A 70,653-nucleotide genomic window follows, 5' to 3' on the forward strand; every position below is an offset into this window, starting at 1 on the left:
GCAAGATCCCCTCCGTGTAGACCCGACGCGTCCGTTTCCCCCTCCAGGTGCCGGCGGCGGCGCCGTCCGTGAGGGGGGGCACCCCCCGGAGACGCGTGCCGCCTCTTGGGACATGCCACCACACCACCCCGCATGTATGAGGGCTCGGTGCGACGCTCGGGTGGCATTGCTACCCCCCAGGGCCCCCGTCCCGCCTAACCCTGTAGCGTTTGACCACGGGATCTAGCCCTTTGACTTTGCACGGACGGGCTTTGAGCAGTGGACCTATCCACCCGGTTGTGGTAGGTCAGCCCATAGGAACACTTTGGAGCAACATCCGGGCCAGACCCACGGCAAGATCCCCTCCGTGTAGACCCGACGCGTCCGTTTCCCCCTCCAGGTGCCGGCGGCGGCGCCGTCCGTGAGGGGGGGCACACCCCGGAGACGCGTGCCGCCTCTTGGGACATGCCACCACACCACCCCTCATGTATGAGGGCCCGGTGCGACGCTCGGGTGGCATTGCTACCCCCAGGGCCCCCGTCCCGCCTAACCCTGTAGCGTTTGACCACGGGATCTAGCCCTTTGACTTTGCACGGACGGGCTTTGACCAGTGGACCTATCCACCCGGTTGTGGTAGGTCAGCCCATAGGAACACTTTGGAGCAACATCCGGGCCAGACCCACGGCAAGATCCCCTCCGTGTAGACCCGACGCGTCCGTTTCCCCCTCCAGGTGCCGGCGGCGGCGCCGTCCGTGAGGGGGGGCACACCCCGGAGACGCGTGCCGCCTCTTGGGACATGCCACCACACCACCCCGCATGTATGAGGGCCCGGTGCGACGCTCGGGTGGCATTGCTACCCCCAGGGCCCCCGTCCCGCCTAACCCTGTAGCGTTTGACCACGGGATCTAGCCCTTTGACTTTGCACGGACGGGCTTTGAGCAGTGGACCTATCCACCCGGTCGTGTTAGGTCAGCCCATAGGAACACTTTGGAGCAACATCCGGGCCAGACCCACGGCAAGATCCCCTCCGTGTAGACCCGACGCGTCCGTTTCCCCCTCCAGGTGCCGGCGGCGGCGCCGTCCGTGAGGGGGGGCACACCCCGGAGATGCGTGCCGCCTCTTTGGACATGCCACCACAACACCCCACATGTATGAGATCCCGGCGCGACGCTCCTGTGGCATTGCTACCCCCCAAGGGCCCCCGTCCCGCCTAACCCTGTAGCGTTTGACCACGAGATCTAGCCCTTTGACTTTGCACGGACGGGCTTTGACCAGTGGACCTATCCACCCGGTTGTGGTAGGTAAGCCCATAGGAACACTTTGGAGCAACATCCGGGCCAGACCCACGGCAAGATCCCCTCCGTGTAGATCCGACGCGTCCACCGGTCAGACCCTGTCCGGCGGAAGTGAAAGAGCTAGATCCGGCGGTCGTGTGTGTCAGGGTTAGACGGGACTGGGTACCGGAGGGGGGGTAGCAATGCCGCCAGGTGTTGCGGTAGGCCCTCCTACACTTGTGGAAGCATGGTGGCACGCTCAGGCACCCGACACGCGGCTCCGGGGTGTGCCACCCTCACGGGCGTCGCTGCCGCCATGTCTCGGAGGGGGGAAACGGCCACCACAGGTTACACACGACAAAGTGAAAAATAGTAATAATTGAATTTATAAAAAACAAATATGCCGTAATAAAAAATTAAAAAATGTCGTAATAAAAAAAATGCAAAGTACCTATGCCGACGGCTAGGCCGTCGGCATATCTCATACCTTATCCACTCGGCTCTATCGCTGGCAGGTGGGACCAAGCCTATGCCGACGGCTAGGCCGTCGGCTTAGGTCCAACCTTATCCAGTCGCTGCACGCCCTCCTCTCCTCCACTCGCTGCACGTCTCCTCTCCTCCACTCATTTCTCTCCCCCAACCGCCGCCGCCACCCTCTCCCCGTGCCGCGCCGCCGTCGTCCCCGCCCTGACCCGCGCCGCGCCGCCGTCCTCCCGACCCGCGCCGCCGTCCTGCCCGCCCCGCGCCTCCCCGCCGTCCTCCCCGCCCCCGTGCCGCCCCGACGTCCTCCCCGCCCCGCGCCGCCCCGACGTCCCGCAAGGGCTCCGACGTCCCGTCCGCGCCCGCCCCGCGCCGCCCCGTCCGCGCCCGCCCCGACGTCCTCCCCGCCCCGCTCCACCCCGTCCGCACCCACCTTGTGTCGCCGCCGTCCGCGCCCGCACCGGCCCATCCCGTGTTGTCCCGCAAGGGCTCGACTCCGGCCGCGGGTCCGGCGCCCCCTTCCCGGCCGGTTGGAGCAACCGGCCCTCCCTGTGCTGCAGCTCATCACCGACCCCCCAACCGCCGCCGCCCCTCTCCTCCGACCCGACCAGCCGGCCCTCTACGTGAGTTCTTTTCTTCCTTTTTAGTGTTTTGGTACTGTTTTTAGGTGGATGAATGCATAGATGATGGAATGTATGTCATATTTGTTAGATGTAGTTAGTTTGCAAAATATTGATCAATGGATGTTATTAGCAATATGAGTTTTTTTTTCAAGTTTGAAGTGTGAATGTTGTTATGTGATGGGTGATTATATACTTTTTGCACGGTGGTATTTTGATCATGATGGTGTTGCTACAAATCAATGATGAAATATTTATTGACACTTAATGGTCTTGCTAAAGAATACTTATTTGAGAAAAATGGTGATGTTCATAACTTGTTCATATGGATTTCTTTTAGATGATGATGATTGTTAGATGAGGAGAGATAATGATGATTTTTTATGCTTCGATGATTTTGAGATGATGATGATGACCGATGATAGATGATTGTTAGATGATGATGTGGATGATAGATGATGATATTTTTTATGCTTCGATGATTTTTGAGATGATGATGATGATTGTGATGTTCTAAATGTTTTGTCGCGATGGAATTTGCAGGCTTTGTGGTGTCGCATTTCATGAAAGTGATTGTCGTCCGACGTGTTGGTCCGTGAGCATCCCTCCGTTGTTCGACCCCTTCCCCTACAGCCGAGGGTGAGCTACAAGTCCATCTCCTCCATTTTTTCATGTTAGTAGATTTCATTTTCAAGTCAAGTGGCGTAACTTAGGCGTCTCCCGTCCGAAAGGGTTGCATCGATAAATATGCATTCAATTGCATATTTATCACCGTTGCTCTTTCGGATTGTCCAGCGTTTTCCACGGACAGCCCGAGGATGTGTAGATTGGGTATGTTCTCCATGTTCTACCCCGTTCCGAGACAGGATTTCGGCGGCGCCTCCCCATTGTTCTCCGGAGCACATTCTCTCGGCTATTTGCCGAGACGTGTATCTGGAGAACAGCGGGGAGGTGCTGCCGAAATTTTGTCTCGGAACGGGGTAGAATGGAGAACGTACTCAATCTACACATCCTCAGGTGGGATTAGGACCCATCTTTACCTATTAGAGATGTAGGTGGATTAAACGCGGTAGAAACTGAAAATTTGATGTGATTAATTTAAATGAATCCTTAATTATGTTGTGTGGCTTGCAAAAAAGCAGAGGATGGCAGATAATCAGTGGATGTACAGTGGTTTTATCCGTCGGAATCGAGTAACATCAGAGTGGATCGCGAAAACCGATGTCTATTTGAAGGAGATATTCCGTCGTCCAATGAGAATTATCCCACCATGCCCCTGTGCGAGATGTGCCAGACGTCACCGTAGAAATCAGACGGACATGAGTGAGCACCTTCGCACGCACGGATATATGCCAAACTTTGACATGCCGCCGATAAACATAGCCGAGCAGGACCATGGTAGAGAGGAGGTGATGCGACAACGCATCCATGGATATGAGGACGACGGGGTCAGGGACATGCTAGATGATGTCATTGTTGTAGAAACGGGAAATGCGACACCTTCAGAGAATGAACCGGAGGAGCCGGAGGCAACCGCAAAGGCCTTCTTGGAGGTCTTGGCCTCGTCGAAGAAACCTCTTTATGCGGGGGCGAAAATATCTCAGCTGGATGCCATCTCGCAACTGATTGCAGTCAAGGCTGAGTACGGCTGTAGCCAGAAATGCTTCGAAGCATTCTTGGGAGTATGGGCTAACAGCCTCCCTGAGGGTCATGAACTGCTGAAAAGCATGTACGATACAAAGAAAATCATGAAGGCACTCTCTATGGATTATGAGAAAATAGATGTTTGCCCGAAGAATTGCCTTTTGTTTAGGCACGAGTATGCGGATGACAAGTACTGTAGGCAGTGCGGTTCGTCTCGGTACATTGAGGTGGTCGGTGAGGATGGTGAGAAAAAGCAGCTAACCATCCCCGTTAAGGTTCTTCGGTATCTTGATTTTATAAAAAGATTGCAGCGCCTTTTCATCACGAAGGAGTCTGCCAAAATGATGAAGTGGCACAAGGAAGGTATAAGGTACAATCCAAAAAAAATCGTACATCCATCGGAAGGGGAAGCATGGAAGTCGTTCGATGAAGAATACCCCGAGGAAGCAGCCGAGGCTGGGAATGTCAGAATAGCCATATCAGGTGATGGGTTGAATCCATATGGTATGTCGGCCAATCCATACGGCTGCTGGCCCGTGTTTGTAATTCCGCTCAATCTTCCTCCCGGTGCCCTAATGCAACGCAAGACCATGTTCTTGTCGCTCATCATTCTGGGTCCTGATTATCTGGGGAAGCAATTGGGTGTGTTTATGCAGCCGCTGGTGGATGCTTTGCACCATTCTTGGTACTTTCCGACGTTGACATACGACCGGGATCTGCAGAGAAATTTCTTGATGAAAGTTTGGTTGCACTATTGCATGCATGACTTTCCCGGCTATGCTCTATTCTGCGGATGGTGTACAAGTGGGAAGATGCCATGCCCAGTGTGCATGCAGGCTCTGCGAATGATTTGGTTGAGTAAGGGTGGCAAGTATGTAGCCTTTGACCTGCATCGACAGTTCCTCCCTCCAGACCATCCAGACAGGGAAGACAAGAAGAACTTCACGAAAGGCCGGGTTGTTCATGAAGTAACCGAGATTCCAACATTTTCGGGGGCAGATGTTCTTGCTCAGCTAAAAGCTCTCCAGCCTAAAGTCAAAGGCAAAGGCAAAGCCAAAGCCAAAGGCTTCAAGGGATATGGTGAGACGCACAACTGGACTCACATTACCCCCTTCTCACAGCTTCCCTATTTCAAGGACCTCAAACTTCCTTACAATATCGATGTGATGCACACCGAAAAGAATGTGGCAGAGTCCCTTTTCCACACGATCCTCAATATTCCTGATAAGACGAAGGATAACGTTAAAGCTGGAGCCGATCAACAGAGAATTTATGATAGACCACGTCTGAACATGAAGCCTCCCACAGGCGGTCGAAAAAACTGGTCAAGCCAGATGCTGACTTTGTCCTTAAACCGCCAGAAAAAAGGAAGTACTTATCTGGCTGAAACACATTTTGAAGTTCACCGATGGTTATGCATCGAATATAAGTAAGGGAGTCAATCTTTCAACGGGTAAAGTGACCGGCCTGAAGTGTCATGACTACCATGTATGGATTGAGCGGATAATGCAGGTGATGGTTCGAGGCTATGTCCCCGAGCATGTCTGGCGAGTGCTTGCCGAGCTAAGCCATTTCTTCCGCACGCTCTGTGCTAAAGAAGTAAGTAAAGACGTGATTGAAAAATTGCATAAGAAGGCACCAGAGTTGATAGTCAAGCTAGAGAAGATCTTCCTGCCAGGCTTCTTTACACCGATGACACATCTCATTCTGCACCTCGCGAACGAGGTATTGTTGGGGGGGCCTGTGCAGAATCGCTGGCAGTACGGCCCTGAGAGACAGAACAAGCATCTCCGACAGAAATGTGGAAACAAAGCTAAGATTGAAGCTTCCATAGTTGAGGCAGTTATCCTAGAGGAGGTGTCAGACCCCAGGACATCATACTATCCAGACCACGTTCCCCATCTGCATAACAAGGTGCCTCAATACAATATAGAAGAGCCGAATTATCAACCCAAGCTCTATCTATTCAACGCGCAAGGTGGGAGGGCTGGGGCCTCGAAACCTTATAACATGCCACGACAAGAGTGGGAGGACCTCATGTTCTATATCTTGCACAACATCAGGGAAGTTGAGGAAGTGTGGATGAGGTAATACCACTACACCATTCCTTTATGTCTTCCACATCATCATGTTTTATGTTCACTTAGTCCCGGTTTAACACCGGTTTTCTTTTTTTTAGTGATTTCGTTCAAGAGGAATGGACGGGAATGAATCCTCCTACTGAGGCGGAGGCACTTACTCTTCTCCGTCATGGAAACCCTGGACGTAAAAATTTTGTTGCTTGGTTCATGGAGAAAGTAATTGTCCACACTCCCCTATTAAATACCTAGTTCAACATTTATTAGTTAACTAATGCACGCAACAATTTCAATTATACTTGAGGGAAAAGATCCGAACATATCTATGGATGATGAATTGAGATGGGTTTCCATGGGTTTTGACCCTGCCGTCATGACATGTAAAAAGTATGATGTGAATGGGTATCACTTCCATACAGAGGATCACCAAAACAGCCGGCCTGATCCCAAAACTATAAATACCAGAGTGTACACCCCTGGTCAAAATTCAGTAGACTACTACGGAAGGGTACAAAATATATACGAGATTAAATTCCACCAGGGGCGCGAGACCCTAAGTCTGCCTGTGTTCAAATGTCGATGGTTCGATCCGCGAGAGGGGGTAAAACATACGCCTTCCATTGGTTTGGTCGAAGTTAAACCATCAACCGTCTATGCCGGAGCCGATCTCTTCATTGCGGCTACCCAGGCTACACAAGTATATTATCTGCCTTACCCATGCCAGAAAGAGTACCTAAAGGGTTGGGAAGTTGTGTTCAAGGTGTCGCCACATGGTAAGCTACCGAACCCGAATGAAGACGATTACTACAACATTAACCCCATGACATACGAGGGAGTGTTCTATCAAGAGCAACCTGATGATGATGATGTGGTTAGAAACGATGACGCTAGACCATTGGGTGATGATGATGTGGATCCAAACGACGATGAAGCACGGAATGATGGTGAGACCATTGTCAATGAAAATGACATACTTATGCTAGAAAAGTTAAACTTAGACGCTGACGACGAGGAAGAGCCTCCACCTCCGTCAGACAACGAAGATGATATGATTGATAGTGATGATGAGACGGACCGAGAAAGAGGTTACAACAGTGATGATTCATATGGTTTCTAGTAGATGTACGTGTCAAGTCTTTTTTTTCTATAGTTTAGGAATATGCCTTTTATGCCTTTTTATTAATGTGCTTATTTTCATACCTTTTCCTTCATTTCATTAATTTACTAATTGCTTATTCTCTTTTCAATGCAGGTTCGTGGAACATGGGCAAGGGGAAGGCCGACGGCGTGGGTTTCCTATGCAAGGTCGTTGGCCTGCCTAGTCGGAGTGGTCGAGCACGTAATCCCCCCCCCGGCTACTTGACGATGACTCCTCACAGGGAGGTCGAGGGAGAGGTGCCCCTAGAGGAGGGGGCGGAGGGAGAGCCCCTAGAGGGCGAGGTGGGGGGAGAGCCACTACAGGGGGTCGCGGCCAGAAAGAGCGCACCCTCACCGACTTAGGGGTGTTGTCTTCGAGGCCATCCTCTAGTGAGGTACCCTCCTCTGGTGAGGAGGAGGAGGAGGAGGACGAGGCAGGCGAGGAGGAGGAGGTTCGGGATGGGGCCGAGGAGGAGGTGGAGGAGGAGGACGAGCAGGAGGAGGATGAGGAGGAGGTTGGGGAGGGGAAGGCAGGCGAGGAGGAGGGTGGTGGCGGGGATGATGGTGCTGGCGGGGAGGGGGTTGACAACAAGGGGTGGCTGCATGGTAACGCAAAGCTACCAAAGCAGGTTCCTGCTACTGAGGAGCAGAAGTGGCTCATTGAGCCCACGGGGAAAGAGTAAGTGCCACTTTATAATAATTTCATTATTTTGCTTGTCACATGCTCATTCCGGTTGTTATTTATTTTGCTTGTCACATGCTAATAGTTCATTCTTTTGTAGCAACTGGATATATTCTAAAGGGGTCCGTATTCCCAATGGCCTCATCACCGTCCTGCTGAAGTTACACTGGCCGGGGTTGTACTTTCCGGATCCAGTCAGGCACCCGGACCATCGGGTCTTGGCCACGAGCTGGGAGCACTGGGAAGCGGCCCTCCACGCGGAGCATGGGACCCATGCCAAGGCCGTGATCACCACTTTCTGGGTGAGTTCTCTTCAGAAGCACAAGTCCATTCTAGTTTCATGAATGATTTAACTCATGGCTTCTTCCATTCTTGTTTCGTGCATGATTGTAGAAATTCTGTCGAGTTCTCCCGGAGCACAGGGGCAGAGCGGACCAGATCGTGCTACGCCAATGCAAGAAGAAGGCCCGCCAGATGCAGTACGAGGTGCGCTATGTGGCCATCTCGACATACTACCACGACTATCTTGGTGTGAAGATGACCAAGGAAGAAGCGCGGAGGATGGGCATTACCTTGGAGAGGGACGAGTTCTTGGCGGTAAGTATAAAAGATTTTTCATTATGCTTTCATTACCTTGTGGTACATTTCACCGTTTCGTGTTGACATGCCATTATGCTTTTATTATGTAGGGTGTCCAAATTGGTGTTATGGAAAAGACGAGTCCTGGGCGGCATTGGTGGATCTTTGGTGTGATGAGGCTGGAGCCTGGGCGGCTATGAGAGTCAAAAACAAGGCTAACCGAGGGAAGGAGGGAGTACATGCTCAGGGAAACCGAAACCACTATCTCCACAAGGCAGTTAATGTATGACTAGCTAACCCCATTAAACATTCTTCTTCTTCTATTTACCATCACTTTCTTATGTATGACTAACCTCTGTTTGGTGGTGCAGGAGGAGAAACTGAAGCGGCCGCTCTCACACATGCATGCGTGGGAGATCGCCCATACGCGGAAGGACCCCAAGCCTGGCGAGCCCAAGTACTACGGCAAGAAGACCGCGGGGAGGAAGAAGGCCTACTCCGAAGGGTATCTGGCGTTACATCCTGACACACCTGACCCCATTGCGGCGGATCTGGACGAAAGGGTGGTGGTGGGCATGGGGCCGAAGGAGCATGGTCGGGAGGCGGTTCTCGATGCTGTGATCACTCCGTCTATCTCCTACACACAGCTCCGTCGGATCGACCCGACCCTGAGCCAGCGCACGAGCACGCGCATGAGCAGTGCACCGTCACTGTCCCTCTTTCAGGAGCAGCAAACTGTAAGTATTTTCCCTTTTATCTTCATTGTTCCCTTTATTTTTCGCATTTAGTAGTTTTATGAGTCTCATCATGTCATATTGTAGGCCTACATGGAGTACACACGCCAGGAGACCATGGCGTGGCACGACCGCCTTCATGCATACCATCAGCAGAGGGATCGCGAGATGCAGCACGCTTTTCAGGAAATGGCGGCCGGCAGGTGTCCTCAATGGCCATCAGCAGAGGGTCCTCCAGCACAACCAGTGCTGCTGACCTTTGAGGAGTTTGTGGCACAGAACGCTGGCCCCTCGTCGGTTAGTTCATCCCCAATCAATTCACCCAACGCATGTCATGCCTTTCAACACAGTCTTATATCCCGTTAATATATCTTTTCAACATCCAGGGAACAGGTGCATCTACCGTTGGCGGTGGTCTTCGCAACACTCCCGAGACACGGAGCCCGACCACTCCGATCCACAGAGACGGAGGCGGAGGCGGACGTGGAGGCGGTCTTGGCGGTAGCGCTGCCGCTAGCAGTGACGACCTGGGCTTCGGCGGTCTTGGCGGTGACGACCTCCGCGGTGTTCGACGTCCTGGCGCTTAAGCCTTTCTCGATGCTATGATACTTGTATGCTTGTGATGTTTCTTATCTTATTGTTGTTTGTGAGATTCTTATATGCTTTGTGGTGATGACACTTATATGTGTGATGCTTTGCGATGCTTCTTAGCGATGCCAATTTGTTGTGTGATGCTGTGTATATGCTGTTTGTTATATATTCAAATGAATTGAGCTGAAAAGAAACAGAAAAAAAAAACTGGACAGAATCTATGCCGACGGCCTGGCCGTCGGCATAGGCCTGGCGTGAGCTCCCAGTGGCCGACACGTGGCAGGTCTATGCCGACGGCCTAGCCGTCGGCTTAGTTTGGCCGTCGGCATAGGCCTGGCGTGAGCTCCCAGTGGCCGACACGTGGCACGTCTATGCCGACGGCCTAGCCATCGGCTTAGTTTGAAATTATGCCGACGGCTAGGCCGTCGGCATAGACCTGCCCCAGGAGCGCCCAGTTTCTGACACGTGGCGTGTCTATGCCGACGGTCAAACTAAGCCGACGGCTAGGCCGTCGGCATAGACACGCCCATGCTGAACGGCGTCTCGCCACGTGGCGAGAAGCCATTGGGCAGCACTTGACGGCGGCCGCCGTTAGGCGATGACGTTGCCGACGGCTAGGGCCGTCGGCATAGATGTACGGCCGACGGCTAGGGCTTTTCTATGCCGACGGTCATCCTGGCTACGCCGACGGATATTTTGCCGACGGGGGCCGTCGGCATTGGCCTGACCCGACGGCTAGTCATGGCTATGCCGACGGCCCTGGCATAGGGTGCGATTCCGGTAGTGTTACTAGTTGAGATGGATTCCTCGCCGAGATCACCGTGCTCCACCTCTCCTCTCAGTCTCTCTGCGTCGACGGCGGCGTTGACCTGAGACTGAGACTGAGAGGAAGGAGACAGCCTCGCGCGCGGAGATCAGATGGATCGATATGATTGAGGGCCGGAGAGGTGAGGCGATCCCGACGGATGCCGGCGGCGAGCGGCACGAGGAGAGGGCGAAGCCGTCGGCGGCGAGCGAGTTATTCTGGGCGCCGCCGATTCGCCGGAAGCAGGAGAGAGAGGGGGTCTCCGTCCGTAAATGCAGTGGACGAAAGAAAAAGAAAAAGAATCAACTCAACTCAAATAACCGGCCGGCCGGGCGGACGGCATGCTGACGCCACGCGGGTGCTTAAACGCGCGCGGTGGTTCTGTAATTCGCGCGCGCGCGCGCGCACACACACACAAGTTGATGACGAGAAGGGGAAGCGGGGGATGGATGTTTGCAGGGAAACGCGCCCAACCCTCCTTCTAGTATCAACGTGAATCGCAAACTATTTGAACGGGCCAGGGAATCTGTTTGGATCGCCAGGAGCCGCACGTATCTCTGCTGTCAAACTGATCGTTGGTCACACCGAAAGCAAGCACACACGCCATGCACATATAGCAACGAGGGTGTTGCGTCCTGATCAGTCGAGTTACTTGCCGATGTTCTGGTACGTGTACAGCTTGGCGCACGTAAGAAAGTAGCCGAAGTTGACGGCGACGAGCACGGTGAGCAGCCAGTAGAGGTTCTCCAGCTTGGACGCGTTCATGTTGTCCGGCAGCCACGTGGTGGCGCGCTGGACGATGTTGATGAGCGCGGTGCTCAGGTAGAACCCCAGCGCCACGATCATGGCCATCATGCCCGTGGCCGTGTTCTTGAGCGACGGCGGGAACTCCTGGTAGTACAGCGTCACCTGCGCCGGGAAGTGCAGCGCCTCCCCCGCCCCGGCCACGGCGAACGGCAGGAGCAGCCACATCGCCGACAGCGGCGACACCCACGCCGGGTTGCCCTCCTCGCCGTGCGCGCGCACCGTGGCGGTGCGGTGGCGTTCGATGACGGCGGACGCGGCCATGCTCAGCACGGTGAGCGCGTGGCCCACGCCCACGCACTGCAGCGGCGTCGGCGTGTGGCTGGTGAGCCGCCTCCAGAGCGGGAGCAGGACCCGGTCGAGGAGCCCGAGGAATATGACCACGGCTATGAGGCTGGCGACGAACATGGAGCCCGCCGGCACGGTGAAGCGGCCGACGGCGCGGTCCATGGCGAGCGCCTGCAGGATGGTGAAGTTGATCTGCACGCCGATGGAGATGCTGAGCACGATGGCCGCGCTCCAGAGCGGCATGATGCGCAGCACCGTCTTGAAGTCCTCCACCTGCTGCACCGTGCAAACGCGCCACGGCCGGAGCGCCGAGCCGCTCGCGCCGTCCACGTCGCCGTCCGTGATCACCGCGGCACGGTTCAGGAAGCTGCACGCGATCGAGCAGCGTGGGAATAAGTGGATGTCATTGTCGTCGATGACTTCTCATATACGTATATCAGGCAGTAGTGATGTTTACAAGAGTGCCATTTGTGTTCGTTACAATTTGTCGTTCCACCCATCTTAATATGATTCTCTTTTGTGTTTTTGCACAAATTAATCGCTACCATAGTACCATTTGTCGTTAGCCATGTCGAGACTAATTTGCTCAGCCAACTAAACAATATATTTGGAGTCATACTTAACTTTATGGGTGAGACTAATTTTCTCAGCTAAAATTTCAAGACACTAACATATTGCTTGTATAAAATTATGGATTTAAAAAAGTTTGCTACGCTGAGGCGGAGGACCAGATGTGACATCGAGCTATGCGCATGGCGCGCCGCCAATGGACGTAGGAGGAACAAGACTTCACACCCCTCATGATTTGAATGTAATTTTATTTTTCTGTATATGTGTGTTTGTAAGGACATGCGAAATTTAATATGTGACCTCAGGCCTTTCCTCCAAAAAAAAACCGTGTTAATATGTCCTTAACTATATACCTATATAGTATTTCGCAAAATACAGATACGTACATAGTAGCTAGTAATAGTTTTTTTCCAACATGCAAACTAATATGGTATATTTAAATAGTTGATCCTTACTACTCTCTCTGTTTCATAATGTAAGACGTTTTTTATACGAATATATAAAAACGTCATCATACTAGCTGCCGCCATGAGGCCAATCTTCTAGCGCTGTCCTCCGGCGGCTCCCCTCCGCCGGCGACCTCGGTTGTCGGTGGTGAGGGGGGTCGCCGGATCCACGCGCGTGGATCATTTTTACTCTCTCATAGTTTAGGTTTTAGGTGGTTCATCGTCTTGGCTTCGGCGGCGACGATGACGGCGCTGAATAAAGATTTTTCGGATTCATCCCTAACGAGGCCATCGGTCCTATGGTTGTGGATGAATTTGGAAACCAGTATGTTCAAGTAAGGATGGAGTGATGGCGGCGGCATCCTCGCGGTGGACCTGTGTCCTCGGGCTCCGCCGTTGCGACGGCCTTTGCTCCAGCGTCGGCACAGAGCTTGGGAGGTAGTCCAGGAGAGGATGCAGATTGTGGTATGCATTTATGACATCTGAAAGACGGAACGTGTGCTGGGTTCGTGGTTCGTGGATGGCAGGTATGGTTTCCTCCTTTGGCATCTTAGTCGTGGTGGGGTGCCAGATCTGGAGTTCGATGACGTGTCCGGAGTGTTGCCCTGGTCTGATTCGTTCAACGGCAAGGGCTTCACTTTTGGTGAGCCACCTTGGAGGTCCACAAAGCTGCATTTCAGCGATGGAGCCGCGTTGAGCTCGGGTGAGGAGGTGATCCGTCATTTTTTCTTCTTCGGTGGCTTCTATGTGGTGCCGGAGACAGGTGAAGGGCGTTGGTGTCAAGCTCAGAAATGTTCTACTATCTTTTCAGTTTTGTCATGTCGGTCCTTACGTGACTTGTACTTTGATCTTTATAATATGAATGAAACACGTATTATCATGCAAAAAGACGTCTCTTACATGGGACATGATGGGACGGAGGGAGTATATGTTAATTTTATCAAAAAGTTGGATAGCCAAAGCTGGTAGGTGGCCTAGCCACCGGTGGTTTAATTACTGAAAAAGAAATAGAATAAATATCCAAAAAAGAGTCGATTTGGACATGGACGTATTTGAAACTCAACTCAAACTGTTATAAACCAACAAAACCTATATAATGTTAATACGGAGATAAATTTATACTTACCCTTTTAATGTGTTCACCAATCTCGATATCCATGATAAGCATGCTAAAAGTTTGTCGGATTATAAAGCCAATATTTTTCTTCAGTCCACACACACACACACAAAAAACTAGGAAAGCACTATATTTTGTGTAGCAAAACCATGAGGTAATATGTCCATGTCATGGCTTTAATAATCACCAATAATTATTATTATAGTGTGGAGGTGGGAGTTAAGTTGACATGGACAGGAAGACGACCCTTGCCACATACTCCTGCATACCCAACAATGACCAATTACTCTCTTTATTAACTATATGCAACGGAATTTAATTATTCTCAATACCCAAAATGTATAGACTTAATGCATGTGCAATTCAAATAGAATGTCATATACTCCCTCGGTCCCAAAACTAAAGTTAGTATAAACTTGAGTCACTTATTTTGGAACGGAGGAAGTAGATAGTAATGTCTCGTTTTCAAAAGCCCTAATGTGAGTGTGTACAAATGGAAATAAACTACAAACATGCAAATTGCAGCGAAAGAATATCTCCATTCTCAGTGTACACAAAAGAAAGGAAGAGAAGCTAATAGCCTAATATAAAAAATGAATAATAGTGCTCACCGCTTTGCACAAGTACTTGTTTGTTGTGGCAGATCTACAGTGAGTAATTTGCCTGGGTGAGACCAAAGGAAGAGCATGGATTTTCTATCCATATGACCCAGTCTTAGCATAAAGCCCGCTGTTTTGCTACAAAGTTGGGCGCACACACACAAGTTTGTTGCGATGGAAAAATGAAAATGAAAACAGGTCAAGATCAGTATGGTCCTGTGCTAAAAGGGTTTTTGCGTTGCCCTGTATACTTCCGTATGTTGTTTATACCGAGGAACCTAATTGATTTTTAGCACAATGTTATATGACCAGACACAGAAAGGAACCCTAACTATTTCAACAAACATTAATTGTTATGTGTCGACGTGGTAGCTACCTAGTTCACGTAGTACTACAAACCAAAGCGTTTTGGAGTGAAGATAATTCGGTGTTCTGTAGTATGCGGTTTCTGTGATAATTGTGTTTCAATCAAAATATTTTAGCCATTATGGTTGTACTATACATAAATAAATGGATTTGCTGATTCTCAACTAGATGAGAATTTTTTCCGCAAAAAAAAACTAGATGAGAATTAATAAAGTCTCATCTAACTCCTACAATACTCGATTAACGAAACAAAAAACAAAAGAAAAAATCCCAATGAATCTCCGCGTAAAATCGAATGGTGTAGAAGTTAGATGAGACATAGTTATTTCTCATCTACATGTGACCTAGACACACCCATAAATAAATTATTATGATTATTTAAGTCTCAGAATAATTGGTTGGAGTCAATTAAATTTATGTGAATATTTTGGTCTTTGGTCTAGAAATAACTGAAAGTTAAATGATTTTCTTGTTGCTGAATATTAGTGAAACCAAAATTCAAAACCATGGGTATACTACAAAAGCACTTCCTAACAAAAGAAAATCAACTCAAAATAAATAAATCATTATTTACTTCCACATTCCCTGCCATTTTAAAAGGTTTAAGTTTAAGCATTTATAAAGTTAGTTTATGCATGTGGAACCAAACTAGCACTCCCTCCGTTCGGATTAATTAAAGTTTTAAGATTTTTCTAAGCGAAACCTTTGTAAATTTGAATAAGACCGTAAAAAAATCCGCAAGGACCTACAATGTCAAATATATATAATACAAAAATATATTTCATAATGAATCTGTTGAAGTAAATTTTATTTTGTAGATCTCTACTCTTATAAAAGATTCAGTTGGTGATGATGGTGTGTCTGACATCCGTTATTTCTGACCATCAGATCTACATCTAACGACTGCGAGGCAAGTTATGACATTTTTGCAACAATATCCCACTTCTCTGCTTCAATTTACAGGAAACCCTTTAGTATCTTAAAACCAACCATATTCCTCATCAAAATCAACCATATACCTCATCAAAACAGACCAAGAAATATATTTTTGAGTGAAACATGATATATTTTAGTGGTATATGTATATTAAAAATAGATTGTTTTCTTTTAAATTTATGAATATATATTATTCTACTTTGGATCCATTGAGACGCACGTGCATATTGCTAGTATTGATATATTTTTATATAGACTTGGTCGAACATAATGAAGTTTGACCTAGAACAAGTCTAGAACTTCAACTATTTTGGAAACGGAGGAGATATAAACAAATAGTCTTGCTAAGTCCCAGTCGACTCAAACTTCGTTAAGTCTCAATCGATACTATAACGGTGAGATCTTATACTAAGATCCTTACAATATTTTCTTTTCATTTTTTTTTCTTTGTTGCATGTTATGTCGCTTGACCAAGATTTGAGATTGAGACCTAACCACACCCATAAACAAATGCATACAAAATCTTTTCTTACCTAAAGCTGTCGCTGGGGGTAACGACACCGTCGCCGCCAGTCTTGACGTCGTCGTCGCCCCTGCGTGGCCCGTAGTAAAACTTCAAGTCCTCCTTCGACGCCACGACACTGACCTTCCTGTTCCTCGCCGCGGCGACGACCACCCTGGCGAGCCCCGTGAACGGGCTGCCCTGAGCGGGGGGCTGCCGGTAGTACCGCGCGCCGAGGAGCAGCGCCGTGAGGCCGACGATGCTGGCGGCGCACGAGACGCCGAAGCCGAGCGTCCACGACACCGTGTCCTGGAGGTAGACGATGACCGTAGCGCCGAGCACGGTGGACGCGTAGAAGAAGATGAAGTACCAGTTGAAGAAGACGTCGCGGTCGGCGGCGGCCTCGAACTGGTTGGCGCCCATGGTCGCCTGGTTGAACCGCGCCCCCGCCGCGCTCAGGCAGAGCAGGAACACGGCCGCGTACAGGGCCGCCATCTGCCCCGTCGACGCCTGCTCGCACGGACCGGCGCCGAGCTGGCACGCCGCCGGCCGGAGGCCGGGAAGACTCGCCGTCAGCGTGAACATGACCAAGGACTGCACGCGCGACACGGAGCGGTCAGTGGAGCGGAAGCTTTGACTTACATGTGGGCGCGCGCGCATGCAGATCATAGACTTACCAGGACGGCCATGACCATGGCGACCGCGACGATGGGGAAGCAGCCGAAGAAGGCGTCGGCGACGATGGCGCCGGCCACGGGGGCGACGCTGATGGAGCCGGAGATGATGTTGGAGATCTGCGCCGCGTCGACGCTCGGCACGTTGTACTCCTTTATCAGGTAGACCACCAGGTTGGACGTGGCGCCGCCGGTCGCCAGCCCGAGGCCCAGTATGGCCACTGCGAACATCGATCACACGGCCGGCCAGACACAGACTTAATTATGATCATGCTCCACAGACTAGATCACACACGAGTAGGGTGCACGAACCTGCGAGGAAAGGGAAGGTGATCCATCCCCCCTTCTTGTTCCTGGGTTCCTTGAGGGACTCGTGATCAACGCTGAGGTGCCCAGGCTCCTCCTGCTGCGACCCGTTGGCCTCCATGGGTATGGTCTCTCTTGCTGCAATGATTGAGCTAAGAACGCAGGCGTAAGTCAGTCGAAAATATAAAATAGCACAGCTGCACCCCGGCCCTCTTATCCGGGTCGTCCATATACATCGGGATGTGCGTCAGCCTTTACCGTAAGATGACCAGGCCACGGTTACATCGGGTGGATTAGTAGTCCCCGTCGCCCGTGATATGCCTACTTCATAGCCTAGGTACTGTTCAGCTAGAGAAAAGTTCAGACACTATCCGACACGGGGGGAGGCGGCCCGTGACAAAGGTCTTTCTGGGCCCCCACTCGTACCTCCAGGAGCATGCTAGGCGGCGGGGGAGGGGGATCCAAGGAAGGCAGAGCATGAACTGAAGCCAAATCCTTGCGGGAGGGGGGGGGGGGGGGGGGGGGTTGGCTTCTGGTGAAAGAGGAGTCGCCGGGACGAGCGGGCCGCTGGGAAAATCCAGCGTCGGGCAGCCGGGGGACGACCAGTGCCGGGCCGCGGCGGGCACCGCCGCCCAGGTCATCTCGCGCCGCCAACCATTGAACGGAGCTAGACCAGGTAAACTTGTGATTTCAGCTAATCGCATAGGTTTTGTAGATGGTCGGGATGTTTTTTGGGGATGGGGCGCATACCAGGATTGAGATTATTCATGGATTTGTTTCGCAAGATTAGGGTCAGGTTTGGGGCAGCAAATAAGCGTCAGGTGTTTGTGGACAATCAGCCATTATGCAGGTAAGATGGCATGTAATCATAATATTTGAATCTCGGACTGTTAATACTGGGATCCAGGGATGCAAAACGATATGCACATTATGTACTGATTGGATAGCGCAGGGTAGCTGATACTGATGCAGTTTTAGAAGTACCAAGGTTTTGTAGTTAGCCTTTTTTGTTAGATGGGGATGCGCCAAGGTGTTTGTTGGGTAACAGCCGTAGAAAAGAAATCAACGTTTTTGTTTATCCGTATCAAGAGTTCTACATTTGACCAATGCTCTGAATCTGCAGAACTACAGCAAGCTCAACAAGCTGCCCACAATCATTGAAGAGGACGAAATAGACAGGGCGACGGGTATAATGGCCCTACTTTCAGATGTTCAGTTCAGAAGGTGTACTCTGTTATTTCGCAGTTTGACCAACAGAAACGAGAAATCGTTAACTCTATGGGTTGGGGTGGCACTCTATCCATGCCTCTGATCAGCAAACTAAGCGTCAGACATATGGTCTGGCTTCTAGGGATGGTGGATGAGGTCAGACAAGCCATTGTACTGGGACCGAATAAGGTTTTTAAGTTCAATGAGAGTGATGTTGGGAAGGTATTCGGGATCCCAGCAGCTGGAACAGATGTCATGGACAGAACTCTTGATAGGAGTGACACTGTATATGCATACTTGCGTGGTCGTTTGGGGATAGAGAACAAGGAGGTAAGAAGTCTGAAGAGCATACAGTCCATACTGTCACGTGACTACAAGGGGAAGATGTCACAAACAGAGGTGGCTGCATTCAAAACTGCGTACATCGTATTCATGATGACACATGTATTTGCACCGACAGTCAAGAATGACTACTTCTACACTGATTATTGGCCAGCACTGGTCGACCCGGATAGCTTGGATAAGTTCAATGGGGAAGATATATTGTTGAAGTACTGTGCGCAGCCGCCGTTAAGATGAAACAAGATATTCGCAGGAAAGCCATGGTGTCGAACATAACAGGATGTCTGCTCTTCCTACAGGTCAAGACGTTTCAGATACCTCATTACTTCATCAGCACACAGCTGATGTTACAGTATACGCATCTGATAAGCGACGGGTTATTAATATTGTTTTTTGTTGTATTGTTTTTCGGCATGTTTCTCAGGTTTTCTATCTAGACAACATTCAGTTGGGGGACTTAAGCATGACACATGATGTGTTCCCCAGAATTAAAGCTTTCACCGCGGATAAAATTAGAGCCATGATCAATGCCGACAAAAGGCCAATGGATTCATCGAAAAACGGAGATTTCATTTATGGAATTCCAGCAGTAAGTCCCCACCCAGTTCAGAATTCAGATTAGCACCGCAACTTCGCTGATAGGGCATACTCATCTTTTATATGTGTTTCGTTTTGCAGCCACGTGATGCTGATAGTTCAGCATATTCTAGGGCAGATGACGAAGATAATGCGCAACAAGGGGGGGGGATGCTTGGGCATGTGCAACCAAGATTTGTGATGCTATGGGCTTGACGCATCAGGTGACATTCCTGACCGCATCGGTGTTTCACATGATATTCGTGCGTTGTCAGAGAGCCAGTCCTTTTTAATTGATGACATACATTTTCTGAAACCATATGACTGATCTGTGTGCAGGCCAAACTTAACCTATATAATGAGCTGACAGCACACCAAGAGGGCATCATTAAACAGGTTCAAGTTATGAATGCAAAATTTTATGGGAAGATATACAAAATGTTGAATGACAACAGCTTTACACGTAATAAGGGTGTGATGCATGCATCTGGGTTGACGATTGTAAGTAGAAACAACAATGCCACGAAATCGTCAACAGTGGAGGCTGATATGGCTTCTGATGGTACGTGTTACGACATGTCAGACACGTAATTTTTATTAGTCTTGTTAGCATGCATCCCATATGTATATGTGGTCATGTGTAAAACTAATAAGTTGTTGACATAAGTTTTATATGTTGGATCGCAGATGTGAGCAGCCCAGAAAAGAGGAACGATGAAGCTTTCGTTCTCCATATGCAAAATAAACGCCCTCGTGTGGATATTGATGCAACAAGCAACGCAGTAGCATCGCAACATGGTGGGGGGCTGAGATCTAATTCTGAGATGGATGTCGATCTCAATGTGGCCGACCTGCTGGCTAGTACGCCTGAGGGGAACACAATGGATGTTAGGAAACATGTGAACACAGTTCGCTGGGACAATGAGCCGAGTTTTGATTTAGGTCTGGATTTCACCCCGTCACCAAAGGTGGGCAAGAATAAGAGTGTTAGCTGTAGATATCAAGATGGTGGTTATGCTTTATTCGGAAATATATCTGATGGGGATGCTGCTGACATTAACAACGGATCTCAAGGTGTTACATCATCATGCGAATCGTGGCGAAATGATGGCATCGCGGGTGGGAGTAGTGATGGTCAAGGACCAAATCAGTCATCACACACCCCCAGCGCATGTCCTTCAGACAATTTGGGCACTCCTGCAAGTTCAGTAGCCGACTCTGTTCCTCCCTACTGGTACCTCAGTGAGCAGACAAGGTCGTCCTCACCGACATCCGTTGATAAGATTATTCAAGACTATTTTGTATATGAGAAGGACACAAGGTTTACGGACATTATTAACCTCAACGCAAAGACTTTGGATTTCGACGTCAGCAACTCTCCTGTGGTCAAAAGGAGAACTGTGTCACACACAAACCATGTGGCAGGGCCATGCATCACTGCATTGGCCAATCATGAGAAGAAGGTCATAGACGATTTTTTCTGCTTCGTAGCAAGTATGTAAGAATCACATGCAGAGAAATGGTGAGACATCAACGTTCTCTTGCAAACATTACTAGGTTTTTTAGAGAACACGGTTGCTGGGAAAGGTTCTTGCAACGTATGTCAAGTAATGGTTAGCAATTCATCGTATTTATATTATACACCATAATTGCTGACATAACCTTGTGTCTATTCATTTTATCTGTACAGCGTGTGGATAATGCATCACACACCAAGCTACATAGAGGTGACCGCAGACCAGCTGAAGAGTTCCTTCTGCGGTAAGGTTGATGTAGATCACGACATTTTTAGCCTTATGATTCGGAGACCGAAACAGATAGACCACGGAGCTGCCCAAGGCGGAGATATGACCAGAATAAAACATTACATGGAGGCTGATCTCATGGTAACATGTCGCATCAAATATTGTAGTTTTAACTAAATGAATGAGGCGTGAAACACCTTGTTTTTTCATAAAAGCGTCCGTTTACATATCGGCGAGTGTAATTTTGTCTATGGGCTTCTTACTACTTGCTACTTTGTCCTTTTTGGCAGATGCGTGTGATGGCAGGAGATATGCCATGTCAGCATAAATCCATTCGGGATCAGTTCATTGGAGATCATATCACCTACGACGTACCAAATTGTATGCTGGTATGTAAAATGTATCATGGAATATGAGCAAGCATACCATTTCTTTCATGTTCGAATGATAAGTTGAGTAATTTTTTGTCCAACGGATATGTAATTGCGATGCAGATTATGTTTCCGGCCTACGTCAGCTTCGCTTGGGTATGTTACGCAATACATACAATTAAAAAGAAGGTGTTCATCTATGACCCGACATTAGCATCGGAGAATGGTGGAGCAATCAAACAGCTACATATGAGAAACTGCAACCTGTTGAAGTCTGCTATGACTGAGTTTGCAAAAACATATTTTGAATCTTGGGACTTCGGGTTCGGTGATTTAGAACCGGCTATTATTCATCCTAAACGTCAAGTGTCTGAAAGGTAATCAATGAATTCTCATGGTTTCTCTTGCGTTAAGGACACATTCAATATTAATCCCTTCGTCAGTAAGTACCTGTCGAAAAAATGGATACAGATGGTCGTAAATAGAACCAGAATACATCCAGTTACATCCATTTTCTCGAAACAAGTGTTTCCAGTCATAGGAAGAAATTGTTATATATTACTACGATGTACCGTTGAATTTTCAGTGATTCAAGAAAATCATGATATTTACGTATCGTCATTGCAGGCACCTATCTGGGTTTTACACAATGAACTTCTGCAGGAACTTCATCGGTGACCAAGAGACAGATAATATTCATGTGGTAAGTATGCTGATTTAGTAGTCGTTGAAACCAAAAAGATAGAATAGGACATCACAGGTTCAAATGACCTGAATCATTTGTTACTACTGTTTTGATCATGTTTCCGCAATCATATCCAGGACGATGACAGTTCTCTGGCGGCATATTACCTTTACGACATTCTACATCTCAAGGGGAACAATGCAAAGAGGCCACATCAGTTCATCGAGTCTATCGATGAATGATACAAAATCGAGTCTCGAATGAATGTAAGGGGCGAATGTTGTTAGGGGCACATGTTGCATGGGACCGTATCTGTTTGGGTCCCAAACGTTTGTATGTTAATGCACTAGAATGTCTTTGCGGACCTATATATTATGCTGTCAAACCACCGAATGGGTTTGAAGGTTATGTGTGAGCTAATGTAGTCGGAGACGACTAAATATATAAATTGCTTGGTATGAATGTCAAGATATGGACTGCCAGTTTGCATGATTTTCATTGCTTTTGAATATATGTGTGATGTTAGATTGTAAACGAAATTCCGATGTCATAGGCCAACAATTACGTTTCCATAGGTCGGTCAATTCGTAGTCAAGTCGGAAACATGTACCTGGCACATATTAACATCACAATGTACCTGGCACATATTGGGCTTGCCTTGCGATCACGTGCATGTGGAGTATACTATAATCACGTGTCGTGTACCAAGCATGAGTGATCCTGATGCCATGTACGAGGTACAAGAGGAGTCGTCCGGTTGTCATGTACAAGGTACAAGAAGAGTAGGCACGGTCTGGGTTCAACTGCGAAACAGTACGTGCCAAGCACAAGATATGCGGGCACATGTGCCGGGCACATGATGCGTAATATGACAATATGGATGGAAGGGATGTGGGTTATATACCAGTGATGAACATATCATATGCACTGTGATCATGTAAGAAGAATTTCCGATGTTGCAACATAAATCACAAATTCCATTCATGTCATTGCGCGCGTTGCATCCAACATAAACATACAACCATGGGAAATTATAGTTTAGCAATGCAGAGCAGATCACCATTAGTAGAAAATATGCCAACGGATCGGAAATATAGTCAACGGACATGCATAAGTGGAAAGGTCACATAGTCACATACCGCACACAGAAGGTTACAGGTTCCAGGTTCATGAGTTCTCACAAAAGAGCAGGCATTGAGATGCTGCACGATCAGCGAGGAGGCACATAGGGACTAATAAGCTGCCTTAAACAGACACTAGCACGACATAGGTGTTTTAGGATAAGATGCACACCCGGACGATCATGGACGCAGAACCAGCGCGTTTGTGAAAAGTGATGACCACAATATCATCTTCCTTCATTTCAAGATTTTCGACATACTTCCGAAAACCTCCTTGAATGATGAGCCTGCCATCTTTTGATTTCTTGAACGATGCCGTTACATGAGCTCCTACATCATCATGCAGAAGGATGACGCCTGAATTGTCCAAGACGCCCGCATTGCTCTCAATGAGGTTAACGGCTTTCTTTGGGATCCTCTGTACCATGCAAACAACAACATCACGTTTGTGAGCGGCCGTCCATGAGCTGACAGTGAGTTATGAATCAACAAACGCGTATATCTAAATATCAGGTTTATATCCACTAACCATGTAGCCGTCCTCAATGTCAACGCCATTCATCTTGTGCACAAAAATGCAACACACGTCTTCTAAATCACCGAATGCACACCTGATCATCTTTTTCATCTCTGAATATTCGAAACGAGGTACACTCCTGGTGTACACGCAATTGTCGATGAGCTCACGCTTCATGAGTGACAGGCCATTCAAAGCTGGACAAAAGATCAAATTTTTAAGCTGACATGCATTATTCAACGAAGCTAAAATGCTCCAAAAAATGTTACATATCACATAGATGTGGTTTCAGTGCGGTAGCCTTACCAAGATAAGGAAGCGGCTTCTGCCTCACGCCATCTCTCTCGACATCCACAAAAAACCTTCCATTGCCTCGGGGGAGGCAGATATATACCATGTCGCCAGGCCGCACGACATACTCATCAAGAAACCTATGCCAGCCATCACCATGAATCCTGGTCTTCTTAGCTCCATGATCAATCAACACTTCATACTCCAGTAGTTCTCTGGTTACAAAGAATGTCTTGCACATGGGCTTATTCTCTCTGGCAGCAATGGACCGCATATGCTCAATGCATGACCCGATCACACGCCTGTTGCAGCATGGGACAAACTGCAGCAAAATGTGGCCAGAAATGTGCCAAGGTGTCAATCTTATCATCGATCATATGTAAGGACATATATAGCTAATCAACGACATGATAGTTCCATCTTACAACTTCAACCCAATAGAAGGTTGTCATTGGAACTGAAATGTGGCAGGGCGGTCCGTCGAGATCTCCACATACGGCAGGAATCATACTCCCCTAGTGTACGTCCACGGTTCAAATCGTTTGCACCTTTTAGGCATGTATATATAACATCGTGTGTGCGCAGGCTTTATACATGGAACTGGTCCGAAACACCAATGACCAAGTCGATGAGTCTAAGGATCCTCGTATGGCAGCATACAACCCGACGGTAATGAAGAACATGATTAACTCCACCAAATACCACAGGAGGGCAGGCCTACTTCACAAATACGGCGTACGCAAGGTATAATGTCGTGTGCATTTTTGGACCACCTTGCTGAGATTTTTGTCACGCAACACAATTTTATGATTCCGATACTTACTGACCGGCTGTTTCTTAACATTTCAGTTCTTACGTAATCGCATTTTAGAGCCAGAAGATGAAGCCGAAGGAGGAGATCACAGAGCGCGCCTTGGGGCATCTGACAATAGCTTGACGCCTAACCGAGAAATCATGCGAGATAGCTCAGACGATCATGAATCGTACGATTCTGATTGTGATAAGGTACTACTCTTCCCGCATCAAATTCACAGAACAAAACACAAAATTTCTTATGTTTGATTCCATGCACCGGCAAAAATATTTTCCCTTAATTTCTTTCTGGCTTTCGAATTATGATAACAACCATTCAAGCATTTTCTAACAAACAAGATCCATAACTTATAACGTGATTTTGGATACAGAAAGCAACAAAAGTAGCTGGTGCAGCCTTGAGGATGCTCATCAGGGATGGATTGCTTCCGGGATTGGGAGATGCAGTATTAGGCAAGCGTGCAGCTACATGCCCAGCAAAACGTCCGGTCCACATGATCGAGCCGACCGACTGCGAAAATACTTCTCGCCGACAGATCCCAAACCTGGAAGTTAGAATGAGAGAAAGTAAGCACAAGTTTGTGCTGGTTTTCATCTCTCAAATTTATTTTTGCCACGTGGTTTACATGATACAGACGTTATATGATCATGGGTTAACACGACATTTTAAATAGGCGCAGGCAAAAGGCCACTCAATATGGACGCCACTTACGAAAAAACGTTCTCTCAAGATAATGCGATATCGACTGGTAACTCGGAATGACTTAATATAATACTCGTGTAAAACTTTCCCATGTTTACTTTTGTAAGGAAATAGTCGGTGAACATTTAGTGCAATATCACCTCCATCCGAACTGACCTTACCAAATCATTGTATGCAAATGTACAGAGTTCAATAGGAGGGAATACAGCTCATACGACGGATGCAACACTAGCAATTATTCTAGACTGAAGGCCAAGCTGTCTTTCAAATATCGTTCAGGTATGAACTTGTGTATGCATATTGAGAACTAAATGATCGTAAAATTACAGGAAGAGCCGCACATGCAAAAGTGACACATTTGCCAAAAGTTCCTGGCACTGCTACATTCCCTATTGTGCTACCTGATGATGGCAACGAACAGAATGCAGGTCAGTTAATACGACTTAGATATCGGCATTAAGTAATGATTCAAACCCCAGACCAAAATCTTATAGATAACCAAAATTGTATGATGTTATTTCGACAGATCGTGCGAATGATCAGAATGCCAGCAATCCCACGGATGACGGCTCCCAAAACGGTGGTAAAACACAAACTTCAGATACCAAAACATTCTGATAAAGTAATATATCTTGATGCAACCGAGCAATAACACAAGGCCATCAATTTTTTGCAGCTCTCAATTATATGTTAATGCGTAGGAGTCAGCCCACAATCGAACAATTAGCAGCAAAAACTGATCAACATATAGATCGTGTGTCACATACAGCCGAAGGTAAACATAGTGACCAACTTCATTCCGGTACGGTATGTTGTTAACCTGCCATACTAAATCAAACACCGTTCATATGTGCATCTGAACGGCGCAGATGACTTACCAACGGCGCCCCGTATAGTATGCGAGAATGAAGCTGCGAATCTGGACCATACTGGCTTTGAAGAGCCAATGGTGCCTGGAATGTCAGAAGACATTCAGGGTATGCATAGCAAGCGATGTTGCGTGTAACAGTTGATTTATGCATTCAGTATCACTAACCATGTTGATCATATTGATAAGTTTATCCTGAAAATCCACATGGCCAGACGAACATATTCGAGAAGACGTTGCCCAGGATGTAGCTGCACGCGATGACACTCGTAGCGTCCAACCGGAACACGAATCAGTTCGCCAAAATGAAAATGCACATGCAGGGGATTGCACCGAAAATAATTTTGGCAACGCTGATGCGGTTCCTGTGATACCAAGTAACAATGGGGGTCTGTAAATCGTCCCCATGACAATACATCTCGTATGAATGCTGCGGGCCACATATATATGATGGATACGAATGAGCGTCCGGCTGATATCGCTGGTGGAGAAGATGTCTCTTCACGTGGTGTCCCACCAGGCGTCCCCAACCCAATGCTGGATGGTGAGTCCCCATTAAGTTTACTGTTATGAAACACAAATGCCCCCCCATGCATTAATTATAACAATATGGACCATACCGAAATATAATGGTTAAACGTATGTTGTTAGGTCCATCAAAGACGTGTATAACTAAAAATCAATTCAACTTACTCTTTATTTAATCATTACAGGCATTCATACACAAACTTATAGTTAGCATGAATTACCCTGTTTGTACACCCGTAATAATATATCATATCACAAGCGATAGTCACCATACTGTAATGATTTTCTACGAGCGTATTGATATTTAAACTCACTTAAACAATCCTTCACCACCTAGTCTCAGCAATATCCGGCCAATAGGTCCGTGTTGCACCAGTTACATGGTTGTATTTGTATACATTTTATTAATAGTCATGAATCTCTTTTACTCGACATACAGACGCGCTCAACATTCTAACCATGGTGTCCATAGCCGCCGAGAGGGGTATATATCCACCTCCGGCTTTAAACCGCGGTGCGCCACCCAGCATTACGGTAACACACAGCATCGACGATGGTAAGATCACAGAACAAAAATCAATCATGATACTAGTCCACCCGCACAACACAACAGTACCCCACCCCACCCCACCCATCCCCTCCCGATGCCAAACCAACAGCTATTGACTATCGGTGTGCTTGTGTTATCTTTTCAGGTGCATCAAATGTGGGGGGATCATTGGCTAAGTCTGTATCTGGAAACGCCAACATGGGTCCTGCCTCGGACATTGGAATTGAGGAGGTCGTGCCGGGCAACACTCAACATGTTGCAAACCGAAACATTTTCATGGTAGATAACAGAGTACCCATCATTTGGCACAATCTGAGGATTTATGCCCGTATGAACGGGCAAAGGTGTTGTTCCAATATCTGGTAAAACCAGGGCCCTTGACTGATACGTCCAGGTGCGTATACCTTAAGTGCTTGTGCAGTTGTAGACTGGATCACAAAATCATATCATTTGCTGATAATCCTACATTCAATCGATTGTGTTAAGGTCTTATATCAGAATTATGTATCCTGTATCTGAGATCATTGCTGGGGAGCATCTCATAAATGAGTTGACAGAGCAGTCGGATGTGGCTAAGAAAACTTTTGCTGCCATAGCATGCTTGTATAACGAGCTTCAGGACAAATCGGACCACCGAAAGAACAATCCTAATTGCCAGTGCACGCATTTTCTGCCACCTGAATTCGCTGCAAGTGTAATTCCATGTGGCGTCCCACATATATAGAAATATATGGTAGATGAGGATGCAAGCAACGTTCCGCTTTATTCTGTTGATCCTAATGCTTCGTCTAATAACGTACATTATTTTGTTTTGGTTGCCAGGAAATCGCCATAGAAGAGGACGGATGCAATTTCCCGCTATACTATGTTATGTCCATGTTTAATATTGGTGGTGTGGAGACTCATAACCCGCAGTTCTGTGATAAGGTACTCACGAGTCATTACATCTAGATAATACCAAAACTTTTTCTTATGATGCGGGGCAACTCTTAAACCCGGAATGATCGATGTGAATCGTGCAGTTCGTCGTACCGCACAAGGAGAATAATATATGGACGACATATCTTTATGACACAAACTCAAAGAAGGCATACATGGTGGATTGCACAACAATGTCAGGCAGGACTATGACTGAAAGGCACCAGGACAAGGCTGAAACCATCCTGAAATCGCTATTCTACTCTGTTGAGCTCATAAGGGGAAAACCGGAATGGGACGTTAAAGACTGGGAGTTCTTACCGGGATGGCATGGGAGAAAAGAGATCAAATGGTACTGTCTACAACATCATATGATGTTTTCACAGATCAAATATACATGCTCTAAATTAGTTGATATCTGAACTAAATGCACTTTTATTCCACAGTGGATACACTGGTTTGGAGGCGGCATATGCATGCTGGCATTTCGGTGACACCAGGGTCCTGAAACACGCAGACAAGGTATATTAGTGAACAATCATCCTCATTAAGCCAAACCTTTACTTCCCATGTCATTGTTTGATCCAACACTATCTATCTAACATTGTGTCATTGTGGTTTCACGCAGACTATGAAGAGGTTCGTGAGAGCACTCGCATACCTTCTGCTGACCATGGAGTACAATGAGAACAGGATCGACGGGGCAAGCTTCACGGAGTGATCTGTTAAGAATGGAGGCCTCAGCAATATCCATTATCTATATTAGCTATATTATGTGGTACCATCGGTGATCGACTTCAAGATTGCACGTTGATGTTGTTCATCATCAAGTCTTAGTTATATCGGTTATGTCGTATTATGTTCCGGATGCCTTATGATGCACCGGCTTTGCGATTTGGTTTGGTTTGGAACTTATGCCTATGTCGTTATCCGTGTATTTGGTACTTAAGTATGTCTGTCGGTACGAACATCAAGTTAATTATGTGTTTCGATCACACTGTTGGGGTATTCTTGTTTCGATCATTATGTGTTTTTTTGTTCTCTCGAGAGAGTGTTATCGACAATTAAGTTTGTTGCACGTCTCCACGCTCATGGTTTTATTTTAAGAAAAACGTGGCTACAAGTGTAAAATATTTGGCTTATTCTTATCGTTGTTACGAACATGCGGTAAAACATGGTCTATGTAAAATCCAACATGAAACAACAGCCCAGTACTGGACGAAACATATGAACACAAAACGCAAATCATGTTGATTCGGTAAATATTATTATTAGTACATGAAAAGATCGTGGTATATGGTACCACCGACGGCATACATACCTCCTGTAAGCATGGTCGTGTCTTCAACGATCTATATCATGGCAATGCGCCGGGTGCCATCTTTTTGCCATCATACATTTTCAACCTGCATCACGCAACATTTTAGCATTACGTACCAACAGATAGGTCACATGGAGGCAAGTAAATTTAAACCATGTAAATCACAAGGCGGATGTGAATTGTAGCAAAATCCACGTCCACGTATGACGACCTAAATACATGGTTCATGACGACAACATTTAACATATCGGCAAGACGTAGATACATGGTTCATGACGACAACATTTAACATATCGGCAAACCTTAATGGCATCCACGTACAATTGCGGCATAAACACATGCGTGTATTACTACAAAGTGATCCAGCAAATAAGATCGTACAGGAAGTAATTTTACGTAATATTATAAGGAAGATATGATCACCAAATTTGATGACTTCATATGCTATTATGAAATAAGCAGGCTTAGAATATGTTTGCTTCACACTACACGTGCCCGATTAAAGCTGTGCACTTTCAAGCATTTTGAATATAGGCGTAGCGTACAAAAGCATACGTGCAAAACAGACAACGCTAGAATGCGACATCTAATTTCAACAATAATACAATGACAGCATCTAAACTGGTTCCATGCATACAACTAATCTGGGTAAGAAGCAGTCACCAACGTGCATGTGAGTAGTACAAACAAATACAACTTTGTGCACAACTTGCCCAGGTTCAGGCATGATTATAATTGAAGGCACTCGAACAGGTTTTGTGCAATGCCTCTTCTGGTGCATTTCAGACGTGTGTGTCCAGGCTCGTGGCATGTGCTACATATTACCTTCCTCTTCTTGCTGGGGATATTTGGCGATACTTCATCTTCTAACTCCTTAGACGGGGTATCTGTAGTCTGGTCATTATCATACAAGGAAGATAGAGCACGCTCCCTTGGCTTCAAATCACCACATGGATTTTTCTTCGCAGTTTTATTACTCTTGTTTTTCTTCTTAGCAGATGCTGCAGCATAATCCATCTTTGACTTAGGTCTCACGGACGCTGGCTTTCCACTTTTTTTCACCCGTTCAGGAGCGAGAACCGTGTTGACGTGGATGTTGACGAAACTCTCGACGTGTGGCGGTTCCAGAAGATGGTTGGTTTCAGTTATACTAGTGTTCTTCCGTATTGCAGCTGTGAGTTTGCCCATCCCTTCTACCGCAGCTTCTAAACTCTTCTTATCATGTGAACTCGCTTTCATGAGATCCTCGACAGCAATATGCAGGAGGTTCTTTAGATAACTACAGTCATCTGTATGTGGCCCGTTATCGCTCATGTCCATGCCTGCTGGATAAGATCCAGTTGCCCATATAGTCCATCGCTTCAAAATATTTCTAGAGGGGATCTTTAGAAAATCTTCACGAATCATTACCTGCACGGGGTGAATGGTTACAACTAATTATCTTACGGACTTGCTATTAATCTGGGATAGATAACCGTACGGAAAGAACGCATTATACCAATGCGGACATCATTATACCTTCAATGCATGTCTGCACAACATACCGACATGGTCGAACATCCCACAATCGCAGTTTATGAACTACCCGTCGTCATCAATCTTGACATTTCACCACTTCCTCTTTGTTGCATCCTTTACTTTGGATGGTGCGACACTAACCATGTATTGTGCACCGTGCACCACAGGTGTCACTACATAACTCCCACACTTATGAAGCTCGTCTTGGAACTTCAGCAAAACAGAGCGTGTGTATATTGATGCAGCATCATCCTCTATTGGATATGTGGATTCGTAAGTATGTGATTTCTACACACAAACGATGGCTCGTTAGCAAACCGACTAAACAGAATTCATAATGATATTAGATAAGGGATGTAAACAGAGTCGTGGGTCTTACATTTGCATTTAGATGGAATTCCCTTGCCTCATCGCTCATCCTTGACCCAAGGAATTTGTTGTATTGGCGAACAAACACGTGCATGGGGGATGACCTCGGTATGTATACTGTTTCAGCATATGATTAGCACTCTCGCTATGCTGTGTGCTTGTCATTCCAGCACAAAAAATTCCCTTGAAATACGGCTTTGCCCACATGACCCTCTTATCATATAGTCTGACGATATACTCATTATCACTGACATTGAACCTGTTCACGAGGGACAACCATTTGGATTCGAACTCATCGACACACATCACATCATTGACTAGCTTGTTGAATTCCTTCTTGAACCCAGAAGACTTGTTGTACACATGGCCAATATTTCCTTTAACGTCCCGGAGGACATGCCATTTACACCATCTGTGTTTAGTGTTAGGGAGAGCACTCTCAATCGCACCTTTCATAGCTAAAGCTTGATCTGAAAGATGAACAAATGCAGACACATATATACATGAGATCGCAAGCTAATCATGATGTGAATGATTTTTGTGATCAAATAGGTGTGTTAATTAGATTAACCAATACCTGTTAGGATCGTCACGGGATGCTTGTCATTCATCAGAGCCACAAAAGTCTTAAACAACCAATTAAAAGCAGCTTCAGTTTCCTCTCGCATTAGTGCACCACCGAATATAACAGACTGGAAGTGGTTGTTTACCCCGACAAACAGGGCAAACGGCATGTTATACAAATTGGTCTTGTATGTTGTGTCGAAGGTAATGACGTCACCAAAGTGAAAATAGTCCTGACGATTTTTTCCTGTTACCCATAGCATTGTACGGACACGACCATCTCCGTCTACGTCTATCTCAACCTTCAAATTCATGTCCTCCATCTTCATATCTTGCAGAAGTTTCATGGTTTTTTTTAGATCATCTTTTATTGTGTCCTGAGAGAATTTGGCACATAGTGTTCGTAATACTTGCTTCCTATAGGGCACTGCTTGCGAATTCCATTCTGCTCCACACAAAATGTTATAAACCTTGCCAACACTGACATTATTGCTTCGAAGATTCTTGATGAAGTCAAATGAAACAGGGTCTATGAAATCGTGTGAATTCCACTGGAGTTTTGCATCGTATCCAACCGACAAACGATGGTTGTGCTCCTTGACAAACATACTGACGTACCATCCATGATCCTTGGTACGCAGCAATCTCACCATGGCCTTGCAATCGATCTTGCATGATGACGAGTTTTCTTTGTCATTCTTGCCCTGTATAATTTTTCCACGACATGTGAAAACGGGTCAGACACACATGGTAATATAGTAGAGAACAAAATCTTAATGGGAAAAGAATTATCACAAAGTTATTACATACCGCACATTGACAAACAAGTTCGTGCATCAACTTGTACTTGTTTGTGTTAACTCTGCTTCTGCCATGCCGAATGCCGAATCCATGCTCCCACGAATACAAATTGTAGAAATCATATGCTTCTTGACATGAGTCGAAGTCGGTTCCGACCACTGGCTCGAAGATTTCACTGCCTCTACGATCATTCATTTCGAGCAGACGTCGCTCGATGGCCGTCTTTGTGGACGGAGGTGTCCTCGTGTCAGGGCCATTAGCCCCAACATTCCTGATTATAATGTAAGCAATCTGTTATCATTACGACAAAATCATAATATCCCAGCTAAAAATACATATTTAAATTGTTTAATGTTGTGGAATGATAGTATTATCGCGACTACGACCAGGCAACATCCGAACATTATTATTTGATTTTGAAAGACTATCATTAACAATCTACCTGATATGAAAATAAGCTCGATTACCGGAAATATTGATGACAACTTATGTTTTTTCAACGTTGTGACATGCGAATTACCCAGTCCTGAATAAATGGTGTATCTGTGTAGGCGGATGTGTTTACCGTTTCTTCCATCCACGCACAACTATAACGTTCCCAGAATCATCGTCACGTACATCTGGATTAAAATCTGAGCTGTAGGCGCATGCATTCGCGCCCTTCAGTGTGGCCGGAGGCGTTACTAGCCCTATGTGCGCACTGAAAAATTGAGATCAAAAGTTTAGGAGGACATACATGAGCTCAAATACGGCGATTTTGTGGATCGGACACACTGAAGATGGATAAACTTACTTGGAGAATGGCGTTTCGTCTGGGACTCGCGCGATATCCTGGATGGCTGGACGCCACGATAGATCCGACCCCGACAACCCTCCATCGATCGGCCTGACTGCGGAGGACGGGTCGCCGGCAGCTTGGTTGGATCTGTGCTCCGGCTCAGGAACAAGAAGGAGAGGGGATTCATAAACTCGCTTGGGGAATCTTAAGAAATCGACTATAACGCATCCCAGACGAGCGTTGCGATTAGTACACCAGTATCCAGTCTAGATACGTACCTGCAGTCGGCCGCCGGGGAGATTCCCGGTGCGGCGAGCGCCGGCGCCATTGACTCGCCTCCTTGCACCCAATCCATCACAGCGAAGACTTAGGAGACCGAGCAGTGCGCTGTATAGGGGAGAAAAAATCAGCCGTGCTCACGGGCCGCGTCGGTATGCAAGGGGCCCGGTAGAGACAAAAAAATATAGAGGATGCGGTGGAGCTGTTACCCTACGACGACAGGCACCGTGACAGAAGTCTGACACTGTAATACGTGCACTAAATCGCTATCCTGCGGTGGGCATCTCGAGGGAAGGGGCGTCGCTTCGACCGCTACGATAGCGCGGCCCCGGTGCAGCTGTACGAAAAATCCGCGTCCGTAAGTCAGTGAGTATGTGCAGCGAAAAACCGCTAGGTGCCATGGCTATTACTCCTATATTATACAGTGTATATTGTCGCAGCATCTCTAGCAAAGACGGCTAGACGGTGGAGTTGGCCAGCTATCTCTTTTGACACGAGGAAAAAAAAAGGAACGAGAGCACGCTAAAGATCCATGTCTGACTTGTCTACGTACAGTCCGTTAGTGACTCAGTGTCAAGTGACCCCGCTTTTCAAATAGATTAATAATCGGATGGTGGTATATAATCTGATGAGCTTTTATAATAGATTCATTCATGTGCTTTTCGCAAAAGAAAAAAAAACGAGCAATTCAAAAATACATACTTTTAATATATATACTGTTTTACTAAAACACATTTTGATGTGCCATAAGTATTGCACATTTAAGTCCTAAGTCATTGATCTTACGCGGAGGTTCGTGTGGATATTTTCTTTTTTCCTTTTTCTTTTCCTTCTCATGCGTGATTGAGTGACTTAGATGTGCAATACTAGGGCACATTTAGATATGTCCTAGACAAACTCTTTTCTTTTTTATACCCGGTGTTTCGATGGGCTTTCCTGGGATGTGATTCCGTGTTATTTACTATTCGACACACACTTATGTGATGAAGTGTTTTATAGCCGCATGTGCTATATTAATGGTACAATGTTGCATGTTAGCGCTTCTCTTTTTTATTTTTGAACATAGTACAGACACAAGCGTTCATATATATGCGTATACGCTCACCCTGAGACTGAGTCGGCTTATCACCTTGAGATTTTACGAAGTCACCGTAGGCGCCTCGTAGTGGACTGAAACGTCTCCTCAAACTGAGCGGGCATCGCCGGAAATCCTGAAATAAATCCAGGATAAATGCAAGCACCAGAACTTGAACTCTGGTGGGCTGCGATATCACTGTCCTCCTAACCATTCAACCACAAGTTGGCACTGATGTGTTTTGCAGGTTGATATTGATTATTTTGAGAAATAGTTAATCTAGTTAAAGTCGTGAATCCAATCTAAAATCAAATATTTTAATTTAATGAGAGATCTCCTTGAAAATTCATTGACCCAGTTAAAATTGTGAACCAAATCAAAACTGAATATCTCAATTGAAATAGAGAACACCAAAATTAAGTAGCATAGTGAATTAATCCCTAGATAGATTCGGTTGTTATAGAAGTAATGATTACTGCCACATGAAGGCAGCAGTATATTCCGCCTCCTATTCTATTGGTTACTTTTTTCAGACGGCTGTTGGTTAATTACATGCACTATTTTTTTTAACAAAGTACATATATAGATACTCACATACATGTATATACACTCAACCCTATAAACTTACACACGTCCATCTTACTCCTATTAGCATCTTCAAGATACTGAGTTGACACAACATCTTGAGGATGACAAAGCTGTCACAGACGTCTTTGTAGTCGACGAGATGTCTTCTTCAACTAAACACACAACGCCGGAAGGTCTGACATAAATCTCAAAAAGTACGACCATCGGTATCAAGTCTAGCACTTGAACCCTAATGGGTTTGTTTCAATACAAGGACCTAAGAACATCTACAGCCGGGCGCCCCAAACCCATCTCATACGCCCAGGCGGGCCGCCCGGTCGCGATTTTTTGACCTAGACGGCCCCCTCAAATGGGCCACAAACATCCGGGCTGACCGGCACCCCTCATATCCAGCCCAAATATGGGGCCAATATGGGGGCGCCCGGGCACGCACGCCACGACGGACTGACGACGGGGTCCCACGCGGAAACGCCCGAAAACCCGGCGGTCTGAAGCTCGTCTCCTCCGTCAGACCGGTGTCGCCGCGTGGCGCCACTCCGGCGGGCCGCGTAGTGCCTAGCCCGGCTATTTAAACCGACCAACAACACCGAAACCCCACCATCCATATTTTCCTCCGCCTGTCCGCCGCCGCCACCACTTTCCACTCCCCCCATCAGCCTAGTAGCCATGCCCCCACGCCGCCGGGTGAGGAGCGAGCCATTTCTAACGCCGGAGCGCCGGCTCGAGCTCCTTGAGCATATCCGGGCAAGACGCGAAGCCCGGATCGTCGCGGGGCTATCTTCGGATGCAGTGGATTCGGAGGAGGAGTTGGAGGAGGACTAGGAGGAGGAGGATGTGGGGGACGCTGGCGACGCGGATCTGCAGGCGGAGCAGTAGGCCATCCTAGATTCCTTCCGCTCGGAGTCGGCTGCGGAGGCCAGATGCCGTCGCCGGCAGGAGATGGAGGCGCAAAAGGCCGCGGAGGAGGCAGAAATGCTCGCCTACATGGATGAGGTCGAGCAGGAGGAGGATGAGCTGGAGCCCTCCTACCCGGCACCGTCGTCGTGGACATCTCCGACACGAAGATTTCTTTTGCATGCTTTGTATGAATTTAGGGGTCGAAATATGAGAGACTCAGATGCACAGTGGCTAATTTATGGCGTGACCGATCACTGCCCGTGGACGCGTCCGGTCGCGTCCGCGGGTGTTTGAGAGGCCGGATTTGCAAAGTCCGGCTGTAGATGCTCTAACTATCAGAGTGACCCTCAATTCTTTAGTTACACTGCCACATCGGTGCAGTGGTAAAGAGACGATACAGGGTGGAGCATTGGGACTGACCTCAATAATCATACGTACTACTTCCTCCGTTCCAAATTACTCGTCGCATATGACAGCACACCACACATTTGACAACGGAGTTTTTTTCCACGTGGATATTGGCATGGATCAAGCCCTTCCGAAGAACGAAGTCCTTCTGGAATGGATCGTCCCCGAATAATACATGTACTCCCTCCGTTCCGAATTATTTGTCGCAGGTATGGATTTATATACATCTAGATAAATCCATACCTGCGACGAGTAATTCGGAACGGAGGGAGTACATGTATTGTTCGGGGACGATCCATTCCAGAAGGACTTCGTTCTTCGGAAGGGCTTGATCCATGCCAATATCCACGTGGAAAAAAACTCCGTTGTCAAATGTGTGGTGTGCTGTCATATGTTGCTAATTAATCAGCTCCACTAACGATGGATGGTACTGGTGGGAACGCGCGGATGACTGAATGATTGAGCAATAAGCATTGAACTAATGGCTACGTACCACCCAGATAACTTTGCCAACAATGTGGAAAGCAGGATATATGCAGCTCACCAGTCAGAGACGTGCATGCGGCCGGATGGGTATGTTAGGATATGTTCTCCACCAAGCAGATTTTTTTGGGACAAAGTTTGGATTTTATTAATTCAAAATGAGCATCAAGAGGATACAACATTATGAGCACACATACCTCTTGCATAAGTAGGATGCACACAGTCAACACCGACAACCCAAAAACACCGACAACTAGCAAAGTTATAATGACCAAAGCTATATGTAAGCGAGGAAAAAAAGGCAAAGCGATCAAATCCGCGATCGACAAACTATAGCAAAAACCGTATCCGCACCAACCATCTCATGACTTCACACAGACCACAAAATTCTTCAACAGCAACGCCTTCAGGAAAGGAGCGACGCTGACGCAACCGCTGTCACTGGATCCAGCCATCAAGGCCAGAATCTAGATTTTCACCCTGAAAAATTAGTTCGAGGATATTCGAGCAATGCCTTCAACAAAGTAACAAAGGAAAAAACGTCCTCATTGCCAGGTCAAACCTAGGTTTTCATCACGAATCTCGAGACTGAGTGCATGTAGCACTAACATCGAAGTCACCCATGTGTTGACGCCACCACTTTTGTATGATCCCAGCAGCTACATCAATATGAACACCGCTGCATAACCATCCCTTTGCGTCAAGTCTTAGACTATTGTTTGCATCTCACCGCTAAAGTCAACCATCAGATCTGGAGAGATGAACCCTCTCCGAAGACCTTTCGATAACCATCGTCGACATGGAGCCGTAGGAGGTCGCTATAGCCATCACCATCTAGATCACCACACCGCCATCCATGTCCGCTGCTGCACCAACATGGAGAGAAGTAGACCCGGCATGGAGGCCACAGCCGCCGAACCGAGGAAGCCAGATCTGACTGAGAACGACGTGATCCAGCCATCCCACAATTGTGGTGGTCAACGTAGGACAAGGAGCAGACCACATGGTGAACGCCACCTGCGTTGGCCGCATCCCGTTGCCAGTGCGTGAGGCAAGGTCGCCACGGCCCACATGGCCAATGCATCCCGTGACGGATCTGGGCTGAAGCCCAAGCGGCGGATCCCCAGCCAACCGACGGAAGGGAGACGGGCGCAGACCTCTGGCCACGACCGGCGCTCCACGACCATCTTGTGGCTTGAGGCGGAGGGAAGACGACCGGCTTTGGAGCACTGTGATCGGGAAGTGCCAGGGCATTGACCCCTTGTGAGAGCAGCAGGAGAAGATGCCAATCCCGCCGCCGCCGCACAACGCACGAGGCTTTGCTCGGTAGATCTGGCCGGCGGCGGCAGCGGAAAGGACCCGGGAGGGAAGGCCTAGTCATCGGGGAAGTGGGGGCCGCCGCCCGTGTAAAAAAATGAGATCCATGGGCACTAGCACCCCAAACATATTTTTATAGGAGAAGCCCACCCCGGTGAGATCGCGGAAATTCGTCCCTGACAGGAGTCGAACTCTAGTTTGCAAGGTGCACAACAGCGACCTTGCCACTGGGCAGCTGCCCGTGTCGCCCAGCGAATGCGACGCGGAGGCCTCTACACGGTTGGACTGTTTCTCGGCAGCACTGTTTAATTTGTCAATTTTAATTTTAAGCAGATACCTCACTCAATTTTAATTTGTCAAAGCAAGAGCTTTATGTAAGAGTGGAAGCCCCAAAAGGTGAATTACAGAGTTGTCTAGTCAGAGATGATAGCCTTTTGCCCCGGAGATGAAAAATTCACCCTGTGATTATATTGTTGCGACATGCGAGTGTGCCACCATAGCGCGTACTTCCTCCAATCCAAAATAAATGTCGTGCTTTTGGTTCAAGTGTCGGAGGGAGTACAAAAGTTGAGGGCATCCCTGTCGGAGGGAGCTGGACACGCACAACATCGTGGTCGGCAGGTGCCCGGCTGGCGATGCGATTGGTTGGCGCGGATTCTTGTGTGGTAACGATGGCGGCTTCGGGCGGAGTTGGTTTGCAGCTGAGTTTTGGTAGTCGCTCTTATCCGGCGTGTTCGAGGGGTTGCCGTGCTTCACTTTGTATTTCTGGAGTCGAAGCTGCTGAGGAGGGGTCCTTGCGGCAACGATGATGAGGGGCGGGTGGTCGGTTCCGGAGGTGGCTTGGCGCAGGCTCAGCGCTTTTCTCCTGCAATGCTCATTGATAGAGTCAGAGCTGTCTGGCAGCCAGCGTGTGCGGTTGACTGTTTGGCATCGGCCGGTGCAGGCCTCGGCGTTTGCTTGCGGTGAGGGCTATATCGGTGGTTGTCGATGGTGGAGTCGGAGTCGCCCTCGTGTAGGTGTGATGAGGACGGCACCGGGTTGCAACCTTGATGGCGTTCTCTCCTCGGCGACGTGTGTGTGTTCTTGTGTTGGTTACCAGGTCGCCATGTGTGTCCTGTGTGGACGTGTTGTAACGGTTTTCGCTCAGTTTTCCGTTAATTAACCGGGAAATTCTCTTCTTTATTAATGAGATGAGGCAAATATTTTGCCTTTGTTTCAAAAAAAAAAAACCATTGATGCATAGTCGGGGCATTTGGGCTGTTCTTTTCGTTTGAAGGAAATCAAGCAAATTCTTCCTTTAATCTATGCTATAGGGTCTCATTGTCGACGTCCACTAGTTTGATTTTCATCTTGCACACTACCATTACGAGCAATAGAGCTTCTCCATGTTCTCTTGTCATCGGATTTTTCATCGTGCTCTAAAGAAAAGGACTGGCCTATGTGGCCACACATCCTAGTCTTAGTATGGGATGTGACATCTTCTCCCTGTTATGCATGGATGTAAGAAAACACCAATGTGAGCAAAGCATATCACAAGGATTCTTTTATTATTGAATGAAATATATTATCTTTCCATCCGCTAACTGTTTTTTTAAAGCATCTTTCCATCCACTAACTAACCCGAGTGTCGACCTTCTTTCATCGATTTCCTTGCAATGAGATATTTCAAACTACTCCCTCCGTTTCAAAATAAATGTCGTGACTTTAGTTAGTACTCCCTCCGTTCCTAAATATTTGTCTTTCTAGAGGTTTCAAATGGTGACTACATACGGAACAAAATGAGTGAATCTACACTCTAAAATATGTCTATATACATCCGTATGTGGTGACCATTTGAAATCTCTAGAAAGACAAATATTTAAGAACGGAGGGAGTAGTAGCTAATTTGAGATATTTTGGCAAGTTTTTTTTTTGGTACTAGTGGCAACAACCACTTGGTTGTCAGAATATAGAAACTTGGTTACCAAGATATTAAACATGGAGCCACTGTCGGGCACACCAATGTCTTGCTTATAGCAAGACATAGGGCAGCCTCGCATCAAGCGGAGCCGTAGTTGGCCAGCCCAGCACAGCACCAACAACGCTTCATCCTAGCCCGTGAGCGCGAGCACGACATGGACTACTCCCCCCCCCCCCCCCCCAAGATGACGTCACGCTAAATTATTTTTATTATTATCTGTATTTAAAGTTTTACTTTTTTAATTTTAATTGAAAAAATCCATCAGTTTCAAAAAATGTTAACACAGTATAGAATTTTTTTAACACAATAACAAAAATGTTGATAACATTCAAAAGAAATGTTCTTGCACCAAAATATATTTATGTGAAAAATTTCAAAAACAATTATACAATGTAAAATGTTTTGTGTAATATAATTCTTTTATTTTGTAACATTAAAAAATGTGAAGTTTGAAAGAAATGTTCTCATATTTAGAAATTGTTTCTTACCATTTAAAAATATATTTATACAACGTAAAAAAATATTCGCATATAATTAGAAAAATATTTATGGCCATAAAACAATTCAACATGTATTTGGAAAAATGTTGACCATGTATTCAAAAAAGTGTTTAAAACATACATTAAATAAAAATGTATATCATGTATTTTTGAAAAATATTCAACATGTATCAATAAAAATGTTTCACGTGCAAACTAAAAATTATATTGTGTACAGAAGAAAAGTAGACGTGTGAAAATGGAGAAAAAAAGAAAGACAAAACAGTAAAACACAAGTAATAAACAAAGAAAACTGGTGAAAACAAAGGAAAAAGGAAAAGAAAAGAAAAAACCAATGAAAACCAAGAAACACATGAACAAAACCAGTGAAAAACAAAGAAAAACTGAGAAAACCAGTGAAGAAACATAAAAAGGGGGGGGGTACTTAGAGATAGAAACACAAAGAACGAAACCAGTGACCTCAATCGAAACCAGCGAACGAGATTTTTTTTTGAAAATGGGCCAACTCAGTAGCTCCACATGTGGGTAAAAACCTCCGACAAGACATATGTCAGTTTCGCTATAAGCGAGATATAATATTTGTGGCCACTGCCGCCTGGCGGGCCTCAAAACCTTAATTAACCACGAATTTCTCTGGACCAGGAAGATGGAGTGTCTGAATGACGAGCCAGCCCCCCAACCCTGGTACTCGCAGACTTTTTCAAGTGCAAGTTAGATCGTCCACACTGTCGCTTCCTCAAGTAGGTGTAGGAGCTCTACCAAATTGACTTGGTTAAATACCGGAGCCCCAACTCAACTTCAATCTTGGCCATCTTCGCCCATCTCTGTGAGGCCTGTAATACAATAAACTTGTTAATCTTTGATGGATTTCTCATGATGTGACAGTTTTCAAAAATCTTAATAGAGGGCATGGTAGTCAATCTATGAAGCGGTATACATAACAAATTGTCAATCTTTAAGGATGCACATCTGTGCCGATTTTACGCTGATTTGTGATAGATTGAAACTTTCATGGATTAACATGTGTCTTGTAGTGTTGGTTGGGTCGAAGACAGCCCCTAGAGGTCTTCTGAGACGACAATTTCATGGAGGTGGTAGGGAATGCCAGAATTCGGCTTCGCTTTGCGAAGCACATCCTTCTAAGAACTCTTGGTATGACTGGAAACAAAGGCGCTTTTACCTTCACTGGTCTACATGAACTGAAATGCACTTCTGAGGTGGACGACCAATTGTGAGGGATTGCTGCACTTCAACTCCTGGCATGTTGCGGGAGGGCTATGAGGTGGTGAAGGAAATAAAGATCCTCGCTGTCAGAGGTCTCACCAGGATGGGATGTGACTTTTGACTGCCTACAATGATGGATTCATCCCTAAGGGGCTCGACTTATTACTCACTCCAGATTCAATCCATATGTCCGGTCTAAAGATGGATCTCCCGAGACCGGCCCTTGCGTTGACGCAGAGGTTTGGGCCAGTGATTTGTACTCCAAACATGATCTAGACAAACAGAACCTCGCCCCCGTTGGTGGATTGGATTGAGTCTATTTGGCTGATTTTTAACTCGTTTAATTAGGCTTTATTTCCAGTAATATCCCAACACATGTCATCACACTTTAATGATTTTGAATTCGTCATTCAAATTTGTTTCAAGTCAAAACCTGACACATGGCTTGGAGAAAAAGGCCAGACCTCTGATCAAGTCATCACATGCTTTTTAGGTTGGTTGTTAGTTCACTTTGCTACTTGAAATTAGCAACAAACAAAAATATAAAAATGCATCCATGACAGTCCATTATCCAAATTGAATAAAGAAAACAATTAGCGTTCAAAAGAAATGTTCTTGCACCAAAATATGTTTATGTGAAAATTTTCAAAAACAATTATACAACGTAAAATGTTTTGTGTAATATAATTCTTTTATTTTGTAACATTAAAAAATGTGAAGTTTGAAAGAAATGTTCTCACATTTAGAAATTGTTTGTTAACATTTAAAAATGTATTTATACAACGTAAAAAAATATTCGCATATGATTAGAAAAAATTTTATGGCCATAAAACAATTTCAACATGTATTAGGAAAAATGTTGATGATGTATTCAAAAAAGTGTTCAAAACATGTATTAAATAAAAATGTATATCGTGTATTCTTGAAAAATATTCAACATGTATCAATAAAAATGTTTCACGTGTAAACTAAAAATTATATTGTGTACAGAAGAAAAGTAGACGTGTGAAAATGGAGAAAAAAAGAACGACAAAACAGTAAAACACAAGTAATAAACAAAGAAAACTGGTGAAAACAAAGGAAAAAGGAAAGGAAAAGAAAAAACCAATGAAAACCAAGAAACACATGAACAAAACCAGTGAAAAACAAAGAAAAACAGGGAAAAAAACTAACAAAACCAGTGAAGAAACATAAAAGGGGGGGGGGGGGGACTTAGAGATAGAAACACAAAGAACGAAACCAGTGACCTCAATCGAAACCAGCGAACGAGAAAAAAATGAAAATGGGCCAGCTCAGGTGCTCCACATGTGGGTAAAAACCTCCAACAAGACGTATGTTAGTTTCTGTTGGGGAAAGTAGTATTTCAAAAGAATTCTTACGATCACGCAAGATCTATCTAGGAGAAGCATAGCAACGAGAGGGGAGAGTGTGTCCATGTACCCTCGTAGACCGAAAGCGGAAGCGTTTAGTAACGCGATTGATGTAGTCGAACGTCTTCGCGATCCAACCGATCAAGTACCGAACGCACAGCACCTCCGCGATCTGCACACGTTCAGCTCGGTGACGTCCCTCAAACTCTAGATCCAGCAGAGGCCGAGGGAGAGTTTCGCCAACACGAAGGCGTGGTGACGGTGATGATGAAGTTACCGATGCAGGGCTTCGCCTAAGCACTACGACAATATGACCGAGGTGGAAAACTGTGGAGGGGGGCACCGCACACGGCTAAAGATCAACGTGTGTGTCTATGGGGTGCCCCCTCCCCCGTATATAAAGGAGGGGAGGAGGAGGCCGGTCGGCCACAAGGGGCGCGCAAAGGGGGGAGGAATCCTACTCCTAGTAGGAGTAGGTTTCCCCCTTTCCTAGTCCAAGTAGGAGAAGGGGGGAAGGAGGAGGAGGAGAGAAGGAAGGATGGGGGCGCCGCCCCCTCCCCTTGTCCAATTCGGATTGGCGCAAGGGGGGCGCCACCTCCTGGCCAGCCCTCTCTCATCTCCACTAAGGCCCATGAGGCCCACTAGTTTCCGGGGGGCGGGGGGCGGGGGGGGGGGGGGGGGGGGGGAGGGGGGAGGGTCCGGTAACCCCCGGTACTCCGTAACTTATCCGGCACGACCCGAACCATTCCAGTGTCCGAATATAACCTTCCAATATATGAATCTTTATGTCTCGACCATTTCGAGACTCCTCGTCATGCCCATGATCTCATCCGGGACTCCGAACAACCTTCGGTACATCAAATCACATAAACTCATAATACCAATCGTCATGGAACGTTAAGCGTGCGGACCCTACGGGTTCGAGAGCTATGTAGACATGACCGAGACACATCTCCGGTCAATAACCAATAGCGGAACCTGGATGCTCATATTGGCTCCTACATATTCTACGAAGATCTTTATCGGTGAAACCGCACAACAACATACGTTGTTCCCTTTGTCATCGGTATGTTACTTGCCCGAGATTCGATCGTCGGTATCACCATACCTAGTTCAATCTCGTTACCGGCAAGTCTCTTTACTCGTTCCGTAATGCATCATCCCGTAACTAACTCATTAGTCACATTGCTTGCAAGGCTTATAGTGATGTGCATTACCGAGAGGGCCCAGAGATACCTCTCCCACAATCGGAGTGACAAATCCTAATCTCGAGCTATGCCAATGTGACGCCCGGATAATTAAGCTACAGTGAACCCCTGCTAATGGTGCCACGTCACCTCGGTTACTGTCGATAAACTCGCGTTAGTTTAAAATAGATTCAAATCAAATTTGAATTAAAGTCAAACAATAGAAGTTTTCAACTGTTAAATCTAAAATGTTCAAATTGTAGCAAATAAATCATAGATGGTTATGGTGGTGAAACCACATTGTTATGAAATGTTTAAATACTCCAAACTAAATAGAACAAAAGCCAAAACCAATAATTAAATGCCCTTTATAAAATATAACATATTAAACTAATTAAGTGGTGCCCAAGATATAGTGGCATTAGAATAAGTAGTAATACTATTTTTAGGAACTAAGGTCATAATTATAAAAACTGAAATATAGAGACACTAAAAGTAAAACAGTAAAAGAAAAATTAAGAAAAACATAATACAAAAAAAGAGAACACCCCCCCCCACGTTGGGCCAACCGGCCCAGCTACCTAACCAACTGGCTGGCCCAGTCCCGGCCTATATGGCCTATCCTCCCCGAACCCTAACTCCACCTACCCCACTCCCCCCGACCTCCCAACTCGTCCCACTCTCCCTGGCGCCTCCCCCTCTCCCCCGATCTGGACGCGCCGCCACCCGGGGACCTCGCCGCCCACCGCCGCCCGGACCCCCCTCGCCGGACTGCCTCCCCATCGCTGTCGTCTCCGACCTCCTCCCCGAGCACCGCTGCCCGAACCCCTACGCCCCCCGTGAGCTCCTCCCCCTCGCTACTTTCCTCGCCCACACACGTCGCCCGTGCGTGGCCACACACCCGCGTTGACCCCGCCGCGGTCACCATTCCCGCCTGGATCCAGAGCGCGCGCACCGCACCAGCCGTTCCCGCGCCGAACCGCTCCGCCGTGCACTGCTGCTGCTGCGCCCGTCCCACGGCCACGCCGGCGCGCCACCCAGCGCGATGCCGTCGGCCCCGCCCTCTGCTACCGCGAACTCGCTCGCAATCGGTGCCCCTCTCCCTCAGCCCCTGACCTGTGCCTTGCCTCCGTCCCGTGTGCGGCCTCGTCCGGCCCGCCGTCGCTGCCCGCGTCAGCCACTCCGGCGACCGCCCACGCATCCCCGTGGCCTTCGCCCCCGCCCCTGATGCAGCCGCTCACCGCCCGCCGTGGCGACCGCCTGCGCCGCCCCGCCTGCGGCCTTCCTCCGCCGCTCACCTATGCCCCGGCCCGGCCTCGCCCTACCCCGGTCGGCGCCCTGCCCGCCGGCACCCCTCTGGGTGCCGCGGTGCACGCAAACGGGCGCCCACGCCCGCACGCCCGGCACCCGCCCCGGTTTGGCCTGGGCCTATGACAACCAGGCCCCACGCCCCGGAAAACAAAGAAGGAAAAGAAAAGAATTAGAACATAAATTAATTAATTAGTGAACTAATTAGGCTTAATTAAAATAACCACGTAATTAGATTAATTAATATGTTTAATGAAACTAAATGGAACTTAGTTAACTAATGTGTCTATGACATGGGGACCCACTGGTCAGGTTGACCAGTCAACAGTCAAAATTTGACTGCTGACTGGGTTGCTGACTCAGCCCCCTGTCCCCACTAGTCAGCCCCATTGTACACCTCTGGGTACACTTATGTGTACCCATAGCAATTTAACATTTAATTTTTGAATTAAAACAATTTAGAAAATGATTTAAAACTTTAAAAATTAATATAAAATAAACCGTAGCTCAGATGGAAAAACTTTGTACATGAAAGTTGCTCAGAACGACGAGACAAATCCGGATACGTAGCCCGTTCGTCCGCCATGCATCCCTAGCATAGCAAACACGCAACTTTCTTCCTCCGGTTGATCTGTCCGAAAACGCGAAACACCGGGAATACTTTCCCGGATGTTTTCCCCCTTCGCCAGTGTCACCTCCTACCGCGTTAGGGCACACCTGGCACCGCTACTTGTTATGTCATGCATCGATATGCATCTGTTTGCATTGTATTCATTGTTTCTCCCCCCTCTTCTCTCGGTAGACTACGAGACTGACGCTGCTGCTGGTACCCCGATCGACTACGGTGTTGACGACCCCTCCTTCTTGCCAGGGCAACCAGGCAAGCCCCCCCTTGATCACCAGATATCGCCTATTCTTCTCTATACTGCTTGCATTAGAGTAGTGTAGCATGTTACTGCTTTTGGTAAATCCTATTCTGCTTCATAGCCTGTCATTGTTGCTACAGTTGTTACCCTTGCCTGCAATCCTAAATGCTTAGTATAGGATGCTAGTATTCCATCAGTGGCCCTACCCTCTTGTCCGTCTGCTATGCTATACTACTGGGCCGTGATCACGGGCATATGCTATATACTTTATACTGTTGTACATTACTTATGATACTGTTCGGAGATGGGGGCTGAAGGGGCAGGTGGCTCCATCCCGGTAGAGGTGGGCCTGGGTTCCCGACGACCCCAGACTGTTACTTTGTGGCGGAGCGACGGGGCAGGTTGAGACCACCTAGGCGAGAGGTGGGCCTGACCCTGGTCGGCGTTCCTGGATATTTGAAATAACACGCTTAACGAGATCTTGGTATTTGATCTGAGTCTGGCCACTAGCCTATACGCACTAACCAACTACGCGGGAACAGTTATGGGCACTCGGCGTCGTGGTATCAGCTGTCGGAGTAAATGGCCACGGGTAGCCCCACCGACTACCCCTGGTTCTTCAGAAAAATTATCAGGCCTTTGGGCCTTCAAGCACTCCAAGCATTTGGGCTGCCTTTCCTGGCCGGCTGCCTCTAAAGCCGACTCCCGGAAGGCGACCCAGCCTCGAGCAACCTCTCCCCAGGACGACTACGGGGTGGCCGACTCCAAGAAGCCGGCCAAGAAGGACGCCGGCTCCTAGCAGCCGGCCGAGACCACAACCACCAAAGCTGTTCCCACATAACGGCGACATGACGGGGTGTGGCCACAGTGCGGCCCACTACCCCCGAAGCCCGAGGCGGGCGTGGCTACAGGAGGCCGTACGGGACGGCCGTCTCCCGTGCGGCTCGGCACTATAGCCATGCTGGCCTCGACGTCATCCACGACCAACTCCTGTACGGCCCAAGGACTGCGGGCCCCTTCAGCTAGAGAGAGGCGTGAAGGCGGCCCGGCCTTTCCCAGTCGGCCAAGAGCATAGCCGGCCTCCAGAAGCCGGCTACTCCCTTCCTCGAAGCAGGAGCCCCATTAAGGAGACAAGACGAGGTAAGGCTACAGTGATAGCCCCCGAGGCGGCCCACTGTAGCCACGCTTACCTCGACAAAGCCCTCGTCATCAGAGGCGCGGCTACAGTAAGCAGCCGCCGACAAGACCCTAGGCGGTGGGGCCGGCCTGTCGACCAAGTAGCCGGCAGCCAGCGGGACCCACCAGCCGGCGGGACCCAGCAGCCGGCGGAGAAGCCGGCGAGCGTAGACACTGACGCCTGGGACCAGAGCCCAGCCGGATTACCATTGTACCCCCGGGGGGTAGGCCTATATAAACCCCCCGGAGCACCCATGCAAAGGGTTCGGACCTAAGCATAGAGTTGCCCTCTAAGCATAGCACACACACCATAGATAGAGAGAAGCAAGAGCTAGCCTTGTTCTCCTTCTCCCTTGATCTCAACAGCTCTAGGAGCGATTGTAGCCACCTTTTATCAATCTAGTGATCATGCGGAGACCCCGCAGAGCAGGACTAGGGGTGTTATCTCCTCGGAGAGCCCCGAACCTGGGTAAGATTCGCCGGCGTGCATGTCTTCGCCTCATCCCGTTTCCAGGCACCGGCGACGTTTTATTGGCTCCCACAATGATAAGCCATCCCTTGGCATATGTCGCACCAACCACCCGACATTTGGCGCCCACCGTGGGGCCAGGTGCACCGTCGTCCGGAGACCTGTTCTGGACGGGAACCCTCTTCCTCCCTCGCGAGCGCAGCCAGCCTGCTGCGCCCGATGGTGTTTGCCTTGACGCGCTGCAAGGCATCGACGACGCCTGCGCAGCGAGCTGCCTCGCCGACTTGCTCGGCGAGACTCGCATCTCCGACGAGCCTGCGTCCGACGCAGGCACCGACTACCCCGAGAGCCGCCTCGTCAGCCTCCTCGACCAACTTCACGTCTCCAGCGAGCCCGCTGCAGACATGGAGTCGGTCGGCTCCACCGACCCGATGCTCATCGACTCCGACACCGCGTCGCTCGACGCTTACCCCTCCGACGTGGTGGTCTTCGACGACCCCCTCCCTCGAGCTGACAGCGGCAGCAGCGCTGTCACCGAAGTGCTGGTCATCAGCCACGGCTCCAACTCGGGCGAGAATGCCCGCGACGCTCAGCAAGCGGCGATGCACGACCTCTCCGTCCCCATCCCGGCTGACGCCGACGCCGAGACCCTGGAGGCACGCCGCCTTGCCCTCATCGCGGAGGGCCAGAAGATAGCCTCGATGAGACGCCTCACCGAGGCCCACCAGCGCGAAGTCGAACGCGCCGCCTTCGGCACGCCGCCGCCTAGCGGCCCGAGCCGAGCCGGCTTTGTCCAGAAGCGCGGCGCAGCCGTTGCCAGCATGCTGGGCGCAGATCGCCTCGTCTACGCCACCCCGCTCGAGAATCTGCGAGCCGCTCAGGCGGCTGCAGAGGAGCTCAATGGGCTGGGAGCCGATGAGCTCCCCTACATGACGAGACGGATCCAGCAACTGATCGACGCGGCTGCAGAACGGCACGAAGACGGCGCCCGTGCTGATAGCGATCCCCCGCGCCGGGAGCACGCCGCGACGTCCCGCTCGCCGACTGCGAGCGGCGCGCGCCAGAAGAAAGACAAGGAGCCGGCTGCCAGCCGCAGCCGGACTCGCATCACCATCGAGCGCGACGCGGATGGCCGCCCTCGAGCTGTAGAGCACCAAGGAAATCTGCCTCCTCCCCCGCCTCGAAGAGAAAGACGCCTCACTCCGCCACCTATCACGCATCCGAGTCTTGGCGACCGACTCGGCCGCCGAGAAGGAGTCGGCGAGAGTGACGCCCGCCACAGGATCGACCGCCTTGCTCGATCCTTGGCGTTAGAAGAAGAAGACGATGTCGGCCCGCCATGATTTGGCCCCCGCATCCGCGACGAGCCCTTCCCTAAAGGGTTCTCGCTCCCCAGAGACACGCCCAAGTACAACGGCTCGGTGAAGCCGGAAGATTGACTCATCGACTACTCCACGGCCGTCAGCATAGCCAACGGCAATCGGCGCGTCGCCGTGAAGTACATCCCCCTCATGCTGCAAGGCACTGCGCGCACATGGCTCAACAGCCTCAAGCCCTACAGCATCAACAGTTGGCTGGACTTCACCGAAGTCTTCGTCCGCAACTTCACCAGCACCTACAAGCGGCCTCCCAAGCCTCGCCAGCTCTCCCTCTGCGTCCAGGGGCCCAATGAGTCGACCCGCGACTACCTCACGCGATGGGCCGAGCTTCGCAACTCATGCGAGGGAGTGCATGAGGTCCAGGCCATCGAGTACTTCACTGCCGGGTGCCGAGAGGGCACCCTCCTCAAGCACCGACTCCTCTGCGACGAGCCGGCTACCCTCGACGAGCTACTGGTCATCGCTAACAAGTACGCCACTGCCGACTCCTCAATGAACACCGAGCTCCGAGTGGATGCCTCGGGGAAAGTAGTTGCTCCGGCTCCCAAGACGCCGGCCGGCGACCCTAATCGGCGCCCCTACCAGAACGACCACAAGCGCAAGGGCCCCATGCCGACTTCCTCCAGTCGGCAGGTGGCCACAATTGAAGACGAGCAGCCCAAAGAGCGGCCCGCTCCCAAGAAGAAGGGTGGCCGGCCACCCTGGCAGCCGTCTTTCTCCTACGAACAAGCACTCGATGCTCCCTGCAAGTTCCACAGCGGCGCGAAGCCGTCCAACCATACAACACGGAAATGCCACTGGCTCGCCCGCATCACCAAGGGCGAAGGGATGGTGCCGCCTCCGCCTCCCGGCCCGCCGCCTCCAGCTCCCCAGCAGCCGGCGGCCCTGCCGGCAGTCGGCACCATCCAAGACGAGTTCCCCGAAGCACACGACGCCTACGTCGTCTTCACAAGTCAAGCCGACGACAAGCGCAGCCGACGCCGGCAGCACCAAGAAGTAAATGCAGTCGCCTCTAGCACCGCCGAGTTCATGCACTGGTCGGAAGAGCCAATCAGCTGGAGCCAGGCCGACCACCCAGAGGTGATGCCTTTGCCTGGCTCCTATGCGATGGTCTTGGACGTCACCCTCGCGACGGAGAGGCGAGCTGCCAGATTTTCCCGCGTCCTGATAGACGGCGGAAGCAGTATCAACATACTGTACCGCGATACCATGGACAAGCTGAACATCAAAGCGAAGCAGCTCATGCCGAGCCGCACCGTCTTCCATGGTATCGTACCCAGCCTGTCTTGCTCTCCAATCGGCAAGATCAAAATGGATGTTCTCTTCGGAGACAAAGATCATTTTCGCTGGGAAGCAATATGGTTCGAGGTAGTGGATTTGGAGAGCCCCTATCATGCACTGCTTGGCCGACCTGCTCTGGCCAAGTTCATGGCTGTGCCCCATTACGCCTACCTGAAGATGAAGATGCCGAGCTCGAAGGGGATCATCACGGTAGCCGGCGACTACAAGAAGTCCATCGAGTGCGCCATGGCCAGTAGCCGGCTGGCCGAGTCCCTCGTGGTGGCAGAAGAGAAGAAGATGTTGGAACGGGTTGTGGCCATGGCCGGCAAGCAGCCGGCCTTGTCCCCTAACCCCAAGGATTGTGATGCGCAGGGCTCCTTCCAGCCTGCAAAAGAGACGAAGAAGATAACTCTGGACCCGGAGAACCCGGAGAGGTTCGCTGTGATTGGGGCGAACTTGGACAGTAAATAGGAAGGCGAGCTCGTCGACTTCCTCCGTGAGAATCGAGACATCTTCGCATGGTCCCCAAAGGACATGCCGGGTGTCCCGAAGGATTTCGCCGAGCACAAGTTACATGTCCGAGCTGATGCGAAGCCGGTCAAGCAACCCCTCCGCCGACTATCAGAAGAGAAGCGAAGAATTGTGGGAGAAGAGATAGCCCGGCTCCTTGCCGCTGGCTTTATCATGGAAGTGTTCTTTCCAGAGTGGCTTGCCAACCCAGTTCTGGTTCTGAAGAAGAATAACAAGTGGCGTATGTGTATAGACTACACGAGTTTGAACAAGGCTTGCCCAAAGGATCCGTTTGCTCTGCCACGGATTGACCAAGTGATAGACTCCACAGCCGGATGCGAGCTGTTAAGTTTTTTGGATGCATACTCAGGGTATCATCAGATCAAGTTGGACCCAGCTGACCGCCTGAAGACTGCCTTCATCACACCCTTTGGAGCTTTCTGCTACCTGACAATGACATTCGGCTTGAGAAATGCCGGTGCCACTTTTCAGCGTTGCATGCAGAAATGTCTCTTGAAACAACTCGGCAGGAATGCCCACGTCTATGTAGACGACATTGTGGTGAAGACAAAGAAGCGCGGTACCTTGCTGGAAGACCTAAAAGAAACATTTGCCAACTTGCGCCGATTCCAAATCAAGCTCAACCCCGAGAAGTGCGTGTTCGGAGTGCCAGCCGGCCAGCTGCTAGGCTTCCTGGTCTCCGAACGCGGCATTGAGTGCAACCCTGTCAAGATCAAGGCCATCGAGAGGATGGAGATTCCCACCAAGCTGCGAGATGTGCAGAAGTTCACTGGCTACTTAGCCTCCCTGAATCGTTTTATCAGCCGACTAGGAGAGAAGGCTCTCCCTCTGTACCGACTCATGAAGAAGTCCACTCACTTTGAGTGGAATGATCAAGCCGACCAAGCCTTCCATGAGTTGAAGAAAATGTTGACCACTCCGCCTGTCCTGGCTGCGCCGACTGAGAAGGAGCCCATGCTCCTCTACATCGCCGCGACAAGCCGAGTCGTCAGCACTGTTGTTGTGGTCCAGCGCCCGGAGGAAGGCCGAGCCCAGCTAGTCCAGAGGCCAGTCTACTATCTCAGCGAAGTACTGTCCAGCTCAAAGCAAAACTACCCGCACTACCAGAAGAAGTGCTATGGGGTGTACTTCGCTGCCAAGAAATTGAAGCCCTACTTCCAAGAGCACCCCATCACGGTTGTGTGCACTGCCCCGCTCGCCGAGATCATAGGCAGCCGGGATGCATCCGGCCGGGTGGCCAAATGGGCCATTGCCTTGGCGCCCTACACGATCTTCTATCAACCCCGCACCGCCATCAAGTCGCAAGCATTGGCCGACTTCCTCGTCGACTGGGCCGAGACCCAGTACTTACCGCCGGCTCCCGACTCTACCCATTGGCGGATGCACTTTGACGGGTCCAAGATGCGCACCGGCTTGGGAGCCGGCATCGTCCTCACCTCTCCCAAAGGCGACAAGCTCAAGTACACGCTGCAGATCCACTTCGCCGCCTCCAACAACGTGGCCGAGTACGAGGCGCTCGTACATGGGCTCCGGCTAGCCAAAGAGCTTGGCATACGCCGGATCCTGTGCTACGGCGACTCAGACTTAGTGGTCCAGCAATCATCTGGCGACTGGGACGCCAAGGACGCGAACATGGCGAGCTATCGTTTCCTCGTCCAGCAGATAAGCGGATACTTCGAAGGGTGCGAGTTCCTTCACGTGCCAAGGGCCGACAACGACCAAGCAGATGCCCTAGCACGGATCGGCTCCACCCGACAAGCCATACCGACTGGCGTCTCCCTCCAGTGCCTCCACAAGCCGTCCATCAAGCCGTCTCCAGAGTCGGATTCCATCTTCGTGCCGCCTACGCCAGAAACAGCCGGATCCGACTGGAGAAATCCCGCAGGCGGCACAGGGACTTCGACGACTGGCCCGGGGACTGCCGTAGTCACACCCGGCCCGGGGACTTCAGAACCCGGCTCGGGGACTACAGCAGTCGGCCCGGGGACTGCAACGACTCAAGAAGCGGTGGCCGACTCCAATGCAACACCCAACCCACCCACCCGAGTCATGGTGGCCACATTAATAGAAGAAGAAGTCACAGCTCCCTCATGGGCCCAGCCCATCCTCAAGTTCCTAGTCAGCAGAGAGCTGCCGACTGACGAGATCTCAGCAAGACTAGTGCAACGACGAGCCGCAGCATACACAATAATCAACAGAGAGCTTGTGAAGCGCAGCGTCACTGGTGTCTTCCAGCGTTGCGTCGAGCCAGAAAAAGGAGTGGCAATCCTCAAAGACATCCACCAAGGCGAATGCGGCCATCACGCAGCCTCAAGATCCCTTGTGGCCAAGGCTTTCCGCCACGGTTTCTTCTGGCCGACTGCCTTGGAGGACGCTAAAGAAATAGTCAAGAGTTGCAGAGGATGCCAAGTTTTTAGTTCCAAGCAACACCTGCCGGCTTCTGCCCTCAAGACCATTCCCCTCACTTGGCCTTTTGCCGTCTGGGGACTGGACATGGTGGGCCCTTTCAAGACAGCCCGCGGTGGCCTGACACATCTACTTGTTGCTGTGGACAAGTTCACAAAGTGGATTGAAGCAAAGCCAATCAAGAAGCTCAATGGGCCGACTGCCGTAACATTCATCACCGACATCACTACTCGGTACGGCGTGCTGCACAGCATCATCACCGACAACGACACGAACTTCGCCAAAGGAGCACTGGCACGTTTCTGCGCGACGCAGGGCATCCGACTGGACTTAGCGTCCGTTGCCCACCCGCAGTCAAACGGCCAGGTCGAGCGAGCAAATGGACTCATCCTCTCCGGCATCAAGCCCCGACTGGTTGTACCACTGGAGCGATCGGCCGGCTGCTGGCTCGAAGAGCTGCCGGCTGTCCTCTGGAGTCTGCGCACTACACCCAACAAGTCAACCGGCTTCACTCCGTTCTTCCTTGTGTACGGTGCCGAGGCTGTCATCCCAACAAACATCGAGTTCGACTCGCCTCGGATCACCATGTACACGGAGGAGGAAGCCAAAGAAGCAAGAGAAGACGGCGTCGACCTACTGGAAGAAGGCCGGCTGTTAGCCCTCAGCCGGTCCGCCATCTACCAGCAAGGCCTGCGCCGCTACTACAACCGCAAGTTCAAGCCAAGATCCTTCCAAGAGGGCGACCTTGTGCTCCGGCTGATCCAGCGAACAGCCGGCCAGCACAAGCTCTCAGCCCCTTGGGAAGGCCCTTTCGTCGTCAGCAAGGCACTCGGCAACGACTCCTACTACTTGATCGACGCGCAAAAACCAAGAGCACGCAAGAGAGACAACTCCGGCAAGGAGTCGGAGCGACCATGGAACGCAAACCTCCTAAGACGATTTTACAGCTGAAAAGCAGTATGTATCACGCTACCCTTTTTGTATTAAGTACAAACCAGCAGGCCCCCCGAACAGTACTCGGGGACTGCCTTTTATTTATCTATGAATGACGAGTGTCATATCCTTGAATGTATTATTACATTTCGAATTCTTGTACGGCACCGGGTTCGACTAGTCGGCCCGGGGACTGGCCGCCTTGAGCTATATTGAAAGTTCTTCCTGAAGTCAGCAAAGTAGTGCGCCGGCTCCCAAGTCCTCTCTTGTTGAAAGTCGCAGCTCAAAGAACTGACTGTCCGACTAGCAAGAGAGAAGACAGAAAGGACGCCCACACGAAAAATGGCTAAGGAACAACTAATCTATATAGCAAAGAGACGGCCTCCAAACATGCCTGCCGGCTACCAGAGCAGCCGGCTGGCCGGCTTCCTAAAAAACTTAGCTTTAGTCCAGCAGAGCTAAAGTACTTCCCCTTCCCCAATCGGCCAGGCACTCCCCGGCTACAGATTGCAGAGCAACTGTTTGACTGGGGAGGCGACAACCAAGGGAGGGTGGCAAAGGAAAATGCAGAAGGACAAAGAGCAAAGCACAAGGAAAAGGCCGAATGCATAAGTTATATATACATAAAGCCGCCTACAGGCCGGCAACAGACATAAGTTCAAATACACCCAGTGGGTGGAATTGTGCAGACTTAACCAAACATTGTTCAAAAGTAACAAGACAGGAAAACAAAAGAAAGAAGACTAGGGCGCGACATGAAGGCCGAGCTGGTCGGTGAAGGCGGCCTCGCCGGCTGAAGGAGTGGCCACCTAGCTGGTCCCGGCTTGACCACCTCCTGCGGCAGGAGACGCACTCGCGCGCGATGTAGTGCTGGAGGCGCGGTCAGGCTGAGGCTGGCCGGCTACTCCACCAGCCGGCTCGGCGTCTTCACCCTCCTCCTCCTCCTCTCCGCCCTCGTCGCTGGAGTCGATCTCCTCCGCCGAGTCCTCACCATACGCCGGGTCCAGCCTGAACCACTCTTCCGTCTGGGCGACTCCATTGTCGTCCACCTCGGGGGCGAAGACACTGGTGTCGGTGTAGTCGGCGATCACCGAAGCCCGCCGAATGATGGCCGGCCGAGCCGGCTCCAGCTCCGTGTCGGCTTGCTGCCGCTAGGTAGCCAGCTGGTCCAGACTCAGGCCGGGATACCAGGCCTTGACGAACTCTAGCGCCCGCCTGGCACCGGAGCGAGCCGCTGACGCCTTCCAAGCCTCGAAGCGGCCGACTGCCACCTCCAGCCATTCGGCGGTCCAACTGGGGGTGCGAGGGACCGCTTGGCCGGGCCAGAGGGCGGCCAAGACCTGCGCCCCGGCACGCTGAAGCCGGCGGAGCAGCCGGTGAGCCGGCTGGATGCGAGCCTAGATCGCCAGGAGTTGTTCCTCCAGCGAGCGGCCGGCGGTCGGCGAGATCTCAAAGCCGGCTTGCCTCTTCGCTTGGCGACGGGCCTCGATGGCCTGGTTGGCGGCAGTTGAGTAGCCAGGGAAATACTCTGCGCGAAGAAGAAGAAAGGAAGAGAAGAACACCAAAATCAGAAAAACAAGCCAAAGTGGCAGATGGCAAGAAAGGACGAAGGGGTAGACGACTTACCGTCAACCAGATCCTCGATCTGGCCATAGCCGGAGATCAGAGTCTGCCTGGCCTCTGCCCAGCCGGCCGCCTCCGTCTCGAACTCGGCCTGGAGGGTGGCTTCGCGATCCTGCGCAGCCTTCAGCGCCGCCTTGTGGCCTTCCTCCTGGTCGGCCAGCTTCTTGACCAGGCGGTCGCGCTCCTGCACCAAGGCGGCGAGCTCGGCATCCTTGGCACGAAGAGCAGTCTGGGACTCCCCCAGCTGTGCCCTCAGACCGGCGTTGGCCGCTGCAGGAACGGAAGAAGAAGAACAACAATAAGAAATCGTCAAGGAAGATCCGAGCCGACTGCTCAGCAGTCGGCCCGAATCTCGGGGACTACACCCAGTGGGTGCGCTGATGTGCCCCCACATGAGATAAAGATCAAGTCACATACCTCGGCTCTCAGTAAGGTCGGCGGTCTTCTGAGTCAGCTCCTGAGCCTGGGAGTTAAAGGCGGCCGCTCGAAGGTTGTGGTAGTCCTGCAAGATGGACAGAAGACCGAAGTGAGAACAAAAACAGCAAAGATAAATCCACCAAGGAGTTCCAAGCCGCCTGCTCAGCAGCCGACTCGGAACTCGGGGACTACACCCAGTGGGTGCGCTGACGTGCCCCCACGGAAGAAATCAAGATCAAGAAAGAACAAGATGGGAATCCTAACCCGGATGGCTGCCCGCGTTGCGAGGAACTCGTCGGTGAACTGCCTCAGCGCCGCGGCTTGGCCCTGGAGCTGGGTCCGGACGTGTTGTGCAGCCACGTTCACCACGGCCGTCCCTCCGCCTGGTGTCTACCCCGAGGTAGCGCTGGCCGCCTCCGCATCTTGGGCCGGCGAGCTGGAGCCCACGGCCGGCTGTGGCTCCGACGCGGCCTTCTGCGGCTCCGACGCGGCCTTCCCCGCGCGCCGGCTTGGCGGAATCCTGACCGCCACCTCAACCCTCGCGGCCGGCTCGCCCTCCGCCGACTGTGTAGGCGGCGGATCAGGCCGGCCACCCTGGGCCGCCCCAGTGGGAGGGGTCGGCTCCTGCGCCTTCTCCAAGATGATGACGTCGTCGCCGCTTCCCCCAGCCCTGGCTGGTCGCCGCTGACTCCCCCTGGCGAGGGCTCCATGCTCCCAGGCGCCATGACGCGCAGCGGGGTGACCATCAAAACCTCCCCCGCCGCCGCCGCGGCCTCAGCCTCTGCCTGGGCCTTGGCTGCGGCCTCGGAGAGTGCCTTCGCCGCCTCCTCCTCCCGTGCCGCCTGGGCGGCGGCCGCCTTCCGCGCCTCCGCCTCCCGTGCCTCCTGCTCCTCCCGCGCCTCCCGCGCGTTCCTTTCCGTCGCCTCCTGGAGATCGGCGCGGGGGTCCACGCGGTGGGTGGTGCTCCCAGAGCCCCTTGGCGACTCGACGACGGAACCGGCAGCCGCCCGCGCAAGTGACAACGGAGCTCTGATCGTTGAAGAAAAAGACGAGAGTTCAAGAACCACCAAAGAAAGAAAGAAAGAGAGTACACAGAGAAAGAGAACTTACGCCGACACGGTCTGCGGCTGCTTCACCACTTTGCGGAAGCGAGCCGCCTTCGCGGCCGCCTCTTCCCGCCTGGTGGCTGCCGCCCCGCCCCTAGGCTTCTTCGATCGGCTGCCGAACAAGCCCTGGGCGGCGCGACGGTTCTGGCCTCCACCCCGAGCAGGCTGCGCGCCGGAGGAGCCCGCGCCGCGTCTGGATGCCGGCTGGCGGCGCGGGACGGCTTCGGCTTCATCCTCGTCCGGCGAGTCGTCGAAGGTAGTAGTGAACCCGGAGGCGCCTGCTTCGCCGCCGGCTTGGCCACCGGCCGGCTCGACGGCGTCGTCCATATGGACCGCCCCCAGGTCGGGGTCCTCCAGGTCGTGTTCGGTCCGGTCGGGGACGAAGCAGAGGGCTCTGTCGAAGAACAAGCCGACTAAGTCAGAGTCGGCCAAGAGATACTCGGCAACAAGGCTGAGAGAGAGAGAGAGAAAAAGAGACAAGGGGAGCGTACCGTAGGCGGAGGATTGGCACGGCTATATGGCTCCTTGCCGAATTGCCACTCTTCAGAGAGTTGGCAGTTGGCGAGGTAGTTCACCATGTAGGCGACCTGGTGCCGCGGCATCTCCTGGGTGCACATTCGGCTCGGATCGAGCTGGCCGCTCATCTGACAGATCAGATGAGGCCGGCTCTGGAGCGGAAGAACCCGGCGCGAGACGAACGCGGCCAGGAGGTCGGGCCCCGTCAGGCCCTCCGACTGGACCATCACCCGCAGTCGGGCGATGGCGGCGTTTCCTGCCTGCGACAGCGTCACGGCCCGGAAGGACCACTGGGGCAGCCTGCCCGCCGGTGGGCCGGCTACGTAAGCCGGCAGGTTGATGTAGTCGCCTCGCGAAGCGATGTTCCGCACGTAGAAGTACGACTTCTGCCACTTCTTCACCGATTGGATCAGCGTGATGACGGGGAAGGGGTTGTCGGCAGCCGATCTCCGCGACGTGATGAAGGCGCCAGTATGAGCCGGCACGCCCCGCATGCGCGTGCCCAGCTTCGACTGGAAGAACTCCCCCCAGAGCTCAAGGGTGGGGAGGACGCCGAGATAGCCCTCGCACAGGGTGACGAAAGCAGACAGCAGCACCACCGCGTTGGGGGTGAGATGGTGCGGCTGGAGCTGATAGAATTCGAGCCAGGAGCGGAAGAAGGCGCTCACTGGCAGGCCGAAGCCGTGCAAAAAGTGCGAGCGGAAGACCACCCGCTCGCCCTCCTGCGGCGCCGGCCTGATTTCCTTCGCCGGCGCGAGGCGGACCTCCACTTTGTCCGCGCCAGGCAGCCGCCGCTTGTCGCGGAGGAAGTCGACGTGGTCGTCATGGACGATGGAGCCGTCCCAATCCCCGCCAAGCTGCTCTACGTGGGGAGGCATGGCGAGAGCTAGCACGGCGGCGGAGGAGCGTGCGGTGGAAGAGCGCGGCGGCGAGGCGCTGTCGCGAGAACGAGCGAGGGAAGAAGATGGTGGAAGTAGGAGGAGCGTGCGAGGGCCTGCCGCCCTCCACCTCCCCCTACTTATAGCCTCACGAGGCCGAAGAGGCCGGACGTGGGGGGGAGACGTGGGATTAACTGCGCCCACTCCCCCCACGTCTCGCGATTATAGCGCATAAAAGCGAGCCGAAACTGCCGCACGGAACGTGCGGGCGGTTTCGGGATACAAAGGATCCGCGCCTGGGCCGGGGCGCGGGCGTGGCGGGCCCCCTCCCTGCGGCGACGTCCCGTCACGCGCGTGGGCTGGCAGGCTTTTCGGCCACGTGGTTCGCCGACGGCCCGTGGCCGGTCCGCGGCCCGGTGCACGTGCCTGCGGGTTCCCGCCCTCCGACTCCAGAAGATTTCGACTCAGGCGGCGCGCCTGATCAAGGCCGGCTCCCAGCTGCCGGCTTGTCAAGATAGGAAGCTGATCGAGCTTCTCAACCCCTGCTCCACCTCGAAGCCCAATCAGCTTCGGGGACTACTGTCGGAGTAAATGGCCACGGGTAGCCCCACTGACTACCCCTGGTTCTTCAGAAAAATTATCAGGCCTTTGGGCCTTCAAGCACTCCAAGCATTTGGGCCGCCTTTCCTGGCCGGCTGCCTCTAAAGCCGACTCCCGGAAGGCGACCCAGCCTCGAGCAACCTCTCCCCAGGACGACTACGGGGTGGCCGACTCCAAGAAGCCGGCCAAGAAGGACGCCGGCTCCTAGCAGCCGGCCGAGACCACAACCACCAAAGCTGTTCCCACATAACGGCGACATGACGGGGTGTGGCCACAGTGCGGCCCACTACCCCCGAAGCCCGAGGCGGGCGTGGCTACAGGAGGCCGTACGGGACGGCCGTCTCCCGTGCGGCTCGGCACTGTAGCCATGCTGGCCTCGACGTCATCCACGACCAACTCCTGTACGGCCCAAGGACTGCGGGCCCCTTCAGCCAGAGAGAGGCGTGAAGGCGGCCCGGCCTTTCCCAGTCGGCCAAGAGCATAGCCGGCCTCCAGAAGCCGGCTACTCCCTTCCTCGAAGCAGGAGCCCCATTAAGGAGACAAGACGAGGTAAGGCTACAGTGATAGCCCCCGAGGCGGCCCACTGTAGCCACGCTTACCTCGACAAAGCCCTCGTCCTCAGAGGCGCGGCTACAGTAAGCAGCCGCCGACAAGACCCTAGGCGGTGGGGCCGGCCTGTCGACCAAGTAGCCGGCAGCCAGCGGGACCCACCAGCCGGCGGGACCCAGCAGCCGGCAGAGAAGCCGGCGAGCGTAGACACTGACGCCTGGGACCAGAGCCCAGCTGGATTACCATTGTACCCCCGGGGGTAGGCCTATATAAACCCCCCGGAGCACCCATGCAAAGGGTTCGGACCTAAGCATAGAGTTGCCCTCTAAGCATAGCACACACACCATAGATAGAGAGAAGCAAGAGCTAGCCTTGTTCTCCTTCTCCCTTGATCTCAACAGCTCTAGGAGCGATTGTAGCCACCTTTTATCGATCTAGTGATCATGCGGAGACCCCGCAGAGCAGGACTAGGGGTGTTATCTCCTCGGAGAGCCCCGAACCTGGGTAAGATTCGCCGGCGTGCATGTCTTCGCCTCATCCCGTTTCCAGGCACCGGCGACGTTTTATTGGCTCCCACAATGATAAGCCATCCCTTGGCATATGTCGCACCAACCACCCGACATCAGCCGAAGCCTTCATGACATCAGCGACTGAGCGGCGCGCGCCGGATTGGACTGGAACGCCTACTCTTGTATAAGGGAGGCTAGGTCTGCTTCCGGCTGCGTTCGCAACTTGCAGGTGTGCAATGGGCGATGGGCCCAGACCCCTGCGCCATAGGATTTAGACCGGCGTGCTGACCTCTCTGTTGTGCCTAGGTGGGACTGCGACGTGTTGATCTTCCGAGGCCGGGCATGACCCAGGAAAGTGTGTCCGGCTAAATGTGATCGAGCGTGTTGGGTTATGTGGTGCAACCCTACAGGGAAGTTTATCTATTCGAATAGCCGTGTCCCTCGGTAAAAGGATGACCCGGAGTTGTACCTTGACCTTATGACAACTAGAATCGGATACTTAATAAAACACAGCCTTCCAAGTGCCAGATACAACCCGGTGATCGCTCTCTCACGGTCGACGAGTAGAGGATCGTCGGGTAGGATTATGCTATGCGATGCTACTTGGTGAACTTACCATCTACTCTCTTCTACATGCTGCAAGATGGAGGCTTCCAGAAGCGTAGTCTTCGACATGACTAGCTATCCCCCTCTTATTCTAGCATTCTGCAGTTCAGTCCACCGATATGGCCCCTTTACACATATACCCATGCATATGTAGTGTAGATCCTTGCTTGCGAGTACTTTGGATGAGTACTCACGGTTGCTTTGCTCCCCTTTTCCCCCTTTTCCCTTCTTCCTGGTTGTCGCAACCAGATGCTGGAGCCCAGGAGCCAGACGCCATCGTCGACGACGACTCCTACTACACCGGAGGTGCCTACTACTATGTGCAGCCCGCTGACGATGACCAGGAGTAGTTTAGGAGGATTCCAGGCAGGAGGCCTGCGCCTCTTCCAATCTGTATCCCAGTTTGTGCTAGCCTTCTTAAGGCAAACTTGTTTAACTTATGTCTGTACTCAGATATTGTTGCTTCCGCTGACTCGTCTATGATCGAGCACTTGTATTCGAGCCCTCGAGGCCCCTGGCTTGTATTATGATGCTTGTATGACTTATTTTATTTTTAGAGTTGTGTTGTGATATCTTCCTGTGAGTCCCTGATCTTGATCGTACACGTTTGCGTGTATGATTAGTGTACGATTGAATCGGGGGCGTCACAAGTTGGTATCAGAGCCGACTGCCTGTAAGAATCCCCCTTCCACACTCCTTGGCCGAAGTCGAGTCTAGACATTACAAAACTTTTAATAACATGGCTGTGTGTCTTACGGGCCCACGTCGCCATTTGGGTGGTATTAGGATCTTTTATTCCTCGACCTATACTCTGGGATTCTGATCTCTCTTCTATTCGGGTTAAAATGAATTTACTAACTCTAACACTAGGTTCTCATAAATACTTTCTCCCGGAGAGCCCCTTCATTCCAGGTGATGGCTTGCTTCACTAGAAGATTCCGAAGACATTCTCCGATATTCTCTCGAGACTTTGTGCCCACCACTTTTGCTATTCTTGACCACCGATAAGTCCCCATGGATAACATCTTTGCCGTTTGTACCTTCATCCCCAGTTGCTCTTGTTGTTACAAGCTACCTCTAACACTCTCCGTTGTTCCGAGAATCCTTTGTGCCTTCTGCTTTGCAGCTTCTTTTCGCACTGCAGATAATTCACTTATTCGGGGTTCGTTCGTCCCCAGTTGTTCAGGTGTTTCACAAAAGTCTTCGAAGTACTATTCGACCTTCCGAAAACCCTCAGCAGCCTGTTGCTCTTGAAATTCTTGCTTGCTTGTGTTCTGGTTAATACCATAAGTCTAGTAATCTTATTGGCATCTTTTGTCATTATCATTTTGAGTCCCTTGATTCAATATGTTGCGGATGCTTGCAATCCTCAGGATTTATCCTTCCGGCTCAGACATTGTTTTAAACATGAGCTGGATCTCGACCAATCGGATTTCCATCGATTGTACCCCTAAGTCTACGCAACTTATCCATCCTTAATCGGAGCATTTGCTTCTGATCCCTTGATCGGAAATCATAATTCTTTTGCATTTGAGATTTGAATTAGTCAGTTGTTTCTATAGTCTGATCTCCTTGCATTGTTTCTTCGTCTGGTTGAGTACCGATGCTCACATCAGACCCCTTGAGGACCATTGGATCCTTTGTTGGATTTTATCCGGTAGTGTCCTTCATATTCAAACACTTTGGAAGTTCTTTCTCCATTGGTAAATCTTATCGTCTGATTGACCAACCATGCTCTGCTTTCGAGCTTGTGTTATTTACTCCTGAAGTTTGTGTTATATGTTCCTACGAGACCCTGATGGGTTGAACCTATGCCTTCCTTAATATGTGTGAACTCGAAAGTTTTCATGAGTCATACTCTTCTGGTATTTTCCCAGATAAAATTTCAACACTACAACTTCTTGGAAAATGAGAAGTGAATGAAAGGTTATGCATTGTAGAAGTGGGAGTCGACCTTGAACTTTGTGTTCATGCCCATGGACACGATGTAGATCTTATCATGGAAACTTCTCTTAAATTAATTATTCCCTTGGTATAAGTTCATATTATATCTGGGATTTGGTCTTTCGCAATCGTGGTTTCGACCATATTGTCTTTCTTTGGTCGCATTTCTCGGACGAGTAAAATACTTGCCTTCTCAGATCAGTATGCCTGCCCAACCTCGATTCTGCTCAACCTTCGAGTATTACCCCCTGGTATCTCGAGGATATCAACCCATTGCACTTCATCTTATGAATTTCTGATGAAGTAGTACCTTTCCCGATAATAGTCACTCCACGGGTTCTGGGTTGTCGTAAACCGAGAACACCGATTTGTGAATCGAATGAATACTGAGATTTGGTAATCCCAGTACTTTGTTGTTGAGAAGTTTAATACTCCATCACGTCACTCCTAGCATGATCGGCTACATCATTATCATGCTAATTTTAACTGTGCTATCGGGTCCTTAATTCCGGAGCGCAACTTTCAATGATGAGCTCAGCTTACGCCGATTTCCTTGTCTAATCGTTTCACCTCGAACAGCAAGCTCGATTCCGAGTTGGAGACGTATCCGTGGTTCCAAAAATCTTTCGCTAAAACACTCCTTTTGCTTGATGCAGTCGTTGTTCGATTGCTTCTTCGTGGAGCCTGTCGACAAAATTTGTCGTGATCATCACATTTTGACTCCTTCCAGAATATCAATCAAATTCATGATGACAAGTACCATCCTTGCCCCTCGATGAGTTGTGTTATCATCGACAACATTATTGCTTTGCCTCCAACACAAACTTGTTCATGTTTTGTGTTGTACCTTGAGATCCTTGCTATCCAACTTATGTTATGTTCTACCTTGGAGTATTACCATCTTTTATGTCAAGAAGGTTGTGAGAATTTCACCACCTCTTAAGAATTCTTGATATAGTAATACTTCTCGCCATCTCCGTTCATATCTTGGTCCCCGTGTTGATTCAAACCGGGATACCAGCCATTCAACTATGATGTGTGAATTCAAAATTACTAGCAACCTTATTGCTTGTAAGATAATGAACGATAGTTTCATTCTTTGTACATTGGTTATCGAATCACCATTCTAACATCGGTCATGTTACATAAGCCCATATTTCGGCTGCACCTTTCAACTGATGTTTAATTGGGTATGTTTTCCTCGAGCATATCTCATTATAACATTTGATCTGCCAAATGCTATCTCCTTGTTCACATAATTGTAGAAATCCATCCTTTGAATTCTCGATGAATTGTTGCTGAGTCCATCAGCCACCTCCTCATCCTCTCCTGGGTTTACTGACGAACTCTTGTTTCGGAACTCGCTTCCATAGTTCGTTTCCTGAGAATCTTACAATGTCATCTCGTCAATTGGTGTTGCGCCTTTTCTTCTCAGGCATCCCGAGTCTGAGGTATCCCGACACCAATTAGATCTGAACCTCAATCAGATATGATGGTGGGAACATATTTCCAAGAGTAATAACAATGGTCTTTATATGACCCGGTAAGGTGATATCGTGCCTAGCACACCTGGCCGGAGGACCTATTGTTATCGTTTCCTTTTTTTGCAAGGCTATCCTTTCTTCCATGAGGAAATTGTAAGACTTATTCTACAAGCCGTTCCTGATGGATCCTTTGTGTTTCTAAAGTCTGATCTTCAGCTGATAACCATGTCAATGCTATCTCGATGCATGTCTATGGTACTCCAATTTTCAATAAGAGCATTTGAAGCACAATGCTAAATTTTCTGTAGCATTTATCCTAACACCATTGTATGGGTAATATCATGAGATTCATCCCCCTTACCTAAATGGTTTTCTACTTTCTATCCTGTCATGGATATCATGCTCCGCTTGTCCTTGGGAATGATATACCCCCGAAATATGTGTGTATACACATTTTCCCTTCCATTGTTCTGTTTAAACCTGATAACCACTTTTCCTTTTCATTGGTTTGTTTAAACCTTCTTGTGATCTATATTATATAAGCAGTAATATTTCCCTACTTATGTAAACACCTCGGTGTACAAATCTGTCAATGAGGCCCTGTTACTATTGTTGATGATATTCCGGTAGCCACCGATGGACGAGAACTTTGCCTAATGGTCCGCCTCGTTCAACGAGCAGGAAAATGGTTCTCTTCGTCCCTCGCCCTTGGTACCAACGATGCAGTCAACATAACTGACCGGTTATTCTCTAACATGCCTTGCTATCATGACCGTGCCAGATGTCAACGCCCTTCCTTATTTTAACCCACATGGTGGGCCCATAACCCACAGTTCCACAGGATCAAAACCTGACTCTCCTATACAACCCCTGTTTCCAAAGATATTCCTCATGCTTGGCTTCATATGTAATTCACGAGCCACCTTCCCTGTGATCATCAATTCTGGTATTAGACACAATACTTATTCCCGTTGCCTTGAACCCCTTTCACACTCTGTTTCAGGCAACGAACGATTGACTATCCGCTCGAAACTTCTCATGATACCTCCTCACTTTGCTCTCGATAATGTCTAAAGTTGCAATTCGAGAGATACTTATGCTTCTTCCCTTGAGATTAACCGTCTGATGCTCGATCTTGTTAGAATCCGTCCTTATAGAGTTTTCCCTTCTTACCCTTTCGTAAGTACGGTGAAGATCCTGAAGGAAGGACGACAACTTCATCATGATGACCTAAAGCAGAGAAATGAAGACATCAATGTAATGGATCGACCTCTTCGAGAAGAGCAACTATGACCAAGAAGAATCGTTAGAGTTTCGTAACCAAATCCCTTCCCCCTCACTTCCCATCTTAAATCTCGGGACGAGATTTCTTGTAGTGGAGGAGAATCGTGACGCCCGGATAATTAAGCTACAGTGAACCCCTGCTAATGATGCCACGTCACCTCGGTTACTGTCGATAAACTCGCGTTAGTTTAAAACAGATTCAAATTAAATTTGAATTAAAGTCAAACAATAAAAGTTTTCAACTGCCAAATCTAAAATGTTCAAATTGTAGCAAATAAATCATAGATGGTTATGGTGGTGAAACCACATTGTTTTGAGATGTTTAAATACTCCAAACTAAATAGAACAGAAGCCAAAACCAATAATTCAATGCCCTTTATAAAATATAACATATTAAACTAATTAAGTGGTGCCCAAGATATAGTGGCATTAGAATAAGTAGTAATACTATTTTTAGGAACTAAGATCATAATTATAAAAACTAAAATATAGAGAAACTAAAAGTAAAACAGTAAAAGAAAAATTAAGAAAAACATAATACAAAAAAAGAGAACCCCCCCCCCCCACATTGGGCCAACCGGCCCAGCTACCTAACCAACTGGCTGGCCCAGTCACGGCCTATATGGCCTATCCTCCCCGAACCCTAACTCCACCTACCCCCACTCCCCCCGATCCCCCCACTCATCCCACTCTCCCTGGCGCCTCCCCCTCTCCCCCGATCTGGACGCGCTGCCACCCGGGGACCTCGCCGCCCGCCGCCGCCCGGACCCCCTTGCCGGACTGCCTCCCCATCGCCGTCGTCTCCGACCTCCTCCCCGAGCACCGCTGCCCGAACCCCTACGCCCCCCGTGAGCTCCTCCCCCTCGCTACTTTCCTCACCCACACACGTCGCCCGTGCGTGGCCACGCACCCGCATTGTCCCCGCCGCGGTCACCATTCCCTCCTGGATCCAGAGCGCGCGCACCGCACCAGTCGTCCCCGCGCCAAACCGCTTCGGCGTGCACTGCTGCTGCTGTGCCCGTCCCGTGGCCACGCCGGCGCGCCACCCAGGGCGATGCCGTCGGCCCCGCCCTCTGCTACCGCCGACTCGCTCGCAATCGGTGCCCCTCTCCCTCACCCCCTGACCTACGCCTTGCCTCCGTCCCGTGTGCGGCTTCGTCCGGCTCGCCGTCGCTGCCCGCGTCAGCCACTCCGGCAACCGCCCACGCATCCCCGCGGCCTTCACCCGCGCCCCTGATGCAGCCGCTCGCCGCCCGCCGTGGCGACCGCCTGCACCGCCCCGCCTGCGGCCTTCCTTCGCCGCTCACCTATGCCCCGTCCCGGCCTCGCCCTACCCCAGCCGGCGCCCTGCCCACCGGCGCCCCTCTGGGTGTCGCGGTGCATGCAAATGGGCGCCCACGCCCGGCACCCGCCCCGGTTTGGCCTGGGCCTATGACAACCAGGCCCCACGCCCTGGAAAACAAAAAAGAAAAGAATTAAAATATAAATTAATTAATTAGTGAACTAATTAGGCTTAATTAAAATAACCACCTAATTAGATGAATTAATCTGTTTAATTAAACTAAATGGAACTTAGTTAACTAATGTGTCTATGACATGGGGACCCACTGGTCAGGTTGACCAGTCAACAGTCAAACTTTGACTGCTGACTGGGTTGCTGACTCAGCCCCCTGTCCCCACCAGTCAGCACCATTGTACACCTCTGGGTACACTTAATTTTTGAATTAAAACAATTTAGAAAATGATTTATAACGTTAAAAATTAATATAAAATAAACCGTAGCTCAGATGGAAAAACTTTGTACGTGAAAGTTGCTCAGAACGACGAGACAAATCCGGATACGCATCCCGTTCCTCCGCCACACATCCCTAGCATAGCAAACACGCAACTTTCTTCCTCCGGTTCATCTGTCCGAAAACGCGAAACATCGGGAATACTTTCCCGGATGTTTTCCCCCTTCGCCAGTATCACCTCCTACTGCGTTAGGGCACACCTGGCACCGCTACTTGTTATGTCATGCATCGATATGCATCTGTTTGCATTGTATTCATTGTTTCTTCCCCCTCTTCTCTCCGGTAGACTACGAGACTGACGCTGCTGCTGGTACCCCGATCGACTACGGTGTTGACGACCCCTCCTTGCCAGGGCAACCAGGCAGGCCTCCCCCCTTGATCACCAGATATCGCCTATTCTTCTCTATATTGCTTGCATTAGAGTAGTGTAGCATGTTACTGCTTTCGGTTAATCCTATTCTGCTGCATAGCCTGTCATTGTTGCTACAGTTGTTACCCTTACCTGCAATCCTCAATGTTTAGTATAGGATGCTAGTATTCCATCAGTGGCCCTACCCTCTTGTCCGTCTGCCATGCTATACTACTGGGCCGTGATCACTTCGGGAGGTGATCACAAGCATATGCTATATACTTTATATTGTTGTACATTACTTATGATACTGTTCGGAGATGGGGGCTGAAGGGGCAGGTGGCTCCATCCCGGTAGAGGTGGGCCTGGGTTCCCGACGGCCCCCGACTGTTGCTTTGTGGCAGAGCGACAGGGCAGGTTGAGACCACCTAGGCGAGAGGTGGGCCTGGCCTTGGTCGGCGTTCGCAGATATTTAAAATAACACGCTTAACGGGATCTTGGTATTTGATCTAAGTCTGGCCACTGGCCTATACGCACTAACCAACTACGCAGGAACAGTTATGGGCACTCGGCGTCGTGGTACCAGCCGAAGCCTTCGTGACGTCAGCGACTGAGCGGCACGCGCCGGATTGGACTGGATATGTAGTGTAGATCCTTGCTTGCGAGTACTTTGGATGAGTACTCACGGTTGCTTTGCTCCCCCTTTTCCCCGTTTTCCCTTCTTCCTGGTTGTCACAACTAGATGCTGGAGCCCAGGAGCCAGACGCCACCGTCGACGACGACTCCTACTACACCGGAGGTGCCTACTACTACGTGCAGCCCGCTGACGATGACCAGGAGTAGTTTAGGAGGATCCCAGGCAGGAGGCCTGCGCCTCTTCCGATTTGTATCCCAGTTTGTGCTAGCCTTCTTAAGGCAAACTTGTTTAACTTATGTCTGTACTCAGATATTCTTGCTTCCGCTGACTCGTCTATGATCGAGCTCTTGTATTCGAGCCCTCGAGGCCCCTGGCTTGTATTATGATGCTTGTATGACTTATTTTATTTTTAGAGTTGTGTTGTGATATCTTCCCGTGAGTCCCTGATCTTGATCGTACATGTTTGCGTGTATGATTAGTGTACGATTGAATCGGGGGCGTCACAGCCAACTCAACAAACACCATCAGAGACACCTGTAGAGCATCTTTATAATCACCCAGTTACGTTGTGATGTTTGATAGCACACTAAGTGTTCCTATGGTATTTGGGAGTTGCATAATCTCATAGTCATAGGAACATGTATAAGTCATGAAGAAAGCAATAGCAATAAACTAAACTATCATAGTGCTAAGCTAGCGGATGGGTCTTGTCCATCACATCATTCTCTAACGATGTGATCCTGTTCATCAAATGACAACACATGTCTATGGCTAGGAAACTTAACCATCTTTGATTAACGAGCTAGTCTAGTAGAGGCATACTAGGGACACTTGCTACCTCTTGAGCACTGCGCTGGTTTTCCCTTGAAGAGGAAAGGGTCATGCAGCAAAGTAGCGTAAGTATTTCCCTCAGTTTTTGAGA

The 70,653-nt window shown here is 49.9% G+C and overlaps 3 protein-coding genes and 1 long non-coding RNA gene across 7 annotated transcripts; 1 reads left to right on the plus strand and 3 right to left on the minus strand.

The window, feature by feature from the left end:
• Nucleotides 1-11,162: 11,162 nt before the first annotated feature.
• Nucleotides 11,163-17,450, minus strand: LOC109768229 (protein NRT1/ PTR FAMILY 2.3). The gene is made up of 4 exons (XM_020326975.4): nucleotides 17,218-17,450; nucleotides 16,909-17,126; nucleotides 16,263-16,825; nucleotides 11,163-12,062 (listed from the first exon to the last, which is right to left on the minus strand). The coding sequence occupies exons 1-4, from the start codon at nucleotides 17,330-17,332 to the stop codon at nucleotides 11,252-11,254; spliced, it is 1,707 nt and encodes a 568-aa protein (XP_020182564.1). The 5' UTR covers nucleotides 17,333-17,450; the 3' UTR covers nucleotides 11,163-11,251.
• A 233-nt stretch (nucleotides 17,451-17,683) lies between these two features.
• LOC109768236 (uncharacterized) lies at nucleotides 17,684-22,635 on the plus strand. Of its 3 annotated transcripts, XM_073503131.1 has the most exons (12): nucleotides 17,684-17,887; nucleotides 17,997-18,061; nucleotides 18,335-19,061; nucleotides 19,187-19,351; nucleotides 19,441-19,562; nucleotides 19,678-19,900; nucleotides 20,026-20,860; nucleotides 21,029-21,224; nucleotides 21,374-21,472; nucleotides 21,578-21,831; nucleotides 22,082-22,157; nucleotides 22,277-22,635. In XM_073503131.1, the coding sequence occupies exons 8-12, from the start codon at nucleotides 21,039-21,041 to the stop codon at nucleotides 22,379-22,381; spliced, it is 720 nt and encodes a 239-aa protein (XP_073359232.1). In that variant the 5' UTR covers nucleotides 17,684-17,887; nucleotides 17,997-18,061; nucleotides 18,335-19,061; nucleotides 19,187-19,351; nucleotides 19,441-19,562; nucleotides 19,678-19,900; nucleotides 20,026-20,860; nucleotides 21,029-21,038; the 3' UTR covers nucleotides 22,382-22,635. The 3 variants fall into 3 exon arrangements, 2 of the variants coding, with proteins under 2 accessions (XP_073359232.1, XP_073359233.1); XM_073503132.1 differs by lacking the exon at nucleotides 17,684-17,887 and having other exon boundaries at nucleotides 21,029-21,099; XR_012188689.1 differs by lacking the exons at nucleotides 17,684-17,887; nucleotides 21,578-21,831; nucleotides 22,082-22,157; nucleotides 22,277-22,635 and having other exon boundaries at nucleotides 21,029-21,099; nucleotides 21,374-21,469.
• A 566-nt stretch (nucleotides 22,636-23,201) lies between these two features.
• On the minus strand, nucleotides 23,202-23,969 carry LOC120969558 (uncharacterized). The gene is made up of 2 exons (XR_012189955.1): nucleotides 23,790-23,969; nucleotides 23,202-23,678 (listed from the first exon to the last, which is right to left on the minus strand). It is a non-coding gene; the product is annotated as an uncharacterized lncRNA (long non-coding RNA).
• Nucleotides 23,970-28,575: 4,606 nt separating this feature from the next.
• Nucleotides 28,576-34,233, minus strand: LOC109768230 (protein FAR1-RELATED SEQUENCE 5). 2 transcript variants are annotated; one of them, XM_020326976.4, is made up of 11 exons: nucleotides 34,078-34,233; nucleotides 33,815-33,946; nucleotides 33,587-33,721; nucleotides 33,031-33,292; nucleotides 32,234-32,924; nucleotides 31,667-32,126; nucleotides 31,288-31,575; nucleotides 30,595-31,179; nucleotides 29,770-29,854; nucleotides 29,110-29,170; nucleotides 28,576-28,952 (listed from the first exon to the last, which is right to left on the minus strand). In XM_020326976.4, the coding sequence occupies exons 1-6, from the start codon at nucleotides 34,152-34,154 to the stop codon at nucleotides 31,702-31,704; spliced, it is 1,722 nt and encodes a 573-aa protein (XP_020182565.1). In that variant the 5' UTR covers nucleotides 34,155-34,233; the 3' UTR covers nucleotides 28,576-28,952; nucleotides 29,110-29,170; nucleotides 29,770-29,854; nucleotides 30,595-31,179; nucleotides 31,288-31,575; nucleotides 31,667-31,701. The 2 variants fall into 2 exon arrangements, with proteins under 2 accessions (XP_020182565.1, XP_020182567.1); XM_020326978.4 differs by lacking the exon at nucleotides 29,110-29,170.
• Between the last annotated feature and the right edge of the window lie 36,420 nt (nucleotides 34,234-70,653).

This window comes from Aegilops tauschii, chromosome 7 (assembly GCF_002575655.3).
Source record: "Aegilops tauschii subsp. strangulata cultivar AL8/78 chromosome 7, Aet v6.0, whole genome shotgun sequence".
In the NCBI taxonomy this organism is placed as follows: Eukaryota; Viridiplantae; Streptophyta; class Magnoliopsida; order Poales; family Poaceae; genus Aegilops; species Aegilops tauschii.

Excerpts from the sequence above, each read along its gene's own strand:
- LOC109768229 (XM_020326975.4), bottom strand. The coding sequence starts at position 17,332 with ATGGAGGCCAACGGGTCGCAGCAGGAGGAGCCTGGGCACCTCAGCGTT. Across the intron at positions 17,127-17,217 it reads CACCTTCCCTTTCCTCGCAG|TGGCCATACTGGGCCTCGGG; the intron begins GTTCGTGCACCC and ends CGATGTTCGCAG. Across the intron at positions 12,063-16,262 it reads ACCCCCAGCGACAGCTTTAG|CTTCCTGAACCGTGCCGCGG; the intron begins GTAAGAAAAGAT and ends GATCGCGTGCAG.
- LOC109768236 (XM_073503131.1), top strand. The coding sequence starts at position 21,039 with ATGCATCACACACCAAGCTACATAGAGGTGACCGCAGACCAGCTGAAG. Across the intron at positions 21,225-21,373 it reads ACATGGAGGCTGATCTCATG|ATGCGTGTGATGGCAGGAGA; the intron begins GTAACATGTCGC and ends CCTTTTTGGCAG. Across the intron at positions 21,473-21,577 it reads ACGTACCAAATTGTATGCTG|ATTATGTTTCCGGCCTACGT; the intron begins GTATGTAAAATG and ends ATTGCGATGCAG.
- LOC109768230 (XM_020326978.4), bottom strand. The coding sequence starts at position 34,154 with ATGGATTGGGTGCAAGGAGGCGAGTCAATGGCGCCGGCGCTCGCCGCA. Across the intron at positions 33,293-33,586 it reads GTGCGTGGATGGAAGAAACG|GAATGTTGGGGCTAATGGCC; the intron begins GTAAACACATCC and ends CATTATAATCAG. Across the intron at positions 32,925-33,030 it reads AACTTGTTTGTCAATGTGCG|GGCAAGAATGACAAAGAAAA; the intron begins GTATGTAATAAC and ends AAAATTATACAG.